We start from the raw sequence: 72,089 nt of genomic DNA on the forward strand, positions 1-72,089 counted from the left end.
CAAAAAAATTGTCAAATGATGACTGTGTGAGAGACGGGTGAAGGTCCGGGGTCAGACAATTATATAATTTCCCATAAAATGAGCCAAAAAGTGTTGCCATGGCCCGAGGGTCATAAGTAGGGCTTCCATCTGGCTGTATTAGAAGATCGGGCATCGTAGAAGGGGACTGAGTTTTGAGACGGTTGACTAACATACGGTGTGGCTTGTTAGAAAATTCGTAAAATTTCTGTTTAACCCAAAGGAGAGACTGTGCAGTCCTACTGGAGTCAAAAGCTTTAATTTGGGCACGTAGAGATGCCACCCTCTGAAGCCCCGAAATAGATGGCCTATTCAGTAACCGACGTTCCGCCACCAAGAGCTGTTGTATGAGAGAGGCCCTAGCACTCGCCGAGGACTTTTTTAAACGAGAACCCATGGAAATACAAAGTCCACGAAAAACCGCCTTGTGGGCCTCCCACAGAGATGAAGCAGAAGCTACGGAACCGACATTAAGAGTGAAATATGAATCGAGTCCCCATGACAATTCATCCCTAAGATGATCTGTGGAAAGAAATGTCTCATTAAGGCGCCAGTGACACGGTTTGGACACAGCAGGGGGAAAAAAAAGATTTAAGGTCAAAGAGGCATGGTCAGACCAAGTGATGGGATTGATTTCAGAGGAAACCAGAAGTGGGAGCAAAGAGGTAGAGATGAAAAAATGATCTAGGCGCGAATAGCTACGGTGAGGGTTGGAGTAAAATGTAAATTGTTTATGAAGAGGGTGTTTAATCCGCCAAGCGTCAAAGAGATGATGCTCCCTAATCAATTTACGAAACGATTTTGAAGAGGAGCATTGCCGCTTCGAGGGGGTGGATTCAAAAAGCACCTTCCTATCTTTATGAGGGGAAACAATCAGATTGAAATCACCCCCTACAATCACCTGTGAGGTAGTAATGGAATCCAGATTAGCGAGCGTTTGGGACAGGAATTGCAGTTGACCTGTATTGGGAGCATATAAATTCAACAGAACAAGGGGAGTCTCGCCAAGCATACACTCTAAAATAATATAACGACCCTGACGGTCAACTTTGGAGGAAACAACCCGAAGGGAGCAGTGTGACCCAATAAGGATTGACACCCCGGCCTTCCCAGAGGGATCAAAGGCCGAGTACGCTTGGGAAAAAAATCTCGAGGCAAAACGGAAAGAGACAGTCGATTTGAAATGGGTCTCTTGGACAAAAATAATGTCTGCTCCTGAGGATCTGAATTCCTTCAAAGCCATCCACCGTTTTTGAATGGAGTTGAGGCCCTTGACGTTATGACAGAAACCGCAAAGCCATTATAAAATAACGACAACGGTTTTACATGTAATAGCATGAAAAATGAAAGGAATACCATCGATGTAATACAGTAAAAAACAAAAAACATCAAACAGTTGAACACAATACTTTGCAAGGCAATAGTGTAAAGAACAAAAAACAGAGAAATAAGTATCCGCAAGGATATAAACTCGGGAGCAACAATGTGACCCAAGTCGTCTAGGCCTATGGCTAGACAAAATCGGGAGCAGCACAACAACCAGAACATCGGAGAGGACGTCAAACCCGGCCAGTAAAGAAAAAGTAATCAAAAATGAAAAAAGCACCCAACACAATTTGGCCGGACAGATAAGGGAAACCCGTGGGAAAATTATGTAGAGAAGAAAAAAAAAAAAAAAAAGTGCAAGAGAGAACCAAAAACCCAGGAGGAAAAGGTTCATCACCAGATCCAGAAGGTAGCCCCAGAGATTCGTCAAGCAGGTGGATCAGTTGACCGAGGATGGCGCGGACGTTGTGGGGTACGTGAAGGTCTCTTCCGACCTCTGCGAACCGGGGTCCAAATCCCGCTGGGGGTGGCGGACGGACGAGACGGAGTTGGTGGCAGAGAGGACCCATCCTCTGACAGAGGCGGAAGTCCCAGGCGTTTTAGGAAGGAGTCCGCCTCATGAAGATCACGGAGCACAACTTGGGTATTGTCCCTATTTACGACCAACCAAAAGGGAAACCCCCAACGGTAAGGGACATGGTGTTGTTGAAGGTGCATGGTAATCGGCTTCAGGTCTCGTCGCTTAGCCAGCGTAATCGGGGACAGGTCGCAGAAGAGTTGGAGTCTGTCACCCTCAAAATCCAGCGATGATTTATGACGAACAGCAGAAAGTAGAGCTTCTTTGCTTTGAAAAAAATGAAAGCGAACAATAACGTCGCGTGGTCTGGTGCCTTCAGCAGGTTTTGGGCCCAAGGAGCGGTGAGCCCTATCCATACGCCAATCTGCTACTGGAACTAAGGGGGCAGTGGCAGTAAAGAAGGACAGAAGATGACGGTGCAGCTGAGCATCTGCAATAGACTCGGACATACCGCGAATACGGATATTTTGGCGCCGTTCCCTGTTTTTCAGGTCCTCTTGCTGGAGCTGCATTTGGGACATGGAGTGCTTCAGGTAAGCGTTATCTTCTTCCAGTACGTGGACGTATTGTACCAAATTATCAAACTCGTTTTCCAATCTGTCCGTGCGGTCTCCAATCTGGGCAATTTCCCCTCTAAGCTCCAAGGCCAGCTTTCCCACCTCCGTGGATATGGACGCAGTAATGTTGCGCAAAAAATTTTGTAACTTATCATCCAACGCCGACAATGTGAGGGAAGCTGATGAGGTGGCCTGCTGAGGTGCCTGGATGGAGGGAGGATGCTTCCCTGATGCAGACTGCTCCGCAACCCCCCCAGTAGCATGCTGGGGCTCATAGTCCTCCAGCAGTGATTGTGTCAGGGCAGAGGCTGAAACATCCGTGGGTGCAGTACCCTCTGCGACCACCGGGGGGCCACGATCCCTTCCTGGGCTCCCAGCCATACTAGAGGCCGGGGATTGCGGCCTGGAGAGGAACCGCCAGAGCGGCGACGGCCGCGGGTCACGTGACTGCGGGGAGGGGGGCCTCCAGCGCCCTATCTTCCCCATCAAGTCTCCTCAAGTGCCGAGCCGGGTGCGGGGTACGTAGGACTCACCCACAGCTGAAGAGGAGTGGAAGCGGCTGTCGGGTGAGTCTTTACTGGCCGGGGATGAGCGGAGCTCACTTAAAGTGCGGCCGCCATCGATCCTGGCCGCGCATGCGCCCCCCTTTAGTCCCTATTTATTTGTTATGTAACACTTGCAATTTGACATAAATAAGGGGAGTCACGTCAAGATGCACGCACGCCAACCGGAAGTGTCACCGTGGCCATTTTGTTGGTTGTATACATGTGGTTTCAACCAAAAGTTTGATCAGTCAGTACAGAGCCATTGAGGGAGCAATGCTGCAAGCTGGATTTTCCTTTTTTTAATGTGAGTTCCGATTAAATTTGTTTCTATGATGTGAATTCTGCCTAAGAGCCTTTGTTTCTTTATGAGGAGTTTGGAGGAGCACCCCTGAAATGAAGGATTGAAAGATATGGATTCCCTATGTTAGCCCATGCTTCAAAAGCGGTTTTAGACCGGCTAGAGAACAGCGATAGTAAATCAGAACCACTTGCAGAATTGAGTGATAATGATTCGTGGGGGAAATTCCTCATCAGACACTGAAAATGATTCTGCGACTTTGCTCAGCGATGTGCAAACTTGGCGCTCTATTTCAAATGTCAGTGTTTTTGGTTTGATTACATTATTGGATTAAATTTATTATTATTTTATTATTTTTTATGATTATTTATTATATTATAATTTATGATTTCGTGTTTCAAATTTTATCCTACCCGGGATGTTTACTAGACTCTTGTTCGTACAGATTTCAGTGAGTTATTCCTAAGAATTACAGGCCTACAATACAAAACCAACACATTTGCATTGAAAACAATGTACCGCTTTGAGCACAGAAATACAGACATTATCAGAGCACTAGGGAGGTTAATCAAAAGAAAAAGAAAAAGGAAAAGAGATAGGATGGAGTAACGAGTCAGATAGCACCATAGAGTAAGAAAAGGAGAGCAAGGAGAGAGAATTTTGGTGGAATTTAACTCGTACGAATGTCCCTAAAAATTCCTTGCAGGTTTTACGACTTACAATTTTGTACCAACAGACGTACATTGTTGTGCTTGTTTTAGGCTTTTCCTGGAGCAAAGTATCTATTTAGTTTCAAGCTAAATGCCAAAGGTACATCCTGAAACATCAGACATCAATAATTACTTACATCTTGATCCAGAGCAATACATCACAGTGTTCACCTCTAATGTCTCCTGGTGCTAATCAGTAATAAATGGACATTCATTACATTAGCATTTTGTTGTGTAGCTGCTGAGCCACACATACTGACAAATCATAGGAAATAATCACTTATCCCCATAAACAGAACTTCAGGATATTGTGTGTATGTGTTTCTGGAATATATTATCCAATGTGAGCAAGGGAAGTTCATTTTCTTTGAAAAATAGATGACCTAACGTGATTATAATAATGGAATAGTGTAGCTGAAATTTAGGGATGGCAATATTTACATAGTTACATTGATCCAGCTTGGACAGGTAAATGCACTATATTGCCAAACGTATTGGGCCACCCATGTAAATCATGTGATTCGGGTGTTCCAATCCCCTCCATGGACACAGGTGTATACAATCATCCCCTAGGCATGCAGACGGCTTCTACAAACACTGGTGAAAGAATGGGTCGCTCTCAGGAGCTCAGTGACTCCAAGCGTGGTCCCGTGATAGGTTGCCACCTGTGCAATAAGTCGATCCGTGACATTTCCTGGCTACTAAATATTCCACGCTCAACTGTTAGTGGGATTATAACAAAGTGGAAGCAACTGGGAACAACAGCCACTCAGCCACCAAGTAGTAGGCCATGTCACAGGACAGAGCGGGGTCAGCGCATGTTGAAGCACACAGTGAGCAGCAGTTTCCAACTGTCTGCAGAGTCATTAGCTAAAGACCTCCAAACTTGGTGTGTCCTTCAGATGAGCCCAACAACAGTGCATAGAGAGCTTCATGGAATGGGTTTCCATGGCCGAGCAGCTGCATCCAAGCCTTACATCACCAAGTGCAATGAAAAACGTTGGATGCCGTGGTGTAAAGCACGCCGCCACTGGACTCTAGAGCAGTGGAGACATGTTCTCTGGAGTGACAAATCACACTTCTCTATCTGGCAATCCAATGGACATGTCTGAGTTTGCCGGTTGCAAGGAAAACGGTTTTTGCCTGACTGCATTGTGTCAAGTGTAAAGTTTGGTGGAGGGGGGATTATGGTGTGGGGTGGGTTTTCAGGGGTTGGGCTTGGCCCCTTAGTTCCACTGAAGAGAACTCTTAAAGTGTCAGTGTACCAAGACATTTTGGACAATTTCATTCTCCCAAGTTTGTGGGAAGAGTTTGGGGTTGGCCCCTTCCTGTTCCAACATGACTGCGCACCATTGCACAAAGCAAGGTCCATAAAGACATGGAGGAGCAAGTTTGGGGTGGAGGAACTTGACTGGCCTGCACAGAGTCCTGACCTCAAACCTATAGAACACCTTTGGAATGAATTAGAGTGGAGGCTGCGAGCCAGGCCTCCTACCCCGACATCAGTGCCTGACCTGACCAATGTGCTTTTGGAAGAATGGTCCAACCTTCCCATAGACACCCTCCTAAACCTTGTGGACGGCCTTCCCAGAAGAGTTGAAGCTGTTATAGCTGCAAAGGGCGGGGCCAACTCAATATTGAACCCTACGGACTAAGACTGGGGGGCCATTAATGTTCATGTGCGTGGAAAGGCAGGCCAACCAATACCTTTGGCAATATAGTGTATGTACAGTATGAGCCATACCTGTGGGATCCCTGTGGACATTGAAAATCACTAAGGTAGTCACTGCTACTACAGTGATCACTGTTAGCTTCCAGGTCCCTTTCCAAAGGACTGTCCTGTTGCATTGCGGACAGAGGAGGTGGCTCATTCGGCATTGGCACCATTCAGTGAACACCTTACATTTTCTCACTTAATGCAATGTGATTGGATGAGGTTGGGAAGTGGGATGGTGACATCACAATCTCCACCTCTTTCAATCAGTGAATGCTGTGCATTCATTGAGAAAATAGAAATGGTGCTCATGCCTAGAAAGTGACCTCCTGTGTTCAGTAAGCAGCAGGGAAGCCAATTCTCAAGGGACCTGGAGGCTAATGACATTCACTTCAGTAGCGATACTAATACCTCTGTTCTAGCCCCTTAAGTGGCTAAACTAAAAGCTCTTTAAACATAAAACCAAATAGTAAAAAAAAAACAAAAAAAAAGCAAAAAGATTCAAAATCAAAAGTGAAAAAAAATTGCGTGTTAAAAAAAGGAAAACAAAAATCAAAAGTAAAATTAAAGAATCTTTAAAAAAAAGGGATATAAAATATGTACATATATCAACATATATACTTATATAATCCATGATTGTATAGAGTGATTCTTGGAGTGCAAAAAAAAAAAAAAAAATTATATATATATATATACACCGTATTTTCCGGCGTATAAGACGACTTTTCAACCCCTGAAAATCTTCTGAAAAGTCGGGGGTCATCTTATACGCCGGTGTCAGGGCGGCACTTTGTCGAGGGGCGGCGCGGCGCCGCCCCCCCTCCTCCTCCAATGGACACTAAGTACAGGGGTGGGCAGAGGGGCTGCTGTACCTTACCTGGCTCCGGTCCCACGACGATCCGGTCCAGGAAGCGCAGCTGCTCCTTCTTTCAGTTCGGCCGCTCGATGGTCACGCGGCCGCTCGGCTCCGCCTCCTCACCGGTGATTGGGCGCCAGCACTGGAAAGGCACACAGGCGACCAATCACCGGCGAGGAGGCGGAGCCGAGCGGCCCCACGAAAATCGAGTGGCCGCACTGGAAGAAGGAGCAGCCGCTCCTCTCCCCCACTGACACTAACGATGTGGCACTGTTCTCCCCACTGATACCAATGATGGGGCACTATTCCTCCTCCCCACTGACACCAATGATGGGGCACTATTCTCCCCACTGATACCAACGATGGGGCACTATTCTCCCCACTGATACCAACGATGGGGCACTATTCTCCCCACTGATACCAACGATGGGGCACTATTCCTCCCCCACTGACACCAACGATGGGGCACTATTCCTCCCACTGATACCAACGATGGGGCACTATTCCTCCCACTGATACCAACGATGGGGCACTATTCTCCCCACTGATACCAATGATGGGGCACTATTCCTCCCACTGACACCAATGATGGGGCACTATTCCTCCCACTGACACCAATGATGGAGCACTATTCCTCCCACTGACACCAATGATGGGGCACGATTCTTCCCACTGACACCAATGATGGGGCACTATTCCTCCCACTGACTAATGATGGGGCACTATTCCTCACACACTGACACTAATGATGGGGCACCATCATTGGTGTTAGTGGGAGGAATAGTGTCCCATCATTGGTATCAGTGGGAGGAATAGTGCCCCATCATTGGTGTCAGTGGATGAAATAGTGCCCCATCATTGGTGTCAGTGGGAGGAGTAGTGCCTCATCATTGGTGTCAGTGGGAGGAATAGCACCCCATCATTGGAATACCATACTGAAATAGCATACCATATTGAAATCAAATCTGATGTTTTTTCATTTTTATTTGGTGTGCGTTGGAAGAGGGGTAGTCTTATACGGCGAGTATAGCTCAAACCCTATATTTTAACAGGAAAAGTAGGGGGGTCGTCTTATACGCCCAGTCGTCTTATACGCCGGGAAATACGGTATATATATATATATATATATATATATATATATATATATATATAGCATAAAAGTACTTGCAATGCACTTATAGTGACCACATTAAACAAAAATAAATTAATTATTATTACAATTAATATAATAATTATTATTATTAAAAATAGTAAAGTTTGTTTTTTTTATTTAAAATATAAATGAAAAATAAAATGGAATAAATAAGTGTCCAAGCAAAGTTTATTCATGTGAATTCCTGTGCTTTAATTGTTTTATCCTCATAATAAAGGATGCCAAACAGATGCAAACCCCAATGGAATCAAACTCATACAAAGCAGATGATGATTTGAGGTTTTAAAGTGGTAGTAAACTCTTTTTTTTTTTAATTTTACCTGCAAGTAAGCTTATGATCAAGCTTACCTGTAGGTAAAATGAATATCTCCTAAATGTGCGACGCTTAGGAGATATTCTCTTTTTTTTTAAGCCAGAGCATTCTCTCTGAAGGTACGGCGTATCTGTACCATTCCTTCAGAGCACTCTGTCGTGGCTCAGGAGTCACGCGCACATGTGTGGGAGTGACGTCATCGCTGTCTGGCCTTCAGGTCGGAGATAGCAAACCAGGTAGGAAGACCTGGTGAAGATGGTGCCTCTACAATGCGCCGCTGGAGGGCTTTGTTTTAAGGTAAGCTTTACATAATGTGCTAATATGGAATGCAGACCAGCAAATTATGACATTACTTTGCAGGGGACTTTTTTTCCCCTTTCCTTCAGTTTACTACAGATTATTAACAATAATAATAATAATAATAATAATATTATAACAAATTGCTTAAGCCCAACTAAATCTTTTAAGCAGTTACAGTGTTACAGCAACACATTTTTTTTGTTCCTGTAACTGTCCCTTGCTGGACAGCTTGGCATGTGCATAAATATGGAAAAACATAAATAAAGTTGTGAAAAAAAAGAATTATATATACAGTAGTGAATGATATCCATAGAGGTATTACCGCAATACAGCTACCAGAATACAATATCCTTTTGCTACTAAGTCTTTTAAGCAGTTACAGTGTTACAGCAGCACATTTTTTTTTGTTCCTGTAACTGTCCCTTGCTGGACAGCTTGGCATTTGCGTAAATATGGAAAAACATAAATAAAGTTGTGAAGTAGCCTTTTGCTACTAAGTCTTTTAATCAGTTACAGTGTTACAGCCAAGGGCGGACTGACCATTTTGAAACTAGGGCACTGCTCGAGGGCCCGGGGTCAGTAGAGGGCCCCATGAGATGCCCCTGGTACCTTTTTTTCATAGGCTTTTTTGAGTTTGGGCAAGGACACAGGGGCCCCATTATCCCCTATTGCCCGGGGGCCTCATGAGTTGTCAGTCCGCCCCTGGTTACAGCAGCACATTTTTTTTTGTTCCTGTAACTGCCCCTTGCTGGACAGCTTGGCATTTGCGTAAATATGGAAAAACATAAATAAAGTTGTAAAAAAAAAGAATTATATATACACTAGTAAATGATATCCATAGGAGGTATTTCCGCAATACAGCTACCAGAATACAATATCCTTTTGCTACTAAGTCTTTTAAGCAGTTACAGTAGCACATTTGTTTTTGTTCCTGTAACTGTCCCTTGCTGGACAGCTTGGCATTTGCCTACATATGGAAAAACCGAAATAAAGTTGTGAAAAAAAAGAATTATATATACAGTAGTGAATGATATCCATAGAGGTATTACCGCAATACAGCTACCAGAATACAATATCATTTTGCTACTAAGTCTTTTAAGCAGTTACAGTAACACATTTTTTTTGTTCCTGTAACTGTCCCTTGTTGGACAGCTTGGCATTCGCTTAAATATAAAAAACCATAAATAAAGTTGTGAAAAAAAAGAATTATATATACATTAGTGAATGATATCCATAGAGGTATTACCGCAATACAGCTACCAGAATACAATATCATTTTGCTACTAAGTCTTTTAAGCAGTTACAGTGTTACAGCAGCACATTTTTTTTTGTTCCTGTAACTGTCCCTTGCTGGACAGCTTGGCATGTGCGTAAATATGGAAAACACAAATAAAGTTATGAAAAAAAAGAATTATATATACAGTAGTGAATGATATCTGTAGAGGTATTACCGCAATACAGCTACCAGAATACAATATCCTTTTGCTACTAAGTCTTTTAAGCAGTTACAGTGTTACAGCCAAGGGCAGACTGACCATTTTGAAACTCGGGCACTGCTCGAGGGCCCGGGGTCAGTAGGGGGCCTCATGAGATGCCCCTGGTACCTTTTTTTCATAGGCTTTTTTGAGTTTGGGCAAGGACACAGGGGCCCCATGATCCCCTATTGCCCGGGGGCCCCATGAGTTGTCAGTCCGCCCCTGGTTACAGCAGCACATTTTTTTTTGTTCCTGTAACTGCCCCTTGCTGGACAGCTTGGCATTTGCGTAAATATGGAAAAACATAAATAAAGTTGTGAAAAAAAAGAATTATATATACACTAGTGAATGATATCCATAGAGGTATTACCGCAATACAGCTACCAGAATACAATATCCTTTTGCTACTAAGTCTTTTAATCAGTTACAGTGTTACAGCAAAACATTTTTTTTTTGTTCCTGTAACTGTTCCTTGCTGGACAGCTTGGCATTTGCGTACATATGGAAAAACATAAATAAAGTTGTGAAAAAAAAGAATTATATATACAGTAGTGAATGATATCCATAGAGGTATTACCGCAATACAGCTACCAGAATACAATATCATTTTGCTACTAAGTCTTTTAAGCAGTAACAGTGTTACAGCAGCACATTTGTTTTTGTTCCTGTAACTGTCCCTTGCTGGACAGCTTGGCATGTGCGTAAATATGGAAAACACAAATAAAGTTGTGAAAAAAAAGAATTATATATACAGTAGTGAATGATATCCATAGAGGTATTACCGCAATACAGCTACCAGAAAACAATATCCTTTGGCTACTGAGGTTCCTTGATTTTCAGTTTTAAATTGAAGCATACTGTTAATAGTTTCATCTTAAATGCTAAAGAAGAAAAAAAAATGGCAAACATAACGGCATAATGCGAAAATCTCCCGGTATCTCCTCCTTGCCTGCAATCTGAGCTGCTCCCCGAGATTCACGGGTAATGGAGCTCTTTTTCCACTCTGTTAACTTAGTATTAGATTTCCATCCAAACAAAAGAATAAATGACACATGGCCCAATATTAGGAGTCAGGGGGTCTTTCCAGAGTTACAGCCAACTGTGGCGAGCAGACTACACTGTGCCAAGCGATATGTCATGCCCTCTGGCAAGAGGAACGGTATTGTATTCATAATCAGCGAATCAGTGCTGCGTCCCACAGAGAGGACAGATTAAGCGGTAGGAAGTCCAGCTGTGGAAGCAGCACTGGGGAAGATACTTCACTCTGAATAATTCCACACACGCTGCCAGGTGCTGAATTTTCTGCTAGAAAGAAGAAAAAAAAGAGCCCAGGTCCCGAAAAAAAAAAAAGCAACATAAGCTGGTAGGGTTTATTAGACAAAATGATTCCAGTTTGCTTTGTAACAAGGAACATTAGAAACTAATACAAGAGGGAAGATGTTTCTCTGTGGTCTGCTGGAGATGGTATAGGTGGGTTAAACACCAGAACTACTCACAGAAATATGAATGTCGAAAAATGAAATTGAAGCTTAAGTATTTTTAAATCTCCCCACCCCAGCCCTGGTAAAAAAAAAAACTCCCCAAAAATATTTGTAGCCCAAATAGGACTTTAATGGTATCCAAACATAAAAGTTTTTCTATCGCAAAAATATTGTTTTATTTGTTATTCCACCCAGGGGCGGACTTACAACTCATGGGGCCCCCGGGCAATAGGGGATAATGGGGCCCCTGTGTCCTCTCCCACACTCAAACAACACCCAAAAAAAGCCTATGAAAAAAAAACATGTCCTGAGCAGGGGCGGACTGACAACTCATGGGGCCCCCTGCAATAGGGTATCATGGGGCCCCTGTGTCCTAGCCCAAACTCAAAAAAGCCTATGAAAAAGGTACCAGGGACATCTCATGGGGCCCCCTACTGATTCCACATAGTATATCCACCCAACATTCCACATAGTATATCCACCCACATAGTATATCCACCCAACACGTACTCTTTGCTCCTCACAAGACCTCTCTCTAGCTCCCTAGTCTCCCCCTCCCATGCTCGACTCCAGGACTTCTCCAGGACTTCCCCCATCCTCTGGAACTCACTATCCCAATCCATCAGACTGTGACCTACCCTCCTCACCTTTAGGCGCACCCTGAAAACCCATCTCTTCAGGGAAGCCTACCCCGCCCTCTCCTAACAGCCGATCTCCTCCACTCCTCCTACCACTCCATCCCCCACAGCCACCTCCTCCTGTACCACTACCCCCTCCCTCCTAGATTGTAAGCTCCAAAGAGCAGGGCCCTCGAACCCCTCGTGTATTGTATTGTTACTGTATTGTCTCATGTACTGTCCCCCACTACAATGTACAGCGCTGAGCACACTTTTGGCGCTATAGAAATACTGTATAATAATAATAATATATGTCAGTTAAAAAGTATCACTGCTGGTATGTATACAGTATACGTATTGGAAGTACAACATCTATACACTACAACACCTAATCTGTTTTCACATACAGTAGATGAACAAACGTCACAAAACACAAGTATCAGGACCCAGATCAGATCCTGAAACCTCTGCTGTGTCTGGCAGTGTCACTTGAGACGCTGGACAGCTCCCTGCCTGATTCTTTAGACAACCTTGCAGTGTGTCTTCTTGCGTTTGAACCCTGAACCCTTTGCTGCTCCCATTAACTTTTTATTTAGGCCATGCCTCTGTACTTCCTGTTTGCTAGATTATTGCCAATATATCTCTTTTGTCCCTTCTGCTGCTGTATGTATCTTCACTACCACTAGTTACTGACCTTTGGCTTGTTCCTCGACTATGCTTCCAGTGATCCCAACCTGCAACCACTTGTTACTGACCGTTGGTTTGTTTCTCGACTACGCTTCTGCTTGATCCCAACCTGCAACCATTTGTTACTGACCTTTGACTTGTTCCTCGACTACACTTCCATTTGCTATATCTGCTACTGGTCCCGGCTTGCTCACCTCCTGGTGGGGCAATTCTGAGGACCACGACCTGGTACTAACACATAGAAAAACCCATCTCCACCATCAGGAGCTCTGGTGAATACCAATTAGTTTTTAGACTTTGCACATCAGATAAGCCCGTGCCATCCACCAGGGTGACCTGCTTGCATACTTATCCATCTGGTCAGTGGAAGCCTCTCTAATGCTATAGCTGTTGGTCTCCAAGCCTGACCTCTGACCATGGAAATGAATACATAGATCACCTAATCCCAAAAGAAATGTATTCCATATCTGATATAACACTAGAAAACAGATTTCTTCACATTTTATGGTCTACACATACCACTTCTTCAAGAGATGATGTGGCATACATACTGTCACATACCTGAACAGAGACTGAAATGACGAGGTTGGCCTCTGTTGTATCTCCAGGCCATGTTCCGGTGAAGATAGAACAGAGAGTATTGAGGGACAGGAGGAACACGAATGCCAGCAGGAGTTGATGAGAAGTGCTTCCAGCAGGTGATACAGTCCCAGGCAGGCTGGCAGAACATCAGGTCAGGAACAGTAACTGTGCATGGAGATCCAGCAGAAGTTAAAGAGGCACTCCACATAGGCTTCAGGGTTCCAGATGCAAGGCTCATCAGATCTCTCAGCAGACTTGAGACAGGAGCTCACTGTGGTGAGCAGAGCTGATATAGATGACAGCAAGGTAGGCAATCAAACCATATGTGAGAACAGAGCAGGGAAAAGAAGCATGGTCACAGGGATAGCCAAGGTCAGCAACAAGTGGGCAGCGATGTACAGAAAAAAAAGGCAAAGACATGATCAAGAACAGAACTGGAGTCAGCAATTGGCGACAAGACAGAAACAGGATCCAAGTTCAGGTCAAAGTCAAGCCAGGTCAGCAACAAGAAAACAAGCAGTGTAGTAGCAGGACACACGGAAAAGCTGAAAGGCCAGTCCGCACTTAAACATGAGAAGAAACATCCCTAAATATCCCAACTGACACCAACATTCACTGAGTACGTACCTGTGCACATTCCTGCATGCATGCTAGCACTTGGTCATCATTCTGCTGAGAATTCTGCAATCCAAATGTCTGATAGGCATTCCCTGTGAAATAAATTCCATTGTACTATCAAAGCAAACCAGCCTAAATTAAAACCAAATGAAAACATTCTCCATGCCAAAGAAGGATACATTCCCCAGATACCTTGTTTCTGTTGGTAGACATCACGTAACCTAAAAAGGGGTTTATTCCATATTTGATATAACACTAGAAAACTGATTTCTTCTCAACATGTTTCATGATCTACAAATACCATTTCTTCATGAGATGATAACGTATACAAAAATTCAATCGTACTATCAAAGCAAAGCAGCCAACAATAAAATCAAATAAAAACATGGTCATTGCCTAGGAAGGATACAGGTCCCCAATGTCATGGTCTAGGTGGAAAACATCACATTACCCCAAAAGGAGTGTATTCACTATCTGATATACAGTAACACTGAAAAACTGATTTCTTTTTGGCTTGTTTCTTGGTCCACATACACCACTTCTTCAGGAGATGATGGGGCATACTTAAATTCCATTGGCATCTGGGATGCATATACTAGGCATGGAGCATTTTTTTTATTGATTTTTTTGATAGTACAATGTAATCTACTGGGATTTTCACACACAGCCATCTCTAGGGTTTACATAGAATTAGAAAATATCCAGTGAGTGGCAGTTCTGTGGATGAAAATGCCTTGTTGATGTCAGAGGTCAGAGGAGAATGGGCAGACTGGTTCGAGATGATAGAAAAGCAACAATCAAATAACCACTCGTTACAACCAAGGTATGCAGAATATTATCTCTGAACACACAACACATCAAACATTGAAGCAGATGGGCTACATAAGCAGCAGAGGACCACACCGGGTGCCACTCCTGTCAGCTAAGAACAAGAAACAGAGGCTACAATTCGCACAGGCTCATCAAAATTGGACAATAGAAGATTGGAGAAACGTTACCTGATCTGATGAGTCTTGATTTCAGCTGCAGCATTCAGATTGTAGGGTCAGAATTTGGCAAAAACAACATGAAAGAATGGATCCATCCTGCCTTGAATCAATGGTTCAGGCTCATGGTGGTGGTGTCATGCTGTAGAGGATCCATCCTGCCTTGTATCAAAGGTTCAGGCTGGTAATTGTGGTGTCATGCTGTGGAGGATCCATCCTGTCATGTATCAACGGTTTAGGCTGGTGGTGGTGGAGTAATGGTGTGGGGGGATATTTTCTTGCAACACTTTGGGCCCCTTAGTACCAACTGAGCATGGTTTAAATGCCGTGGCCTACCTGGGTATTGTTGCTGACCATGTCCATCCCTTTATGACTCCAGTGTCCCCATCTTCTGATGGCTCCTTCCAGCAGGACAATGCACCATGTCACAAAGCTCAGATCATCTCAAACTGGTTTCTTAAACTTGACAATGAGATCCATGTACTCCTATGGCCTCCACAGTCACCAGATCTCCATCCAATAGAGCACTTTTGGGATGTGATGGAACGGGAGATTTGCATCATGAATGCGCAGCCGACAAATCTGCAGCAACTGTGTGTTGCTATCATGTCAATATGGACCAAAATCTCTGAAGAATGTTTCCAAAACCTTGTTGAATCTATGCCATGAACAATTAGGGCAGTTCTGAAGGCAAAAGTGGGTCCAACCCAACAATAACAAGATGTACCCAATAAAGTGGTCAGTGAGTTTATTTAGACCATGAAATGTGTCAAGAAAAAAGTCTGTTTTCTAGTATTATGTGAAATATAGAATACACTCCTTTGGGGGTCATGTGATGTCTACTGTATACTTGTGTTATGTGAGTATTGTCCATTTATATGAAAACTGATTTTCTTGGAGAGAGAACTTCCAAGAAAAATGATGTTGCACAACCAATGGCAAATCCAGACAATGGATATACTTCCAGCTGCAGTACAAAGGTACGCTGAGCAACAGTAGCAAGCAACCGTGTGTTTTAAATTTATGGCCTTGGAGAATCCCACAGGTTTGAAATTTATAGTCTTGGACAATTTATCTGTGGATTAATCCCAATTTTTGTTCAACCCTAATGCATTGTATGGCCTTTAAATCCTGGTCAATTAAGTAAGAAGGGCCGACAAGGAGGATTTTGGATAAGCCAGCCCTCTCACTATGAGAGGAGGGGCACTGAGAGGCTATTGGAGTTGATTTACTAGAAGCAAAATTGACTGTTCACTTTGAAAGGGAAGTTTCACTTTGCAAGGGAATTTTTCCCAGAGAATATTGAATGTGGGGAAATTTCACTTTGCATAAAATACTTAATGAACTGCAAGGAAAATACAAAAAAAATAAAGTATTTTATCTTGCACATGGTTGGATGATGGAAGTCAGCAGAACTTGAGTTTACTCACTAAAGAAAAAAAGCAAGAGAAGGGTGGGACTCCCTAGGTACCAAATAGCAATACCATTAATATAAAAAGGTACAAAATTCATGCCAAAATTGAAGCAACCCTTTTGGACAGAGTGCACTCCTATGAAACACTCTGGGTACCCTGGGTTACATGCTTCTTGCCCCCAGATTTTGACAATACTCTGCTACTGTCCTGACAGCTCAGCCACCCCCTAGATGATCCAAGTCACTCCTGCTGTTGGTGGTCCTTGCCTCTCCTGGGGACTTACCTTTCACCTCCCCCCTCTCCCTCCTCTTTGACTCCTGTTCTTCTATCCCATATTCTTTATACGGGTTTTTTTCATGCAGTTTCTGGGTACTTCCCTGGTGGGAGCATAATGTTACAGCCCTCTTGCCCCATCGGAGGTGAGTACCCATATAACCCAGGGAAGGCAATTTACTTTACTTTATCAAACTCAAATCTGTACGCTCGTGCCACCATCTTGTCTTGTCCAAGAGTTTTGAGACATTTTTCGCCCTGTCTAAACACCCTGTACCATGTGTTGTAATACTTGTTGATATATACGCTATTTCTCTTTTTGAGGTTCTTAGCCTATGTTTGGCTTGCATCTTCTCTATAGTTTATATGTGTGAAATTTGCTCTGTAAAACTTTCAATAAAAATTTAAAGTTTGAACAAGAAAAAGGTACAAAATGTATTGGACAAGATTAAAAATTATGCATAACATGTATAATGGAGCAGTGTAAACTAGATTATGACTAAATAGGTGAGTCAATTGCATTTCATCTGCTGAGAAGTTTACAAATGGATTTTAAAACCTTGAAATCTCAACGCATTTCAGCTCTTGATGAGCCTTCATCAGGAGGAAGAAAATTGTCTAAAAAAGGGAGTATATAAAAAAGCATACATAGAAAGATGCATGTCCTATATGATGGATCTCTAATGGAATCAGGTAAGATGCAAACAGGATAAACCCAACCAGGGGCGGACTGACAACTCATGGGGCCCCCGGGCAATAGGGGATCATGTAGGCCCCTGTGTCCTTGCCCAAACTCAAAAAAGCCTATGAAAAAGGTACTGGGGCATCTCATGGGGCCCCCTACTGACCCTGGGCCCTCGGGCAGTGCCCAAGTTTCCAAGTGGTCAGTCCGCCCCTAAACCCAACCAGCTGGCACAAAAAGTGGAGGCAACAAGCCAAAATCAGATTATTATGAATATTAACTTTATGGATCCTATAAATGGTCACGATGGATACACCCCAATCCCAGTGCTTCATACACCCAGAAAAATCAATAGACAGGGTCCCACAGAGCAAAGTCAAACAGGATGTCACAAGGTGTAACTCCAAGGGTTGCAGAAAAAAGGAGATCACACTGTTTACAAAAAGGTGGTAGTACTCCATACAACCGCCATACATCACAACTAGAGATGAGCGAATTATTCAAAAATTTGATTCGGCTGATTCGCCGAATTTGCGGGAGAAATTCGATTCGATGCGAATTTATTCGCCGCGAATTTAACTTATTAAAAGGGTTTCTATGTTTCAGAGAGCCTTTATATTAGTGCAGAACACTGTACCTTTAATTTAAATGCCCTTGGAGTCTGCTGGGGAAGAGAAATAATACTGTCAGTCAGTATGACATGCAGATGAGTGCCGTCGATCTTAGAATCACCGCACACTTCACTCATTTGGGCAGTCACGGGGCACGACGAAGAAGAAGAAGAAGAAGAAGAATGAAAAGAAGAATGAAAAGAAGAAGAATGAAAAGAAGAAGAAGAAGAATGAAAAGAAGAATGAAAAGAAGAAGAATGAAAAGAAGAAGAAGAAGAATGAAAAGAAGAATGAGAAGAAGAATGAAAAGAAGAATGAAAAGAAGAATGAGAAGAATGAAAAGAAGAATGAAAAGAAGAAGAAGAAGAATGAAAAGAAGAATGAGAAGAAGAATGAAAAGAAGAATGAGAAGAAGAATGAAAAGAAGAATGAAAAGAAGAAGAAGAAGAAGAATGAAAAGAAGAATGAAAAGAAGAAGAAGGAAAAGAAGAATGAAAAGAAGAAGAAGAAGAATGAAAAGAAGAATGAAAAGAAGAAGAAGAAGAATGAAAAGAAGAAGAAGAAGAATGAAAAGAAGAAGAAGAATGAAAAGAAGAATGAAAAGAAGAAGAAGAATGAAAAGAAGAAGAATGAAAAGAAGAAGAAGAATGAAAAGAAGAAGAATGAAAAGAAGAATGAGAAGAAGAATGAAAAGAAGAATGAAAAGAAGAATGAGAAGAATGAAAAGAAGAATGAAAAGAAGAAGAAGAAGAATGAAAAGAAGAATAAGAAGAATGAAAAGAAGAATGAAAAGAAGAAGAAGAAGAATGAAAAGAAGAAGAAGAAGAATGAAAAGAAGAATGAAAAGAAGAAGAAGAATGAAAAGAAGAAGAAGAAGAATGAAAAGAAGAATGAAAAGAAGAAGAAGAAGAATGAAAAGAAGAAGAAGAAGAATGAAAAGAAGAATGAAAAGAAGAAGAAGAATGAAAAGAAGAAGAAGAATGAAAAGAAGAAGAAGAAGAATGAAAAGAAGAATGAGAAGAAGAATGAAAAGAAGAATTAAAAGAAGAATGAGAAGAATGAAAAGAAGAATGAAAAGAAGAAGAAGAAGAATGAAAAGAAGAAGAAGAAGAATGAAAAGAAGAATGAAAAGAAGAAGAAGAAGAATGAAAAGAATGAAAAGAAGAATGAAAAGAAGAAGAAGAAGAAGAATGAAAAGAAGAAGAAGAAGCATGAAAAAAAGAATGAAAAAAAGAAGAAGAAGAATGAAAAGAAGAATGAAAAGAAGAAGAAGAAGAAGAATGAAAAGAAGAAGAAGAATGAAAAGAAGAAGAATTCCAGTACAGCAAAAAGTGTATCTGCAGAGAGCTCCGCTATTTCTGACAGTTCTCTGACAGTTCCTTCACATTTACAGCGGTTGAAACATTGTATCTATTTATTTCCGAATAAAAACATCTGTATCCTAAATGGAAACAAATAGATACAATGTTTCAACCGCTGTAAATGAACTGTCAGAACTGTCAGAGAACTGTCAGAAATCGCGGAGCTCTCTGCAGTGACACTTTTGCCGGCTGATCGGGGAAAATTTGATTCGTGCATCCGAAGTTTGCTAAAATTCGGATTCGATGCGAATCTAATTTTTCCTAATATTCGAAACGAATTCCACTTCGCCAAGTTCGATTCGCTCATCTCTAATCACAACGCATGGGCTCTAATCCATTAGCAAGGAAATGAAGGCATATACCTGCTAAGGTTGCGACCTGCAGATGTAAAGCTTCCCCGATTGCCTCGATGGTTCCCAACAAATCTGTAGAGTGGACAGCACTGAGTTTACTCAGCATTGAGTTTAGTGAGTTTACTCACTAAGCTCTGGGGTAAAACTTCCCTTGTGAACAGCCTATTTACCTTCATCAAATCAACCCATAGTGTCTGGACTGGATGTGTTATTGGGAGAGGATAGGGCTTGCAGGAGTGAAAATGGCCCTTCGCACGACCCAATGGATAGGTATGCCCTTGTGAATGAGGCTTATTACTCTGCTCCTCCATTTTAGATATTTTTCTTCCCTGCACTCCCCTTGCTGATCCATTCATCCTCCAAAGGCATGCAAAACTTCTGTACCTCTGGGTATGAGTTAGCATGTGGCCTTCCTTCCTGGCTCTCACAATGTAGTACTCAAAACCAATGTGGCCAAACAAAAGGCCCCAGTGCTTTCACAGAGGGTGGAGGTGGATCCACAGACTTGTGCAAATTCCACCATTGAGGTTACATAGGGCTTTTAACTTGGGTCTATGACAGGTGCTCTCAGGTGCCAAACACTGGATTGTTAAAGGAAGGGAAGAAGGTCACCTGCACCCTCTTACCCATTGGTACAGGGCTTTTGGCTGTTGAAGGAATTAGCAGGAAAATATCAGTAGCAGAGGAGGCGACTATAAAGGGAACCTGTCACTTTGCCCTGTGTTCTTTCCCAGCTATGTATTTTTTTCTGTGTTGTATTGAGCTGCATCAGATTATTATTGTTCAGTAGTATTCTGACATTTAGTGGTTGTTAAATCACTACAGCTTGTTTACATATGTGATTTAATATCCCCACCTGTTAATGCTAGTTAATTCAGTCTTACCTAGACCCACCCTGTTTCTTATACGTTCCCTCAGTCAGTGTTAGCACTTTGCAAAACAAGGCCTTGGGAAAGTCTTCTATTGTCTTCTTACACTCCAAAATACTTGAATAACATCCCCTGTACTGCAATTGGCTGAAGTAAAATGGTGCTGAATTCACTTGTGTGTCTTATTGAAGAGTTAAGCTGCCTGTGGGTGGTGCCAAGCCAACAGGTGATCATATTGTATGGACTGATTGGGTCTAAGGCGATATGTCCATGCGTAAAGAGGCAGTTGAAACAGAAAACCCTTCATGGCCAAAAGATGTTTTAAAATTAGTAATATTAGTAAGATTTATTCAATAAAATAGTTTGAGAATAGAACAGTGGGAAGTACAGAACCCATAGAGACCAATTAGAGCCAATTAGAACCAACCCTCCGACTTCAATAAAGAAATTCTGATCGTTGGCTCTGGGTTCAGCATTTTGGACTTAGACCTAGAAAGACTGGATATAGTAAGATGTTATTCAGGTAATATTCACCGTGTAGTTGAGGCCTCCTGCAGAGGGACAGCTATTACATTTCATTTGCTCAGCGCTGTGTCTTTTATTCTGAAATGCCGGTGACAAGGTTAAAAATACAGTGTCTAATTTTATTTCCCGGGCCTGTCGAGCGTCCCTTCAATGTGAGTAACAGAATTACGCTGATTATGCCTTGAAGTATTTTATTATAGCACAGAAAGGAAATCTAATGAACGGAGATATATATATATATATATATATAAAAGAGTGTATATAGTAGACAGAAGTGGGGTGAAGGTTTTACACTTGAATTGCTGATTTAAAAAAAAACATTAACAGCATGTACAATAGACTTTATCCACTTTTTTTGTTTTTGCTTTTTTTAGAATTGGCATATGTCAACCTTTTTTTTTTTTTTTTTTTTTTTTTTTTAAATTTAGGTATGTTAAAAGATTTTGCACTGTTGAGCTGTTGTATTGGCATATCCACTGATCAACCATACCATTATGATGACTGACAGGTAAAGTGAATATCACTGATTATCTCATTACATTGACACCGGAATATGGATAGAATATATTAGACAGCAAGTTAACATGTTATCCCTGAAGTTGATGTGTTGAAAGCAGAAAATAATGGGCAAGTGTAAGGATTTGAGCAAATTTTGACAAGGGCCAAATTGTAATGGTTAGATGCAGGGGCGGACTGACAACTCATGGGGCCCCCGGGCAATAGGGGATCATGGGGCCCCTGTGTCCTTGCCCAAACTCAAGAATGCCTATGAAAAAGGTACCAGGGGCATCTCATGGGGCCCCCTACTGACCCCGGGCCCTCAGGCAGTGCCCGAGTTTCCAAATGGTCAGTCCGCCCCTGGATAGATGACTAGGTCAGAGCAACTCAAAAATTGCAGCTCTTGAGGGATGTGCCCATCTGCAGTGGTCAACACAGACCAAAAGTGGCCAAAAGAAGGAAAACCAGTGAACCTGCAACATGGTCATGGGGAAGCCAGGGCTGGCCTGTGTAATCTGATCCAATAGATGAGTTACTGTAGCTTAAAATACTGAAAAAGTTATTTCTGGTTCTGATAGAAAGGTGCACACAGAGCATCGCACTTTGTTGCATGTGGAGTTGCGTAGCTGCAGACCGGTCAATGTGTCCATGCTGACCTGTGTCCACAGTCAAAAGCATCCACAATAGGCTTGTGAGCATCAGAACTGGACCACAGAGCAATGGAAGAAGGGGCCTGGTCTGATGAATTCAAGAATGGTTTGTGAAACACAACAACAAGTTTGAGGTTTTGACAGCCTCAAAAATTCTCCAGATCTCAGTCCATTGAGCATTTAAGGGATGTGCTGAAAAAACAAGTCTGATCCACTGAGGCCCCACCACAATTTACAGGACGTAGATGATCTGCTACTGACAACTTGGTGCCAGATACCACAGCATACCTTCAGAGGTCTAGTGGTGTTTATGCCTTGATGGGTCAAAGCTGTTTTGGTGGCAAAAAAAGGGGATCTACTCAATATTGAGTAGGAGGTCCTAATGTTAAGGTTGGTGGTCATATTATTGCTGATCGTTGTACCAGGTTAATTAGTCAGGTTGAAAAGACACATGTACACTGAGTTAAAGCAAAAACTATTGCTATAGTGTTCCCACTGCTTGTCTTTGGTGGAACCATTTTAACCCCTATGCAATGCTTTAGACCAGGGTTTACCTGCTAGGACCAGTCATCAGCTAAGCACAGAAGCATAAACATGGTCATAATTTTCATTGTGCATGCCTCAGGTTCTGTAACCCTTTTTTTTTTTACCTTATTTATTATAATCAGGAATTTAAAAATAATAGTATTATTTATAAATATAGTTATTATAAGGAAACTGTTTGTGTATGACTATTTTGTCATCTCATATCCAGCCAACAGGTGGAGATGTCAGCTATTTTACACATGTTTACCAGGCTTTCCAAGCCTTTAAGGTGAATTTGACACAACAGAATTAGTCAGTCACTTGTTATTGACAGCCTGTACTGTTCTCCTACTACCAAAAAAGGTAATTATGTGAAGTTTGTATTTACCCCAGAATTTAAATTGGTTACTACTATTCACAAACTGCATCATGTACAGTATGTACTGCATATCACTTCTGCCATTTTCTGGATTTACAGATTTTGACCCTTCTCAATCTCCAAACTCCGAAAACATGCCAATCCCATTCACATACCCAAACCCCCCCTGGGGGTAAAACCCCCTGGCCTTGAAAGACGACAGTTTACATCCAGGGTAACTCGTCCATCCCTATCCCTGGTAAATGATCCATGTTAACCACTGTATACACAAGCCCTAATGGTTTTGTGTGTAACAACATAAGGGCCACCCGCCTGCAATGTACTGTAGACTGATGGCCCGTACAGGTACATCCATGGGCGGACTGACCATGTTGGAACAGGAAGGGGCCATCCCTAAACTGTTCCAACAAAGTTGGGAGCATGACATTGTCCAAAATGTCTTGGTATGCTGACACCTTAAGGGTTCCCTTCACTGGAACTAGGGGGCCAAGCCCAACCCCTGAAAAACAACCCAACACCATAATCCCTCTCCACCAAACTTTACACTTGGCACAATGCAGTAAGGCAAGTACCGTTCTTCTGGCAACCGCCAAACCCAGACACATCCATCAGATCGCCAGACAGAGAAGCATGATTGGTCACTTCAGAAAACACGTCTCCACTGCTCTAGAGTCCAGTGGCAGTGTGCTTTACACCACTGCATCTGACGCTTTGCATTGCACTTGGTGATGTAAGGCTTGGATGCAGCTGCTCGGCCATGGAAACCCATTCCATGAATCTCTCTACACACTGCTGTTGTGCTCATCTGAAGGCCACACCAAGTTTGGAGGTCTTTAGCTATTGACTCTGCAGACAGTTGGTGACTTCTGCGCACTGTGCGCTTCAGCATGCACTGACCCCGCTCTGTCATGTGACGTGGCCTACCACTTGGTGGCTGAGTTGCTGTTGTTCCCAGTTGCTTCCACTTTGTTATAATCCCACTAACAGTTGGATTATACGCTTGGAGTCACTGAGCTCCTGAGAGCGACCCATTCTTTCACCAATGTTTGTAGAAGCAGTCTGCATGCCTAGGGGCGTGATTGTATACACCTGTGTCCATGGAGGGGATTGGAACACCTGAATCACATGATTTGCATGGGTGGCCCAATACGTTTGGCAATATAGTGCATTTACCTGTCCAAGCTGGATCAATGTAACTATTTAAATAATTCATTCCAAAGGTGTTCTATGGGGTTGAGGTCAGGACTGTGCAGGTCAGTCAAGTTCCTCCACCCCAAACTGGCTCCTCCATGTCTTTATAGACCTTGCTTTGTGCACTGGTGCGCAATCATGTTGGAGCAGGAAGGGGCCATCCCCAAACTCTTCCCACAAAGTTGGGAGAATGAAATTGTCCTAAATGTCTTGATACGCTGACACCTTAAGAGTTCTCTTCACTGGAACTAAGGGGCCAAACCCAACCCCTGAAAACCCCCCCACACCATAATCCCCCCTCCACCAAACTTTACACTTGACACAATGCAGTCAGGCAAATACCGTTTTCCTTGCAACCGGCAAACCCAGACACACCCATCAGATTGCCAGACAGAGAAGTGTGATTTGTCACTCCAGAGAACACGTCTCCACTGCTCTAGAGTCCAGTGGCGGCGTGCTTTACACCACGGCATCCGACGCTTTTCATTGCACTTGGTGATGTAAGGCTTGAATGCAGCTGCTCGGCCATGGAAACCCATTCCATGAAGCTCTCTATGCACTGTTGTTGGGCTAATCTGAAGGCCACACCAAGTTTGGAGGCCTTTAGCTATTGACTCTGCAGACAGTTGGCAACTTCTGCACACTGTGCGCTTCAGCATGCGCTGACCCCGCTCTGTCATGTAACGTGGCCGACCACGTGGTGGCTGAGTTGCTGTTGTTCCCAGTTGCTTCCACTTTGTTATAATCCCACTAACAGTTGAGCGTGGAATATTTAGTAGCCAGGAAATGTCACGGATGGACTTATTGCACAGGTGGCCACCTATCACGGGACCACGCTTGGAGTCACTGAGCTCCTGAGAGCGACCCATTCTTCCAATTTGTTCATTCTTTCACAATGTTTGTAGAAGCAGTCTGCATGGCTAGGGGCTTGATTTTATACACCTGTGGCCATGGATGTGATTGGAACACCTGAATCCATTAATTTGGAAGGGAGTCCCAATACAATGGCAATATAGTATGTGTGTATATATATATATATACACACTGTATATGTGTATTTTGGTTGTGTGCCACCCCAGGCAAAAGTAAAATTGCACCCACCATGTTGGGGGGGGGGGTATTAGGGAGAGAGAGATTCCAACACTCACCTGCCAGCCACCCTGGGAGCCATGATCAGGAAAGCCCAATGTCTTCCTTCTGCGCTGATCTCTTATAATTATCTGGGAATAAGAGATGGACACCCTTCTGCAGCCCACACTGCTGTGCCTGTGCCTCACCCACTCCCCTTAATCAGTCACTGGCTGCCATGTGTGTCACTTCTGCCGGGGGATAGCACTACCCCCCTGAAAACTGCCTCCCTAGTAAAACACCTTGTTTGCCTTGTGATAAATATGCTCCTGTATATATAGGGAAGATTGCAAAAGGCTTTTTAGGCCTGGACTGTGAGGCTGCTTCCCTGGACGCTTCCTGTGAGAGATGTACCCAACTATGAGGTGTCTATAGACAGTCCTGTGAGTCCTGTGAGTACTGATTACCCTGGGCAGAGGAGAGAGTGTAGGGAAATTGCTGTGAGGTGCTTCATGTGCTTTCACCAGTGACTACTGCAGACTGTCAACTTTATGTGATTAACTGTGTATGTCCAGTGACTCCGGAATGTGTGTCCTTGAGATGTGACTGTATTGCCATTCTTTAAACACCATGAGTAAAGTTCAGTGAACCTATTTATTGTGTGGACATTACTTCTGTGGGATATAAAAGTCTATGGCTTAAGGAAGCCTACGACAAGGATCAGGGCACAAGATTATAAAAGGTTTTGGTTTCAGCAGGTGGGATTGTGTTCTAGCAGGGCTGAGCAGGGGCAGGGCCTCGTACATCAAAAGAAGCCAACCATGAAGCCCCTAAGCAATAATATTTAAAAAAAAAATTAAAAAAAAATTATATATACAGTATATATATACACAAGGTGTGTCCAGAATATATTGAGAATGAAGTTCCTACACTCAAGAAGGGTTCTGAGAATGGAAAAGCGGGCCAAGGTCACTTGGGGTGGGGTGCCAGGTATATGTTAGTACATTGATCAGTTGCATTCCAGATCTGTCAGAGTTGAGACTTTTTTTGTTTGAAACAGTTATAAGCAGTAAGATTTGTGTGAAACTGGATAAAAATGCATCAGAAACTTTGGAAATGATGAGAAAAGCTTGTGGAGAAGATGCACTATCATCTGCACAAGTGTACACCAGACCTTCAAGGAAGGGTGAAAAGGTGTTGAAGATGAACAACGATCAGGACACCCCTCTTCATCAAAAAATGGAACAGAATGTGGATGCAGTGAGGTTGGTTCTCAACCATGACCGATAGTTCACTATCAGAATGATTGCAGAGGAAACAGGAATTACCAAGTCAATTGTTTATGAAATCGTGACTCAGGAATTGAACATGAGAAAAGTGTGTGAAAAACTTGTCAACTTGTTTGTTGTTTGCCAAGACCTGTTGGCCCATTTGGAAAGAGCCTGATTTTTTGAGTTGAGTGATCACGAGAGATGACTCCTGGGTGTTTGAGTACAATCCCGAGACAAAGAAACAAAGTTCAGAATGGCACACAGCCACATCACCTCGCCCCAAGAAAGCTCGAATGAGCAAATCAAAAGTCAAATCATTGTTGATTGTTTTTTTTTTTTATTCATGTGGAATTGTCCATAGGAAGTTTGTATCTACTGGTCAAACTGTGAATCAAAGATATTACCTGGGAGTTTTTCGTGTGCGTCCTGAAATTGGCTTAACTTGGATCTTTTATCATGCCACTAGTCACAGTGGTTTAGCTGTCAGAGACTTTTTATTATTACTATTATTATACAGGATTTATATTATTATTATTATTATACAGGATTTATATAGTGCCAACAGTTTGCTCAGCGCTTTACATATAACGGGAGACAATACAGCAACAATACAGTTCAACACAAGAGGGATAGGAGAGTCTGATCCTTGGAGCGTACAATCTAGGAGGGAGGGGCTAGTGGTACAAAAGGTAGTAACTGTGAGGGATGGACTGGTAGAAGGAATAGAAGATTCCATTATTAGCTGAGGGCAGGATAGGCTTCCCTGAAGAGATAGGTTTTCAGAAATCGCCTAAAAGTGAGCAGAGTAGGCAATAGTCTGATAAATGTTTTTGTTTTTTGGCAAAAAACAAGTCACGGTACTTCCCCATCCACCCTAGAGACCTGGCTTGGCTTCTTGCAACTTGTTAAAAATGGTTTCCTTTCAAACCCTTCTTCATCTTTGGGAATACCCAAAGATGAAGAAGGGTTTGAAAGGACACCATTTTGGTAGTGTGGATGATGTCTAAACAGCCCCTACTCAGGCTCTGAATGCCATCCCACATGAAAACATCCAGAGATACTATGAAGAATGGAAAAATGATTGGGAGCGTTTTGTATATTCACAAGGTGAAGAAGGGTTTGAAAGGACACCATTTTGGTAGTGTGGATGATATCTAAACAGCCCCTACTCAGGCTCTGAATGCCGTCCCATATGAAAACTTCCAGAGATACTATCAAGAATGGGAAAAATGGTTGGGAGCGTTTTTTATATTCACAAGGTGAAGAAGGGTTTGAAAGGACACCATTTTGGTAGTGTGGATGATGTCCAAACAGCCACTACTCAGGCTCTGAATGCCGTCCCACATGAAAACTTCCAGAGATACTATGAAGAATGGAAAAATGGTTGGGAGCGTTTTGTATATTCACAAGGTGAAGAAGGGTTTGAAAGGACACCATTTTGGTAGTGTGGATGATGTCCAAACAGCCACTACTCAGGCTCTGAATGCTGTCCCACATGAAAACTTCCAGAGATACTATGAAGAAGGAAAAAATGGTTGGGAGCGTTTTATATATTCACAAGGTGCATACTTTGAAAGAGACAATGTTCATTTGTAAAATTATTCAATAAAATAATTTTTTCAATATCAATCGCCTTACTGGATACACCTCGTACATATCAGTACTAACACTGCTCCACTCCATCCAGAACTATATAAAAGAATCATTTGCTTGGCGTTGAGGTTTAGCCTAACCCTACCCCTCCTTACCACCCCAGGTCCCTTCCTCCCCATCCTGCTAATTTTTTCATCCAAGGGGTCATGTTCAGAGCTTTACTTATCACTTAACTCACTTTTCTTTGCAGCTCTTCTTAAAAAAAAAAATTAAAAATTATTAAAATAAATTTTGGAGTGACAAGATGATTGCGTTCATAATGGAACGGTCACAGCTTTTCAAATGTTGCAACTAATTAAAAAATACATTACTCTGTAGAGTGAGTAATGTCACAATAACACTACCTGAGCTGACAAAAAAGATGATGCAGAGTAAAGCAATTAAAGTCTCTGTAGAGAAATATTTGGTGTAATGTCCCTGTGATTAAATGTCACAAAGGAAAGTCTAACTTTGAAGTGAGAATGGATCAAAAACGTTACTTTAGTTTCATTTGTTGAAAAAAAAAAGTAATCATTGTGCCTACGGTGATGTCTTGTTTGCTATAAACATCCATCTTTTAACGTGTGTGTGTATGTGTGTGTGTATGTGTGTATGTGTGTGTGTGTATGTGTGTGTGTGTATGTGTGTATGTGTGTGTGTGTGTGTGTGTATGTGTGTGGAAGAACAAAGTGATTTTTCTCAGTGATTTGAAAAAGAAACCTCAAATTTCAACTTGTGAAATGCGTAACCAAAATTTGCTTGAAAGAAGCAAGTGTACAATCAAATATTATTATTATTATTATACAGTATATATATAGCGCCAAAGGGTATGCTCAGCTCTGTACAATAGCAAGGGGGACAGAACATGAGACAAGACAGTAACAATACACTACACGAGGGGTGCGAGGGCCCTGCTCTTTCGAGCTTACAATCTAGGAGGGAGGGGAAGGTGGTACAGGAGGAGATGGCTGTGGGGGATGGAGTGGTGGGAGGAGTGGAGGAGGTTAGTTGTTAGGTGAGGTCGGGTGTTAGGGGAGGTTGGGGTAGGCTTCCCTGAAGAGGAGGGTTTTCAGGGTACGCCTGAAGGTGAGGAGGTTAGGTGACAGTCTGATGGATTGGGTTAGGGAGTTCCAGGGGATGGGGGAAGTCCTGGAGAAGTCCTGTAATCGGGCGTGGGAGGAGGAGACCAGGGAGCTAGAGAGTAGGAGGTCCTGTGAGGAAGATGAGGGCTCGGGTTAGGTTAGTACTTGGGTAACAAGTCAGTTATGTAGTTCAGGGCGGCATTGTGAATGGCTTTGTAGGTCAGAGTTAGCAGTTTGAATTTGATGCGTTGGGCAATCGGGAGCCAATGAAGGGATTGGCAGAGGGGGGAGGCAGATATGGAGCGGTTGGTGAGGTGGATGAGTCTAGCCGCTGAGTTTAGGATCAACTGGAGTGGGGATAGCGCTCGTTTGGGTAGGCCAGTGAGAAGGGAGTTGCAATAGTCCAGGCGTGAGATGAAGGGGGAGTGTACTAGTTGTTTGGTGCTGTCTGGGGTGAGGAATGAGCGTATCTTGGAGATGTTGCGGAGGTAGAGCCTGCAAGATCTAGATAGCAGTTGGATGTGGGGTAGGAAGGAGAGGTGGGAGTCCAGGGTGACACCCAGGACTTTGGCGGGGTGGGAGAGATGGTGGCATAAGGACACTGAGGCGTACAGGGGATCTGAGCGCTTTCACACCTATGGAACGTTTATATAAGCATTATGATAAGCAGAAAGGATTTATATCTCAGATGTATGACTTATTACACTCTTCTAAACCTCCTTACATGGATAGATGGGAGTGGGATCTGGGGGAGAGGATGGATGGGGTTGGTTGGAGTAGACTTGCTCAGCTGGCTTCTCAGTCGATCATCAATACTTCGCTGATAGAAGCAAACTATAAGGTCCTCCTGAGATGGTACATGGTACCTGTGTGAGTGGCGTCCTATGTTGCAGATGCCTCACCCCTTTGCTTTCGTGGCTGCGGCCAGGCTGGAACGGTGCTCCATATTTAACACAACAAACACTTTTCTCCTGCACTAGGAAAGGACTCAGTAGACCCAATAGGAATGTTCTGGAATATGCACTGCTTGCTGCCCTCAACAGATCGGGGTGGTTCAGATACACTAGATGCAAATGGAGAAACAAAAAAAGGGCGCACCGACCTAGTGCATTAATCGTTTAGAAATATTTATTGAAGAAACAAAGTAAGTATCATACTCACAATAGACATAAAAACACAGGCATGTCAAACTGAACAAGATGTATGATCCAACCAACATCTGGGTCCATACGATGGAACCCTGGATGACCAACTGGCTAATGCGTTTTGAGGACACAACCTCTTCCTCAGAAGTTGGATCATACATCTTGTTCAGTTTGATATGCCTGTGTTTTTATGTCTATTGTGAGTATGATACTTACTTTGTTTCTTCAATAAATATTTTTAAACGATAATGCACTAGGTCGGTGCGCCCTTTTTTTGTTTCTCCATTTGCATCTAGTGTATCTGGACCACCCCGGTCTGTTGAGGGCAGCAAGCAGTGCATATTCCAGAATATTCCAGAACATTCCTATTGGGTCTACTGAGTCCTTTCCTAGCGCAAGAGAAAAGTGTTTTTTGTGTTAAATATGGAGCACCGTTCCAGCCTGGCCGCAGCCATGAAAGCAAAGGGGTGAGGCATCTGCAACATAGGACGCCACCCACACAGGTACCATGTACCATCTCAGGAGGACCTTATAATTTGCTTCTATCAGCGAAGTACTGATGATCGACTGAGAAGCCAGCTGAACAAGTTTACTCCAACCAACCCTTTTTCTGTTTCTCCATTTGCATTTAGGTGCTCCATATTTGGTGGTTGTGCCCAAAGGTCCGGCGTTTTTGGATACGTACATGTAAATTTATCTATTCTCTCACCCAGATGAACCTTAGGAAAAGCCCTCAGCAGGCCCTCCTCGGTAAACCAGTGGAGGGGGCGCGGAAACCTGTGCGTCGGTTATTAACATTGATTTTTATGGCAGCCAGAATCTCTATTGTGCGGTCTTGGAAGTCCCTGGTTATTCCGTTCCACCTTCTGAAGACCAAGCTGACATGGATTATGATGAATGAACACCTGATGGCGATTCTTCAAGATAAGATGGCTCTTTTTGAAAGACTATGGGACCCATGGCTTAGATACCTGTCAAGTTCTTGGTGATTTGGGACTGTCCATTTGCCTGGCCAGTGAGGGGGGCGTGCCTCTACTTTCACTCCCCCCCCCCCTTTTTTCTCTTTCTCCCTCACGTTTCCTTCTCTCTCTCTTGTCTTATTCCCATTTTTCTATTTCCTTTTTCTTTCTCTCATTCTATATTTTCTTTAATTATGGTTGTTGTTGAGTTCATTGTTGACATATCATTCCATGAAGGGCCTTTCTGTACTGTCAGAATGTTATTGCTGTGCCCTTGTTTATGTTGGTCACAGTGGAATGTGCCTATATGTCCTCATTGACGGAAATATCACAATTTTTCTTGTTGTTTTCCTATTTTCGTCCCGTGCATCCTGGGAGGTGTTTGTATTATATTTTATTAATATGAAAATAAAAATATATTGAAAGAGAAGAAGCAAGTGTACAATGGCTATGCTGATAAAAAATGAGATAGGTTGGCACTAGGGTTAGGCTCTAAAAAGGGTTGGTATTAAGGTTCATTTACATTTGTGGTTGGGGGGGGGTAAAAAAATGTTTTTTCTTTTACCAGCCACCCCCTTTTCATCTGAATAGGTGTGTACCTGTCAGGGGTGCACTGACCATTTGGAAACTCGGGCACTGCCCGAGGGCCCAGGGTCAGTAGGGGGCCCCTTGAGATGCCCCTGGTACCTTTTTCATAGGCTTTTTGAGTTTGGGCAAGGACACAGGGGCCCCATGATCCCCTATTGCCCGGGGGCCCCATGTGTTGTCAGTCCTCCCCTGGTTGTCAGAACGCCAACCCATTCATGTGACCTACAACCAGGGGCGGACTGACAACTCATGGGGCCCCCGGGCAATAGGGGATCATGGGGCCCCTGCGTCCTTGCCCAAACTCAAAAAAGCCTATGAAAAAGGTACCAGGGGCATCTCATAGGGCCCCCTACTGACCCCGGGCCCTCGGGTAGTGCCCGAGTTTCCAAATGGTCAGTCCGCCCCTGCCCACAACCTCTATGTAACTGCATGTAATGCACATGGTTGTGCCATGGTCATGTGTCATTTATGGGGTTAAAACAGGCAGTGAGGAGGAGATATGTCTCCCTCTGAAAACCCTCCGAAATGTAATCCACTGCATATCTCTTTTCAGAGGCAAAACTGTTGGAAAACATGACCCATTGCAGTGAATTAGGCCATGCCACAACTACTTATAACTGCATGTAATGCACGTATTTGCACCATGGTGGTGCAGCATTTACAGGGTTAAAATAGGCAGTGAGGAGGCAACATGCCAAACTCTCTGAAAAGTAATCCACCATGAATCTCCTTTCAGAGGCAATACTGTCAAGTGAATGGGGTTGTGCCACAACTGCCCTGTAACCGCATATAATGCATGTGGCTGCGCCATGGTTGTGCAGCATTTACGAGGTTAAAACAGGCGACGATGAGGCACCACATCACCTCCTCACCACTTGTCAAACCCTTGGACAAGTAATCCACTGTGGATCTCATTTCAGAGGCAATACTGCCTCAGAATGTGACCCATTCAAGTGAACGGGCCTGTGCCACAATCACCCTGTAACAGGTTATAATGCACATGGTTGCGCCATGGCAGTGCAGCATTTACAGGGTTAAATCAGATGGTGAGGAGGCGTCCTATTGACTCCTCACTGCCTGTCAAACCCTATGAAAGGTAATCCACCATGGTCCTACTGCCACCCATTCAGGTGATGGCACTTCAGTTGCAGGGCCATCACAGCACAGCCTCTGCTGTGATGGGCAAGTACACAGGGGCCCCATGATCCCCTATTGCCCGGGGGCCCCATGAGTTGTCAGTCCCCCCCTGGCCCCACTCCTTGAGTTAACCATCTGGGTGGTATTTATTGACCACTGGGATTTTTATTTTTTTGCTATATAAATTAAAAAGTCCAAACATTTTGAAAAAAAAAAGCGTTTTTCTTATAACATTTTGCAAATAAATATTCTTTCTTCATAAATCGTGGCCAAACGGTATTCATCTATCTTTTTTATTTAAAAAAAATAACCCAAATTAGTTTATAACCAAAAATTATAATTTTTCAAAAACATTTTTTACATTTTTTTTATATTATTATTTATGTTTTTTTTTTAACATGCTGTCAACCTAGCAGTACAGTGTCACCCTAGTGACCCTGTACTACTTGTGGGGGGTGATGAAGATTTTTGTCGCACCTTGAATGACAATTGCGTGGTCATGCAACACTACTGTACCCGTATGAATTTTTTTAGCATTTTTTTTGACACAGATAAAACTTTATTTTGGTGGTATTTATTCACCACTGGGATTTTTTTTTTTTTTTGCTATATAAATGAAAAAGTCCAAAATTTTGAAAAAAAAAGTGTTTTTCTTATCAAATTTTGCAAATAAATAATCTTTCTTCATAAATCTTGGCCAAAATGTATTCAGTTATCTTTTTAGTAAAAAAAAAAATAGCCCAAATTAGTTTATAACCAAAAATTATAATTTTTCAAAACATTTATTTAAAAAAAAATTTATATTTGTTTATATTATTATATATGTTTTTTTTAACATACTGTCACCCTAGCAGTACAGTGTCACCATAGTGACACTGTACTGTTTGTGGGAGGTGATGAAGATTTTGTTTTTTTTACACTAATTGCTTTTAATTGTTTTAACATACTGTCACCCTAGCAGTACCCTACTACTACTTGTGGGGGGTGATGAAGATTTTTTTTTTTTTTATTACACCGATTGCTTTTACACCCATAAAGGCTGTAAAATCAATCATTTCTCATTCTCTCTGGCTGCATTCTTGCAGCCATTGAGAAATACTGTGTGAGCTGCGATTGGTCACAGCTTGTCACATGGTACAAGGCTGTTGTGAATAGCCCTGTACCATGTGATCTCTGTGATCATTCACAGATTTCACAGGTAGTAAACAATGATGTAGAATTGACATCTTGCTTACTACTATTCATGTGATCACTGATTGGCCAATCAGTGATCACATGATCGGTACCTCACACAGAGGTCCCGTACAGCGATTGTTGTTCCGTTCCTTCAGACACAGCTGGCACCGGATCGCGGGGAGCGTGCACAAACAGGGAGGCGGGAGGACATTTATAAATGGCAACCCGCCCCTGCACTGCTCCTGTCTGGCCATTTGTGTACATGGGCCGGACAGGAAGTGGTTAAGGGCTCTTGCAAATGGGTACCAAAGACGTCATATTGTTAGCCATACAAGCTTTTATTTTTCTGTTCTGAAGGCAGCCTATTGCTTTCAATGGACCTACACCACAAGATCATAAATGTTAATAAATAATTTACTATAAATATACTATAAACTATTTTTTTAGAAATGTTTTACCATATTTTACTATACTACACTGCTCAAAAAAATTAAAGGAACACTTTTTAATCAGAATATAGCATCAAGTCAATTAAACTTCTGGGATATTGACCACATCAGTTAAGTAGCAGAGGGGGTTGTTAATCAGTTTCAGATGATGAATTTAATTAAATGACATTAGCAACAGGTGCACTAGATGGGCAACAATGAGATGACCCCCAAAACAGGAATGTTTTAAGTGGTTAAAGCAACATGTTGATGAAAAAAAAAATTGGTAAATTACAATACCCATAAAATGTGTATACAATACATATAAAAAGTGATCGCATTTCAGAGTTACTTGCCAGGTGGTTAGGAGGTGATATGTTAGCTCTTCTTTGTCTGTTTTAACCCCGCAAATGCTGCAATGATATGCATTACACACAGTTGCAGGGTGGCTACGGCAAGGCACCATTCACTAGAATAGGGCGGACTGACAACTCATGGGCCCCCCGGGCAATAGGGGATCACGGGGCCCATGTATCCTTGCCCAAACTCAAAAAAGCCTATGAAAAAGGTACGAGGGGCATCTCATGGGGCCCCCTACTGACCCGCGCCCACGGGCAGTGCCCGAGTTTCCAAATGGTCAGTCCGCCCCTGCTCCTGAGCCAATCAGTGCATCTCAAAGTTCAAAACTCACTTTTAACTGGAGTGTTCCTTTAACATATTTATGATTTTTTTTTAAATTTTTTTCATTGATAACATTTCTCATTTTCAGAACAGCATGTTTCAAATAATGAGTACTTTTTTTTTTTATTCATTGGAAATAATGTAGATGATTAAATCTATAATTATAGACCTGAATCAATGAGTCATCTTGTTCACAAAGTTTTTTATTACTCTGCGAGATTTGGGTGAAAAATCAGTCAGACTTTTTTAATTAAACTTTTATGAAACTTTTTGTTGATGCCTCTATTTTGGGATCTCAAAAAAAAAATAAAATCCTCCCCCTAAATTTTATTAAATATCGCTGAATTAATTTTGACGCGGTTTGTTGAGATATACGCTAATATAGATGTTGATCAATGTTGTTACGATAACCCGGGTTTTTTAGAACATTTGTCACTTTTGACTCGGTGCTTATTTAACCTAAGTTGTCACAACTGGTCAGTCCGCCCCTGGTCCTGAGCCAATAGGTGCATCTCAAAGTTCAAAACTCACTTTTAACTGGAGTGTTCCTTTAACCACTTGCCTACCAGGCACTTATACCCCCTTCCTTACCAGGCCAATTTTCAGCTTTCAGCGCTGCCGCATTTTGATTGACAATTGCGCGGTCATGCAACATTGTACCCATATGAAATTTTGATCATTTTTTTCTCACAAATAGAGCTTTCTTTTGGTGGTATTTAATCGCCACTGGGCGCTTTACTTTTTGCACTATAAATAAAAAAATTGCAAAAAATTTGAAAAAAAAAAAAAGTTTCTTTGTTTCTATTATAAAATTTTTCAAACAGGTAATTTTTCTCCTTCACTGATGTGCGTTGATGAGGCAGCACTGATGGGCACTGATAGGCGGCACTGATGGGCACTGATAGGCAGCACTAAAGGGCACTGATAGGCAGTACTAATGAGGTGGCACGGATAGGCGGCACTGATAGACAGCATTAATGAGGTGTCATGGATAGGCGGCACTAATATGCAGCACTGATAGGTGGCACTGATAGGTGACACTGATGATGGGTACTGATAGACGGCACTGACTGGCATCACTGCTGGGCACTGACTGGCGGCACTGACTGGCACAACCGCAGGACACTGACTGGTGACACTGACTGGCAGCACTGCTGGGCTGCACTGGTGGGTGGCACTGGTGGGAAGCACTGGTGGGTGGGCACAGGTGGGTGGCACTGGTGGGCACAGGTGGGTGGGCACAGGTGGGTGGCACTGCTGGGCACAGGTAGGTGGCACTTCTGGGCACAGGTGTGTGACACTGCAGAGTGGCACAGGTGGGTGCACTGCTGGGCACAGGTGGGTGATCTGCTGGGCACAGGTAGGCGGAGCTAGTGGGTGCACTGCTGGGCACAGGTGGGCAGAACTTGCGGGTGCCACTGCTGGGCACCGATCATCAGGGCACTGATCATCAGTGCCCTGATGATCGGTGCCGATCCCCGCTCAGACAACTGCCGGTTCTCGGCAGTACTTTCCTCACGATCTGACAGCGTGAGGAAAGTGCAGCCGAGAACCGGCACTTGCATTTCCCTCTGATCAGCGTGTCATTGGACACCGCTGATCACGTGGTAAAAGGCCGCTGTGATTGGCCTTTTACCACATCATGTGATCAGCTGTGTCCGTAGGACACAGCGATCACGGAGATCGCCGGGTGCGCGCCCCCTGGGGCGCACAGGGGAGCGCGTTCTGGGAGGACGTCATATGACGTCCACTCACAACTGGCCGGCCACAGTGCAGCTGTCATTCGGCTATCTGCGGTCGGCAACTAGTTAACATATTTATGATTTTTTTTTTTTCATTGACAACATTTCTCATTTTCAGAACAGCGTGTTTCAAATAATGAGTACTTTTTTTTTTTTTATTCATTGGAAATAATGTAGATGATTAAATCTATAATTATAGACCTGAATCAATGAGTCATCTTGTTCACAAAGTTTTTTTTTACTCTGCGAGATTTGGGTGAAAAATCAGTCAGACTTTTTTAATTAAACTTTTATGAAACTTTTTGTTGATGCTTCTATTTTGGGATCTCAAAAAAAAAATAGAAATAAAATCCTCCCCTTAAATTTTATTAAACATCGCTGAATTAATTTTGACGCGGTTTGTTGAGATATATACGCTAATATAGATGTTGATCAATGTTGTTACGATAACCCGGGTTTTTTAGAACATTTGTCACTTTTGACTCGGTGCTTATTTAACCTAAGTTGTCACACTGTCAGTGCTGGGAGCGCCAGATCCCTGGGACTTTAAATACACACACATAATATGTTCTAGACACTGCAAGAAAACAGCTACCGAAATGGAAAACCAGCTGTGACCTGACAGTATAATATTTTATGAACAGGGAAAAAGTAAAGAAAATACTTTCTAGCTAAAAAAAAAAAAAACAAAACTGCAGCCTACTGAGATTCCAGCCTGGAAAACATTGTTAAAGATTCTGAGTTTCGTGCATACTGATGGCAATGTCCCCAGTTCCACTTAACGACACTAATTGCCGGAGTAATTATTCATACTGTACACGCATTGTGGAACAGTCTAAAGAACTATTTAAAATGTATTTTTGAAATATTTTTCCATGCCAATAATTTACATTTTATTTTTTCTTCTATTAAAAATAAAATGTATAAATAGATATAGACTATATATGCGCAGCGGGTAAAATAAGTATTGAACGCGTCATCATTTTTCTCAGTAAATATATTTCTATTGACGTGAAATTTTCGCCGCACGTCAGTAACAACCCATGCAATCCATACATACGAAGAAACCGAAACAAATACCTTTAGAAATTAAGTTATGTGTAATAAAATGGAATGCCACAGGGAAAAAGTATTGAACACACGAAGAAAGGGAAGTGCAAAAAGGCATGGAAAGCCACCAGCTGAATCTATCAGTAATTAGAAAGCAATATTGTCCCATGTCAGTGCAACTCAGACTGACCATTTGGAAATTCAGGCACTGCCCGAGGGCATGGGGTCAGTAGGGGGCCCCATGAGATGCCCCTGGTACCTTTTTCATAGGCTTTTTTGAGTTTGGGCAAGGACTAAAGGGCCCCATGATCCCCTATTGCCTGGGGGCCCCATGAGTTGTCAGTCCGCCCCTGGTGCAACTTAAGCTCCTGGCACCGGCCGATTGCAAATGTGCGGCCTCCCGGCGTCTGGGCCTAGACGCCGAGCGGCCACACATTTGTGTTCTATTGATGTTCTGAGAGCGCGCACCTTGCGCATTCCCAGCACACATGCCCATTACTCACGGAAAGGTCCCGATCTCCTTTTTCGATCGGGACCTTTCCCGTGACAGCGTGTCACATGACCCTAAACCCCGCCCCGCCTCCTGGCTTCTGAAACCCTTAAAGGGCTAGGAGGTGCCAGCACCAAGGGGACAGCCTTGACTAATATCCTATAAAAAGGTGTCCCATTTCTGCCTCCCAATGTATGACTACTTCCTGCAGCAAATAGTGGGTAGGCAGGTGGTCAAACAGACTATTTAACTCACTGGTCTGCCAAAGTTGCCGAAACCCGTGTCATTGTGAACTTATAAAACAGAAAAAGTATGGCGCTATAAATAGAATAAAAAAAAATAAAATAAAAATAAAAGTGAAAAGTCCAACGATTTCCAGCAGAAATAAAAAGTCTCTCTTGAAAGATATAAATTCAATCACCATCACCAGCACCTCCGAAAATACTGCCTCTTACCAGACTGAAATGACCCCACAATTAAGTGCGGGTCAAGAAAAGCGTATTGCGGATATCAAATTAGGATGACAAACTCAGACACTTTTGACTCTGGAAGGATAAGATGACTTCCAAGTGTTGGATGTAGATAGACGCCTGTTGAATCCCTCTTAATGGATTCCCAAATCAAGGCATTAGCTCCCAACCGATATTCCAAGTATTCCAATATAAACCAGCGCAAAACACAATTAATAAATAATAAATAAATATAAAATAATTTTCAAAGTCCAGTGATGGAAATAAGTGACCACAATCCCGTGACACAAAAATCTAAAAAATATATATCAAAGTCCAGTGATCTAAAAAAACTTTCTTAAAAAATAAACTTCAGTGCTTCAAATAATTCTTCCACCATCCACCAGTGCCAAAAACCAACATAAACCGCACTCACCAGATATTGGTGCGTAAAACACCTTTCAGGATTATTTAGGGCTCCTGGACCCCCTTTGAGGACTCCTCTATTTTCCACCTCAGACCTATGGGTGATTCTTCATCCGTCTCCTCGCCACACCACCAAGTTCCAAAAGGGAGAAAAAAACTAATAGTGTAATACTGTTATACCCCTTTTATAATTAATTCATGCCAAACCATTCACATTTCAAAGGATAAAAACCAGCATTTATTTAAGGACATCAAACGAATTTTCGAGTAACAAATACGAATTTCCACAGCTCCTAGGAACTCACAGCCTTGTATACAGCAGGATGACAGCCTCAATAACGAACGAACTTTCTTATGAACTTTCTTTGCTATTCAAAAAAATGACCGCCTGGAACACATCCCTCGGCGTGCGATCCACTCACCGGAAATGACGTCGGACGTTCGGGAAACCGACCGGAAATACGTCAACGCGTTTCGCCCCACCCACAGGGCGTTCTCAAGATGCCTACTTCCATTACCACAGCCCTTTTATAGCTACTACAGACCCCTCCCCTTCATCACCTTGGAGATAATCAACATACAACTAATTATAACGCTGTCATCCCTTTGTACACAGATCTTGAGTCCCCTTCACATTGGTACTTATACAAAACAAACAATGATTCACCATATCCTAACAAAAAAACATCTTCATTAACCCTTCTGACCTTTTACATTCCCACATTATTTAAATATATACTTTAATAACCCAACATTTTTACTTTTAACAACTTAAATTAAATAAAAATAAAAATAAATAAAATAAAAATAAAAATAAAGATAAAAATAAAAATAAAAAATGAATAAAAATAAAAATAAAAAAAAAATAAAAATAAATAAAAAAATATAAATAAAAATAAATATAAAAATAAAAAATAAAATAAAAAATAAAAATAAACAAAACTATATATGTATAACTATATATGTATCTATTGCTCCATTCACTTTTGATTATATCCAATAAATATATCCATTGAAAAATGCAAATTTTAAAATATAAATAAAATTAAAACATTACTATCTATACTCCTACCAATTCGACAAGAAGCAATTTATGTCAATATCCGCATTCAACCCTTTAGGGTACAATGTCCCCATCTGATAAATCAATTTTGTTTCGTTTTGAGAAACACTTTTCACCATATTACCTCCTCTCCAAGCCATCTCTAATCTATACCACAAAATTTTAATGAAGTTGGATCCCTATTATGGTGTGTTCAAAAATGGTGTGACAAACTATGATGTTTAAACCCCTTTTTTATATTCCGAATATGTTCTCCTAATCTAACAGAGAGCTTTCTCGTTGTCCTTCCTATATACTGGAGTTTGCAAGAGCACTCCAGCAGATAAGTAACATGTGTACTACTACATGTTATACATTTTTGGATTTTAAAGGATCCACTATTCGAACAAGATTCAAACTCCTCATAATATCTTTTATCATCACCCTTCAGTGTTTTACACGCTATACATCTCCTACATTTAAAAAAACCCACTTTATCAAGAAATGTCACCACCTTTTTTGGCACATCTGGAACATTTTTCACAAGCCTTGATCTTAAAGTTGGTGGTTCCCTATATATAAATGTCGGATTCGCAGGTAACACTTTACTAAGAATTTCATCCCTTTTTAAAATTGGCCAATATTTTTTAATAATGTTTTCCACTAATTTATGATGCCTTGAATATCCCATAATGAAGGCTAGATCCCCTATATTTTTCTCTTTAACTTTCTTCTGTAACAGATCTCCTCTATTCATATTTTTAACCTGCTCCAATGAAAAAGCCAAATTTTTCTCTTCATATCCCTTTTCCCTAAATCTCTGCACCAACACATCTGATTGGCGCAAAAAAAACTTCTTCACTGTCACAATTACATTTCAATCGGATAAACTGACTCTTTGGAATTGATTTCAGCCAGTTCCTATGATGACAACTATAAATAGTCCTCAAAGGGGGTCCAGGAGCCCTAAATAATCCTGAAAGGTGTTTTACTCACCAATATCTGGTGAGTGCGGTTTATGTTGGTTTTTGGCACTGGTGGATGGTGGAAGAATTATTTGAAGCACTGAAGTTTATTTTTTAAGAAAGTTTTTTTAGATCACTGGACTTTGATATATATTTTTTAGATTTTTGTGTCACGGGATTGTGGTCACTTATTTCCATCACTGGACTTTGAAAATTATTTTATATTTATTTATTATTTATTAATTGTGTTTTGCTCTGGTTTATATTAGAATATTTGTTTTGGTTTATATACCTATGCACAGCAGCATTTCACTTATAACTGTTTGTTAATTGGTCCTGGGCGCTGTGGTTTTTTCTGATTTAAATTTTGAGGTTGTATAACATTTGACATAGCAGCCATGGATATTTTTGATTTTGTATCTCAGAAAAGGATAAATATAGAAGATATTTTCTCATTGGAAAATGAACACACAGATTTAACTAAAGATTTTAGGCACTTAAGACATTTTTTGGATAAACAAATTAGAGCATGGTGGGATGTGGTTACACTTGAAAAATATACTAAGGAAAGGATTACACCTAGGAGGTTAAGATGGGATGTGGGCCCTAATGATGGTTTAACAAGTAAAGAATTAGATGAGGAATGGTTCTCCTTTTTCAATCATGTTGAAATGAAATTAATGGAACTTATTGTTCGGAGGAGGAAAAGTAAACTAAAATTGTTGGAGGAGAAAATCCAGCAGTTGAGGGATAAAATGGCACCCTTTAGCAATTCTAGTGAGTTTGGAGAAAGGGTTAAACAGATCCAGGAATATATCAAAAAAGTGGATGAAGATACTCAGAAAAAGAAAATTAAAAAATATTGTAGAGACATTCAGGATTATAAATCTAGTAATGTTTACAAATGGCAGGAGGATGTCACCAATGAGAAGAGTGAATCTAGAAGTTCCTCACCAGGTTTAGGAAATGAAAGGGCAACGGGGAATTCACCTATGGCTAAACAGACTAAAAATAATTCTCCCCAGAATAAGAAAAAATCTCCTATAGCAAATAGGGATCAACAATCTACTGGCACATTTAAATATAAAGTACCAGTATATAATAGATTTGAACCTTTAAATAATTGGGTCACTCCTGGTCCTCGGGAATATGGTTACCCTAATGCAAGGGAGGATTTCCCAAGAGAAGGATATGGGGGGCCCCCTTGGAGAGGGGGGGGAGGAAGGGGGTCATTTCATATGAGGGGAAGAGGGGGATCTTTTTATCCTCCCAGGAGGGGAGGGGGGGGTGGAGACCTCCTATGAATCAACAGGATTATTACTGACAAGAGGTAAAAGGAGAGGGTGTAGAGGGGGGAAAAGGAAAAAGAAAAAGGTCGATGTAACTCAAGGTATCTTTAATTTAAGTGACTGTTTTATCTTCAGAAGAGTTGAAGGTTTTATCATTAGGATTAAAATATGCGCCGGATAAAAAATTAAATAAATTGGAGACTTATATTGATTTACATAAGTTTGTTAGGAAAATAAATTTAAAGAAGTATTGGAGTAATAAAAGTGTGAAGAATTTTGAATGTGAAAAAAATGTTAATGCAAGAGAAGAAGTAAATGTCAATTTTCAGCATACCCAAATACTTATATATCACAACACTTAACCTATAATATCCCAGAAAAGTGATCTACCTTCACCCTTGAAGGCCAGCTAAACAATATATATGTGACTTTTCTATAAGCAAATACATCAGATCAAAAGATAAAACCAAAACTAATATAAAAAATTATAAAATTATATATAAAAAATTATATATAAAAAAATTATGTCCAAAAATCCCACCGTGTCCAAAAATAAAAATAAAATGATAAATAAAAATAAAAATAAATTCAAAAAGTCCCAAAAAAATAATCCTCACAAGTGTAATACAAACACTCAAACTTTTTCTTCTTCTTTTATCACCAAAACCTTCTTAATACCCTCAACACTTGATATTCATGCACCTCAAAAAAAGAAAACTCGACATAGTGTCATACCTTAAATAATGTAAAACACACGTGCCACTCGCTGTGCAGCATGCAAAATACAATAAATGTGTATACTCTAACCAAGTGTCAAAACACATACAATTAAGTGAAATGACAATAAGAGTGAAAACACATTCACATAAGATATGCCATGCAATGTGTGAAAAACCACTCCACAGATAGCACTGCCAGTGTATCACACCACACCCTATATATATATATAAAGTGATAACCAAACCACCACTCTCCAACTCTAATATGGATGGGTAATTACCCTATAGCAGAGACAGCAGGGCAGATTAACCACTCTGGGTTACAATCTCCTCTCATTGATTTCCTCCAACGATTATGATTTCCTCCTCCACTTTCCTCCAGAAAACCAGTCACAATATAAAAGGTATTCTTCTTTATTAAAACTCACATAAATTTTGTGGTAACAGCTCCTCCTCACAAGCAGTATGCACATGGACAGGTTCAGGGAAACATAAACCGCATGTTCCCACTTCCAAGATGGCCGCGATTGCACTTCCGGTCAACGTTGATGCGTAGGACGTCACGTGTTCCTAGCGCGTTTCGTCACTTCCTTTGACTTTTTCAGAAGACCCTTAGGAAAATGGTGGAACATGATTTGGAGGGTTTGTCTTTACCAATGATGAGGAAAAAAAAGGATATAGTAAGGGGATTAAAGAAGTTGGAAGAGAATAAAAACATTGTTATTAAACCAGCAGATAAAGGGGGGGGGGGTGTTTGGTGGTGTTAAATAAAGTGGACTACTATACAGAACTAAGTAGATTAGTAGATGATGAGAATACCTATGAACTGTTAAAAAGTAACCCTACTAGAAAATATAAAGATTTGTTAATAAAACTTATCAAAAATGGTGAAAGGATGGGAATATTGAACAAAAAGGAGGCAAAATACCTTATACCATCTGCCCCAATAACACCAGTAATATATCAATTACCAAAAATTCATAAGGATCTAAAAAACCCCCCTGGAAGGCCCATCATAAGTGGGATCGATTCCTTATTTTCTAGACTAGGTGAATATGTGGACAAGTTTCTACAACCACTGGTTCCGATGTTTCCAGCTTATTTGAGAGATAGTGGGGATTTGATTAATACAATTGTGGGAGTTAGGTATGAAGGAGGGTGTGTGATGGCTAGTGTCGATGTAAATTCCCTATATACAAATATTAGACATGTTGATGCACTGGAGGCAGTAAAATGGGCTCTAGATATTAAAACAACATTGAGAACCCGACAAAAGGATTTTATATTAAAATGTTTGGATTTAGCAATGTCACACAACTATTTTTGGTATTCTGGAAAATTTTACAGGCAAGTGAGGGGTGTGGCCATGGGGGCCAAGTATGCACCGTCAGTGGCGAATATTTTTATGAGTAGGTGGGAAAGTGAAGCCATTTTTGTGAAGAGAAATACAGAACTGTTAGTTTACAGGAGATTTATTGACGATATTATTGTGATATGGAGGGGCACAAGAGGAGGGTTGGAGGAGTTCATTCAAGAGATGGGAATGAATTCCTACAATATTTCATTCACTGAAAGTATAAGTGAAGTATCAGTTGATTTCTTGGATCTCACTATTTATAAGCAGGGTGCCAAGTTCTGTACTAAAACGCACTTTAAGCCAGTAGACAGGAATGCCTATATCCCTATTTATAGTTGTCATCATAGGAACTGGCTGAAATCAATTCCAAAGAGTCAGTTTATCCGATTGAAACGTAATTGTGACAGTGAAGAAGTTTTTTTGCGCCAATCAGATGTGTTGGTGCAGAGATTTAGGGAAAAGGGATATGAAGAGAAAGATTTGGCTTTTTCATTGGAGCAGGTTAAAAATATGAATAGAGGAGATCTGTTACAGAAGAAAGTTAAAGAGAAAAATATAGGGGATCTAGCCTTCATTATGGGATATTCAAGGCATCACAAATTAGTGGAAAACATCATTAAAAAATATTGGCCAATTTTAAAAAGGGATGAAATTCTTAGTAAAGTGTTACCTGCGAATCCGACATTTATATATAGGAAACCACCAACTTTAAGATCAAGGCTTGTGAAAAATGTTCCAGATGTGCCAAAAAAGGTGGTGACTTTTCTTGATAAAGTGGGTTTTTTTAAATGTAGGAGATGTATAGCGTGTAAAACACTGAAGGGTGATGATAAAAGATATTATGAGGAGTTTGAATCTTGTTCGAATAGTGGATCCTTTAAGATCCAAAAATGTATAACATGTAGTAGTACACATGTTACTTATCTGCTGGAGTGCTCTTGCAAACTCCAGTATATAGGAAGGACAACGAGAAAGCTCTCTGTTAGATTAGGAGAACATATTCGGAATATAAAAAAGGGGTTTAAACATCATAGTTTGTCACACCATTTTTGAACACACCATAATAGGGATCCAACTTCATTAAAATTTTGTGGTATAGATAAGATAGAGATGGCTTGGAGATTAGGTAATATGGTGAAAAGTGTTTCTCAAAATGAAACGAAATGGATTTATCAGATGGGGACATTGTACCCTAAAGGGTTGAATGCGGATATTGACATAAATTGCTTCTTGTCGAATTGGTAGGAGTATAGATAGTAATGTGTTAATTTTATTTATATTTTAAAATTTGCATTTTTCAATGGATATATTTAATGGATATAATCAAAAGTGAATGGAGCAATAGATACATATATAGTTATACATATATAGTTTTATTTTTGTGATTTTTTATTTTTTATATTTTTTATTTTATTTTTATTTTTTATTTTATTTTTTATTTTTATATTTATTTTTATTTTTTTTATTTTTTTTAATATTTATTTATTTATTTTTTTATTTTTATTCATTTTTTATTTTTATTTTTATCTTTTTTATTTTTATTTTTATCTTATTTTATTTATTTTTATTTTTATTTAATTTAAGTTGTTAAAAGTAAAAATGTTGGGTTATTAAAGTATATATTTAAATAATGTGGGAATGTAAAAGGTCAGAAGGGTTAATGAAGATTTTTTTTGTTAGGATATGGTGAATCATTGTTTGTTTTGTATAAGTACCAATGTGAAGGGGACTCACAATCTGTGTACAAAGGGATGACAGCGTTATAATTAGTTGTATGTTGATTATCTCCAAGGTGATGAAGGGGAGGGGTCTGTAGTAGCTATAAAAGGGCTGTGGTAATGGAAGTAGGTGTCTTGAGAACGCCCTGTGGGTGGGGCGAAACGCATTGACGTATTTCCGGTCGGTTTCCCGAACGTCCGACGTCATTTCCGGTGAGTGGATCGCACGCCGAGGGATGTGTTCCAGGCGGTCATTTTTTTGAATAGCAAAGAAAGTTCGTAAGAAAGTTTGTTTGTTATGGAGGCTGTCATCCTGCTGTATACAAGGCTGTGAGTTCCTAGGAGCTGTGGAAATTCGTATTTGTTACTCGAAAATTCGTTTGATGTCCTTAAATAAATGCTGGTTTTTATCCTTTGAAATGTGAATGGTTTGGCATGAATTAATTATAAAAGGGGTATAACAGTATTACACTATTAGTTTTTTTCTCCCTTTTGGAACTTGGTGGTGTGGCGAGGAGACGGATGAAGAATCACCCATAGGTCTGAGGTGGAAAATAGAGGAGTCCTCAAAGGGGGTCCAGGAGCCCTAAATAATCCTGAAAGGTGTTTTACTCACCAATATCTGGTGAGTGCGGTTTATGTTGGTTTTTGGCACTGGTGGATGGTGGAAGAATTATTTGAAGCACTGAAGTTTATTTTTTAAGAAAGTTTTTTTAGATCACTGGACTTTTATATACATTTTTTAGATTTTTGTGTCACGGGATTGTGGTCACTTATTTCCATCACTGGACTTTGAAAATTATTTTATATTTATTTATTTTTTATTAATTGTGTTTTGCCCTGGTTTATATTGGAATATTTGTTTTGGTTTATATACCTATGCACAGCAGCATTTCACTTATAACTGTTTGTTAATAGATTGGTCCTGGGCGCTGTGGTTTTTTCTGATTTAGATATTCCAAGTAATTTGCCAGATATAGACCTAAACAAATGAATTATCCTCAAAGAGGACAAAATCATTGAAAAAGCAAAATAATCCTCATAGTGTAGTGTAATTAGAAGGATGTATTGCCTTACAACGTTGTATTAAACGTATATCAAAAGATAATTATAACAGCATGTCACCATATAACCAAATGGTGGGTTTCTAACCAACAAGATGGCCGCCACGTTCTGGTGCGTGCTGACGTCACACACTCTGGCTCCTCCCTAAGGACTTGAACCCTATCTACAGAAATGAATAAGCGTTATCCTACCAGGGGCGGACTGACAACTCATGGGGCCCCCGGGCAAGAGGGGATCATGGGACCCCTGTGTCCTTGCCCAAACTCAAAAAAGCCTATGAAAAAGGTACCAGGGCCATCTCATGGGGCCCCCTACTGACCACGGGCCCTCGGGCAGTGCCCGAGTTTCCAAATGGTCAGTCCGTCCCTGCATCCTACTATAGGAAGTGCCATAGGGATACCATAACTGGCAGGATCTCCGGGTAATATTTAGCAGATTATTAGCGTTGGTACAAAAATAGTAAATAGAGATACGCAGTTGCATATTGAATAGCATAAATAATTTTGTTTTTTTGGGTTTACAATCACGATTCTACACTTTCTTTGTCTCTCTTGCTGCTTCTTCACCATTACTTTACCCGTTACTGGGGCTTTGAAATATGGGCAAACCCTTGCTCCTTTGCCAATATTATATACAGATCAAATTGTGCCAATTCCCGGTACCTTTGTCATACAAAGCTGCAAATATTAAAGAGGATATCCTCTCTTCAGAAAAAATGTTGTTGAATAAAATATTACACTATGTATAACAATAAACTTCACTTATTGTGCATATACCCTATGAAGTCACTCATACCTATGAAAAGTGATCAAATCAGTGAAAACAAATAAATGGTGACATATAGTGTATAAACTTAACTTATCATACACATTCACTATGAAGTCACTCATATCTATGAAAAGTGATCAAATCAGTAAAAAACAAATAAACAGTAACATGTAATCCATGCAAACACACAATAAAGTCCGTATGGATATAAAGCTCTGCAATCAGTGGTGAAGCCGTATTTCAATATTGTGAATGTAGTTTTAAAATGGCGAGTTCTGTTTCTCCGGATGTTCGCTGCCACGTGCGCCACCACCGAGTGAAATAAATGGAGGCTTACCAGAAACAGAGACCCCTTATTTATACTGGGTCTCAACCAGCATTGCAGTACAGGATATCATCCAGTTTTCCATGCCATGCCCAGATCAGAAGTGTTCCAAACCTCTTAGGCCCCATGTACACCGGACACTTCTGAACGATGGAAACTGACTGCTGGAAAACGTAGGTTAAAAAAGTCTGTTTAGCCGCGTTTATGTGCATTTGCGTTTAGAAGCGCTTTTTAAAGATACCGCCAAAGCTAATGGCCACTATTCAGTGCTCCTACTCCTTGACCTCTCTGCGGCCTTCGACACAGTTGACCACCCCCTCCTCCTCAAAAAACTACACTTCCTCGGCCTCAGAGATTCTGCTCTCTCCTGGCTCTCATCCTACCTGTCACAACGCTCTTTCAGCGTTACCTATAATGCTACCACCTCCCCCTCACTCCCCCTCTCTGTTGGGGTCCCTCAAGGCTCTGTCCTTGGGCCCCTTCTCTTCTCCATCTACACCTCCTCCCTTGGCCAACTCATACACTCTCACGGCTTCATCTACCACCTCTATGCGGACGACACACAAATCTATCTCTCAACCCCCCACCTCACCCCCTCGGTCTCCGCCCGAATCACACACCTACTGAGCGACATACCAGATTGGATGTCGCTCCACTTCCTTAAACTGAACCTCTCCAAAACCGAGTTTCTTGTCTTCCCCCCAGCCTGGACACCACCCCCCATTGACCTCTCCATCATGTCCAACAACGCCACCATCAAACCCGCCCCGCAGGCCAGAGTACTTGGTGTCATTCTGGACTCCAACCTATCCTTCCAGCCCCAAGTCCAATCTTTAACAAACTCGTGCAGACTCCACCTCCGCAACATCGCCAAAATCCGCACGTTCCTAACCCCAGAAACCACTAAAAAGCTCATCCACTCCCTCATCATATCACGACTGGACTACTGCAACTCCCTCCTCACTGGCCTGCCTCGCCGCTGGCTATCCCCGCTTCAGTCGATCCTGAATACGGCTGCCAGACTCATTCACCTTTCCAACCGCTCCATCTCCGCCACCCCCCTCTGTCAATCCCTCCACTGGCTTCCTATTGCGCAACGGATCAAATTCAAAATCCTAACACTGACGTACAAAGCCGTCCACCATACTGCCCCGAACTACATCACCGACCTAATATCCAAGTACCACCCAACACGCACACTCCACTCCTCACAAGACCTCCTTTTCTCTAGTTCCCTGGTCTCCTCCTCCCATGCCCACCTCCAGGACTTCTCCAGGGTGTCACCCATCCTCTGGTACTCCCTTTCCCAACCCATCAGATTATCATCTACTCTCCTCTCCTTTAGGTGCACCCTGAAAACCCATCTCTTCAGGGAAGCCTAATCCACCCCCTGCTAACTTAACCGACCTCCTCCACTCTTCCTACCACTCCATCCCCCACAGCTATCTCCTCCTGTACCACTATCCCCTCCCTCCTAGATTGTAAGCTCGAAGAGCAGGGCCCTTAATCCCCTCATGTTTTGCATTGTATTGGTATTGTTCTGTCACATGTTCTGTCCCCCATTGTAATGTACAGCGCTGAGCAAATTATTGGCGCTTTATAAATACTGTATAATAATAATAATAATAATACACACAGAAGAACCTCCCAAATGCCCAGAATGAACTGAAAGTGGTAAATTATTAACTAGTTCAGACTGTTTCAGAGAAATACAGAGAGTAGAAGCAGAGACAGCAGTATGTGTTGAGATTAGCTTAGGTGGGAGTTGCTCATTAACATGTCTTTTGTTTCCAAGGGTGGGAAAGGTGTCTGGTGGAGGGAGTCATTAAGGCTACCTGGCAGGGGGTCTTCATGAGGAATTTGAGGTGTGAATGGTCATTACCATATCTTTTGTTTCCAAGGGTGTGAGAGGTCTGAGCCAAGCTTGGTAGGAACATCCTGTGTTCAGTGTTTTATCCATCTGAGCACCTTGAAAATGCTTTTCATGCATTTTTCATGATGAAAAAAAGACTCTGGAAAGCATCGGGAACTGGAAGAGTAGAAAAAAAAATTAAAATGCTTACAAATGCTATTTGCCACGTTTAACTGCGTTTAGCCACTTTTTTCAAACATTTTGCATTTGAAACGCTGATAAAATTTACCGCTGAACGCAAGTTTGGTGAGTTAAAAAAAACCACTGTAAACTCAAATTCCTGTAAACGACTGTAAATGACGATGTGTACATGGACACATAGGAAAACATTAGGGAGAGTTCAGGGGCTGCTGAAAACAAATCTGAACAGCTCCTAAACATGAGTTTACATGGAGCCTTAGACCAAAATGTGAACTTCAGAACTGTGCATGTCTGCATCATTCCATGGATTACTACCATAGTCCCAGGTTCCAGGCCTCCAAGGATGGTACCCACATAATGGACGGCCTAGAGCCTTTCCATCAGCTTCCATGTTTAGTTGTGTCCACCAACTAAACTACCCAACCAATCCTCTACTAGGTTTACCTGAGCATCTACTGACTTTCCTTTGCCAATATGGCCACCTTTGTACAGAAAAAGGAAACGGTCAACTACAGAAAGCCCATGAGCAATACCGGTCCTTTGCCCTCTTCCTGCTTTTTTTGGACACAACGTCTATAGTTTAGGTTTTAGTTTTTTTTTTAAATTACTTGGACTTCTCTACTTTGCAGGAAAAAAAAAAGAAAGAAATTGTTGGCGATACTTTGCTGAACTGAATTAATGGATGAAATATACCATTTCACATTGCAGAAATCACAATGCAATGTGGGCTCATGAGGAATAAATATCCTATGGATGTGGCACCAAGGTTATCTGGTTAACAGTTTTGCACGTTATTGTCAATCATTAGAAGCTTTTAGAGTGCAGCCAGACATTTTTATAGCGCATCCTGCTAAACATTGAATAGATAGCTGAAGTGGCGGATCAGGGGAAAAAAAGCATAGTTTAGGTCATAAATTGACTGTTTGGGAAGAAGAAGCTGCATAATAATGTATGATACAGCATTCCCTTGTCATTATTCTTTTTGCTCAAGACAGGATAAGATCACTTCAAAAACACATTAGAAATCAATGACAAACTGCGCTAAAGAAATAAAAAAAATCCTTTTAAAGGAAACCTCTACTGGGACATATATGGCGGCTGCCATTGGAGATCTCTTTGTGAATGTGCTAATTGCCTGGATGCTACTGACTTTAGTGACTTCGGAGTTAAAGTGGAAGGAAAGCCTTATGCAGGCCATAGACGGGTCGAAAACCAGCCGTTTTTAAAGAAAAAAAAAAATCGGTTGTTCAATAGGCCGATGTTACCACCAACGGTAAAAAAAAAAAAAAATCGGCCGATTTTCGTCCCGTCTACAGCCGGCATTTAATTACTTCTGTCCCTGACATTAAAAAGTATTGTGGTTGCAACATTGTATCTATTTGTATCCATTTCGGATACAGATGTTTTTATTCGGATACAAATAGATACAGTGTTGCAACCTCAATACTTTTTCATGTCAAATATAATAGCGGACTGGAATTCTTCTTCTTCTTCTTTTTTTCTTGCAGGTCACGGCTCATGTGCAGATTTTTTATCAGTAAAAAGATCGGCCGATTTGCCCATCATTGCCGCAAAAATCGGGCTATCGGCAAAATCGGCAGATTTTTTTCCAACTTTACCGATAAAAAAAATGTGCCAAAATCCAGAAAAACGGCCGACCAATTAACCCACTAACGGTGCGAAAATTGGACAGGTTTTTTTCCGGCTGAAAAATCGGACGATTTTCGACCCATCTATGGCCTGCATAAGTCTATTGTTAACAATGTTCCCTTCAACCTTCTCCAACCTACCCTGCCTAACCTGTATAAAAAAGTGTGTACTTACCTATTTTTAACCTCCTCGGCAGTCTGATTCTTTCCGATTTTTTGTGCTGAAAGCGGTACATTTTTTTGCATAGAAATATGTAGTTTTTTATTGTAGGCTGTAATTTTTAGGAATAACTCACTGAAATCTGTCCGAACAAGAGTCTAGTAAACATCCCGGGTATGATAAAATTTGAAACACAAAATCATAAATTATAATTCAATAAATAATCATAAAAAATAATAATATAATAATAATAAATTTAATTCAATAATATAATCAAACCCAAAACACTGCAATTTTAAATATAGCGCCAAGTTTGCACATCGCTGAGCAAAGTTGCAAAATCGTTTTCAGTGTCTGATGAGGAATTTAACCACAAATCATTATCACTCAATTCTGCAAGTGGTTCTGATTTACTATCGCTGTTCTCTAGCCGGTCTAAAACCGCTTTTGACCTAAAGGGACGCTTTTTGGACGCCATGGACTTTTCTAAGTTTCCAGGCAGAAAGAACAGTCAAAATGCAGGACAAAGCACTCGGGACAAAATGTATGTGAAATGCATTGAAAAAGCAATGACAGCAAAAATGACATTTTTGAAAAATTTCAAATTTCCCGCCGTCACAGGGACCGGAACACAGAAGCCGGATGCCAGCATCGGCCAGAGGAGATGGCTAGGGATTCTGCAGGGGACACATCGTGGGAGCGAAGGACAAGGTAAGTGCTGCAGGGACCCCCGGAGAACGCCGCATGGTAAGCCCGAGTGTAGCTCGGGGTTACCCCTCTTGGTACTGAAATTTTACCCCGAGCTACACTCGGGAATACCGCTAAGGAGGTTAATCTGCTATAGCCCAGTCGCATGATCCTGTAGCTCCGACTCTGGGAGTGCTTAACAATGGCTGGAAATTTTGGGGGCTTTGAAGTCACCCAGGGGCTCCCATAGTCCAGCCATTGTCAGTGCTTCCTCCTGCTCCCAACAGCAGCTGCTCACTGACATAGGAGAGCTGTGGGATCATGTAACTGAAGAGGAGCGAATAAAATAGGTAAGTATACACATCTTGTTTATTCAAGTTAGGCAGGATCTGTAGGAGGAGGGAACATTTTCAAAAAAAGTTAGACTTCAGATTTTCTTTCATTTTTCAATGATTAGAGATGAGCAAAGAAGAACCTATCAGGAGCTCATTAGGCAATATTTTCTTTGAAAAAAATCTACCATTTTGAGAAAGTTTTTAGAGCCCTTGATGGCCACTAGACATGTCCACGCTTGAAATTTTTGCTTCATTTCATATGCATTTGTTCACTGAAGAATTTTTTTTACATATTCATTCCGTTGAACAGATTCCTTTTCAGAATTTGTTTCGTATCTTCAGCATTCGTTAGTTAGCTTTTAGAGTTAGTTCTTAGAGTCCTTGATGGCCACCACACATGTGCACGCTGGAAATGTTTGTTTCATTTCGTATGCATTTGTTCATTGAAGAATTTTTTTTTCATCATATTCATTGAGTTGAACCAATTCCTTTTCAGAATTTGTTTCATATCTTCGGCATTCGTTAGCTTTTAGAGTTAGTTTTTAGAGTCCTTGATGGCCACTAGATATGTGCACGCTGGAAATGTTCGTTTCATTTCGTATGCATTGGTTCATTGAAGAATTTTGTTTCATCATAGTCATTCTGTTGAACCGATTCCTTTTCAGAATTTGTTTCGCATCTTCGGCATTCGTTTTGTAAATTCAGGTCTGAGTGGATTTGAAAAATTTTGCAGTTTATTTGGAAGATTGCTATATATTTAGTTTTTGGTTTCAATATTTCAGGTGGATTTGTTTTTCATATATCAAAACTATTGGGAAGGATTTAATATTTTTGAATGCAATGGAATACATAATACAAATTTCGGCAAAAAGTAATTCTCTTATATACATCCCCGATAGTCCAACCCAACCAAGAGAAATGGCATGAGCTGATTTGACAATATTGACTGGCGTCATGTGCCGAAATTAACAACTTGAAGGAAATTCAGGTCCATTCGTTACCTGAATCCAAATGATCAAATTTATTTGGAATCTGAATTAATTTCTCCATGGGCCTGAACTACGATCGCATCATGTGACATCATCCGAATGAAACAAATGCATTTTTTTAAAAGTGCTATAATTTATTTTGGATTTGTTGATACTTATTACTATGTCGATTCAGAGATTCTTAAACATCCATATGTCAGAAAAATCTAATTTTTTTCCAAAAACACAATTGTAATGAAACAAAAACGCACATGTCTAATGACCACAGATGCCAGAAAGTCTTCCAGAGGCAATGCCAGATCTGGTAGATTTCATGAAGAATTTCTTGATCCAAATGAAGACTTTTGGACACTTTTGGTTTGGGAACTGTGAATGGGGTGAAATAGAACCCTTGATACTCTTCTGCCACAGGGACGGGGCAATGACACCTTGTTCCTGAAGAGCCAGTAAGGCTGCAAATATGTGTGGTGACAGGCAAGTTTGAAATGATCAACCAGTGAGGGGGGCTTAGAGTAAAGCTCTAGCTTGTAGCCGTTGTAAACCACCTCCTGCACCCAAGCATCAGTGATAAGTGTAGTCCAAGTGTCCACAAAGACTGCAGATATCCTCCTACTTTAGAAAGTGTGGATGAACCCTCATGCTGAAGAAGTCTTGTCTGAGGGTTTGAGAGACATGGACTTTTAAGGTTTGTGAGCCAGCCAGAAAAAAAATAAAGCTAATAAGGGGCTGTTTTTTTGGATGACCAATAGCTTCTGCACAGCTGAAAGAAGCTCCTGTAACCCTAAGATCTTCTGAAGTCCACTGCACTCTTAAAGCCCAAGTCCAGGCAAATCATTATCCCTCACAGTGGGGCTATGCCTACACTGCAAACGTGTGTAGCTCATTTAGTCAAGGGGAGAATAGAAACAGTATTACTTTAACCTCTGGCAGGTGTTACTCCCCCATGAGTAGTGAACTGTCCCTTGGTGTCCTCACATCCAGTGCAGGGCTATGGACTGTGCTCTGGTCTTGATGACATCAGGACTCCAGATTGGTGGAGCATGTGGGTGCAGATACTGCGGGGGCTTGTCTAGCTACAGGAAGGAGAGGAGAATCAGGTAAATAAATCTTCTTATTGTTCCCATAGACATAAATGAGCAATTACATTTTCAACTGTGGGCACAGTCCCACTGCAAGGGATAATTTTTCGGTTTGTCCAGAGTTGGGCTTTAAAGCCCAATTTTAGGCTCCATTCTCTCTCCTTAGTGTCCTCTCCTGAAACCCACATTCTTTGCACTAAGGCAGTGTTTCTCAACTCCAGTCCTCATGGACCCCCAACAGGTCATGTTTTCAGGATTTCCCTCAGATGAAACAGCTGTGGTAATTACTAAGGCAGTGAAACTGATCAAATCACCTGTGCAAAATAATGGAAATCCTGAAAACATGACCTGTTGGGGGTCCATGAGGACTGGAGTTGAGAAACACTGCACTAAGGTAACAAAGCATCTGAGTGCAGCTCCCCCCCCCCCATACTTACCTGAGCCTGATCTAGATCCATCACTGTGCATGAGAGCAGCAACTCTCTTGGCTCTTTCATGGGCTTAGAGACAGTAGCAGGAGCCAGAGCTGTCAATCAAAACCAGAGAATAGGGAGAGGGGCTGAGGCACACTCTGTAAGTTTATGGATAACCATAGCCGTCTTAGAAACGAGCCCTCATGTGTGCCCCCCCAATGCAAGCAGCTTGCTATGGTGGGCACTCGGTGGGGGTAAAAGCCAGGAGCATTGGTGGGGGACCCAAGAAGAGGAGGATCGGGGCTGTTCTGTGCAAAACCATTTGACAGAATAGGTAATATGACAAATTTTTTATTTGTAAAAAATAGCAATAATTGTGGGTTTACAATCACTTGAATGCAGGGTGCCATGGTGATGCCCCCTCAGGGAGAGAGTCTATGAAGCCCTGCACTCACAGGATGTCTTCAGTCTTCAAGATTGAGTGATGTATTTTTTTGTTTTATGGCATTTTAAAGGCATAATACATGCATGTATTGCAGAAATGTACATGCATGTATTGCAGAAATCTGCATGTATTGCAGAAATGTACAGTATATGTTTTTGTTTAATATAACAAAGCATAGGTGCAGCGCTGAGGTCAATATAAATACCAAAATACAGTGCAATAAATCCAACAGAATGAAAATTATATACCAACAAACAACATTAGTTATATCACTCTTCAACTTTTGTCTTTAAAGTGAACATAGTGCTAATTAAAGTGACAAGCAAATTAGTGTTGGTAAATACATAAAGTGACAATGTGTAAAATATTACTCCTCAAAGTGATTTATAGTGCTATTAAAGTGACAAAGTCCACATATATTAGTAGACGTGAAGCTCCAATATAAGATCTCAGATAAAGGTGATCCACTTTCTATCTTCTGGTGATATATCAAATAATAGAATTGCACACTCACCAGATGCGCAATAACATCACGCATTTGAGAACACAATTTCTCAGTGGGTCACCTGTACATGATTGTTCACAGGTCACACTGGTCCTGCATGTCACCCAGAGTTTCAGCCTTGTTTCCTTTGAACCTTCTCCTCTCATATCTGTATGATTGCTGCATCTAGAAATAGCTTCCTTTCTGTTAGTGACAAGGGTATGACCAGAGATGTGTGGACTGACACAGGGAAGTAGCAGGCTTCAGGAACACAGGCGTAGTCAGGGCTGGAGAGGTGGCATGGTCAGGCAGGCCATTAGGTAATGTCAGGCACCGCCCGGCGGGATCTCTAGTACCCACAGAACGGGATTACCCAGGGCGCAGAGTCTAAGCTCCAGTCTGCCTTTTCACCAGAGCCCCTGATGGTGGGGATGGACTTGGTGCAGGACTGAGACCAGGTCGCGGCCCCTAAATGCACCCAACTGTGGTAGAGGGGTCCGCCGAGGGTATGTACCATGGGAAAGCCTGATGTGAGAGGCTGGCAGACGTGGTAACAGGGACAGATCCGTGCGGGATGGATGGATGGATGGATCGTCTGGGTAGCGCCAGGCGTAATCAGGCAGGCCAGGTCAGCAACGTGCGGGCAGCGAGGTACCGGAGGAGCAGGCAGAGAATATTCAGGGTCACAAGCCGGGTTCAGTAACTCACGGGCAGCGCAGTACAGAGGATCAGGCAGAAGGATGGTCAGGCAAGCCAGGGATCAAGCAGGAGAAGTCAGCAGAGGTCAGGATCAGGCAGGGTCGGCAACAAATCGGATAGTCAGCAGAACAGGAACACAGGATACCAGGTACAGGGGCTCATGGGAAACATACACCAAGGCCCTGACTGCAGGTCTGGCCATTCTTTAAATACACCTTCTGCAATCAGCCCCAGGTGATGGCTGACTGCAGGAGTGAGCTTCTGGCTGCTGAGAGCACCTGCTGGTCAGCCCTGGTACTGCAGCCCACACGGCAGGTGAGTCCCACCACCAGTGCTGATTCCATTCCTGACACTTTCTTGGGCTCTTGATGAGCATAACCACCCACAGAGCCACTTAAGGAGGAGGTGCTGCAATCCACGGATAATCCAGAGGGGAGTCTATACCAGGTTATAGATGCCCTTAAGAGGATCCAGCTGACCCACTGAGAAATTGTGTTCTCAAATGCGTGATGTTATTGCGCATCTGGTGAGTGCTCAATTCTATTATTTGATATCTCACCAGAAGATAGAAAGTGGATCACCTTTATCTGAGATCTTATATTGGACCTTCACGTCTACTAATATATATGGACTTTGTCACTTTAATAGCAATATTAATCACTTTGAGGAGTAATATTTTACACTTTGTCACTTTATGTATTTACCAACACTAATTTGCTTGTCACTTTAATTAGCACTATGTTCACTTTAAAGACAAAAGTTGAAGAGTGATATAACTAATGTTGTTTGTTGGTATATAATTTCCATTCTGTCGGATTTATTGCACTGTATGTTGGTATTTATATTGACCTCAGCGCTGCACCTATCCTTTGTTATATTGATCTCCGAAGGTTTTTTTGGTACCTTTTTTTGGTGTTACAGCAGCTTACCTATAGCGCTCACTTTTGTGTTTTATGCTCACATGTTTTTGTTTATTTGCCCTAACATGCACAGTTGGCGTTGTCCTCTTTTTGCTTTTCTCACCATATTCTTTGGTTTTCCCCTTGAACATAATTCATGAATGGTCCTTAGAAGACAAGCATTACAGAGCTCCATCTATAGTATTACGGTTAAATGACATGGTCAGCATTGTAAAGTAAACCCCTCACATGAATATCCCTTTATGAATAGTCGTTGCATCAGCAGCAGACTTTGCCAGCTTCTCAAAATTAATCTTGCTTAATACTCCATTCCAGCCCTGAACCGAACAAGCTTATGAATAGTGACCCTTTTAAAAATTAATGATTAACATTTTTAGATAGCGACATGTGAGTCTCTGAATCCTGGCGGAGCTTTGAGTATTATCTTTTATGAAACAAATCAAATTTATGGATTAAAAAACAGAAACTGCCCCATTAAATAAGACTTTAACTGTATTTTCTGAATCTGGTCAGAGCTACTAGGAATGAGTATTATCTAAAAAAAAATATCGAAGTCACTGGTTTTTCAATTTAGTCACTTAATAGCTTATCTTTCGCAAATGCATCAGACTCGGTAACAAAAATTACCTAAATCAATAGGACAATGCAGCAATCCCTCCGAGGAATAGTAGCCAGCTTAGTGTATTTTACATCAAATATATATATATATATATAAAAAAAAAAAAAGAAGAAAATAGGTCATGGAATTTATTTGTAATTTTCCGGGGCAGGGGTGGATGAAGGCTTCTGACCGCACATCTCTGGGTTGGCAATATTAGATGCCTGTCGCTTAGTGTATTGATCCCACCTGGTGCCTCCAGCCAGCCGAGTTTTGATCGCAGTGTGGATGATGTGACAAGGTGGGTCTGTTGTTCCATGCTAAGATACACTGTAATTTGGACAATCGATGGAGCATGATATTACTATCAAACCAGGGAGCTCCATCTGTTTTTGGCAAATGAATGTATAAATCTTTCGTAATAGGTTCAAACCGAGGAGTAGCTCAAAGGGCTTGTCTTGAAGCGACAGGAACAGTCTATAGATGACTTTTATTCAGAATTTCAGCCAAGAGGTATCAGTTCGTAGAAAATGCAACTAAATATCTGCTCTTGTCCCATCCATCAAAATGTTGGCTCTGTATTAGTGAGAGATGGGTAAATATGACTGGAGTTATCAGTCTCTTTGACACTCATCTGTCATCTGATTTATAGAATCCTCCCCTCCTCTACCGGGTTCTAGCTTCTCTATATTATTGCCAGTTTTCCAACAGTAAGATTGATACAGGTAATGACGGTGGCCAAGTAGAGAGGGGATCTTCAAAACACATTTAGGAGACACTGTTAATGCAATAGGATATTGTGATAGTATTCTGTAACAATGCTTTTGCCTCTTTGAAAGTACAGCTCCTTCACTGTATAGTGCAGCCTTTCTCAGCCTTTTCAACACAGAGGAACCCTTGTTCAACACAGAGGAACCCTTGTTCAACATAGAGGAACCCTTGTTCAACACAGAGGAACCCTTGACATAACTTTCCAGTCTCAGGGAACCTCTGCTAAAGTGACTTTATCTACAATTCATGATACAGTAGTGTGATAGTCAGAGGTAAGAATGCTCCTTACACTTGTGGTCATTGGGTCAGTGAGCATCACCGTGGCTAAATGGTTAGCACTTTTGCCTGGCAGTACTCTGGTCGTTGGTTCCAATCCCGACCATGGCACCACCTGCCTGGAGTTTGCATGTTCTACCTGTGCCTGCCTGGGTTTCCTCCGGTTTGCGCTCGCACTCCAAAGACATGCTGGTAGGTGAATTGGCCCCCGTCTGAATTGTCCCTAGTATGTGTATGTATAAATGTGAGTTAGGGACCTTAGATTGTACGCCCCTTGAGGGTTAGGGATTGATGTGAATGTACAATGTATATGTAAAGCTCTGCGTAAATTGATGGCGCTATATAGGTACCTGAAATAAATTAAAAAAAAATAAATTGGGAAGAATTACCCCCTTACAGATTGCTAAAAAGATCAGTGTCACAAGTTAGCTTTCAACCTCTTGTGTGTTTATTCTTACCTCCTTGCTGCTCTTGATTCCTTCACATGTGTGTTGTCTGTGCTCACCTGTGGGCATCGTCTGCTATTCCCTGGGTTTTATGTCCTTCCCTTCCATCACTTCTTGGACCTCCTCCTAGCTGGCTTGTCTATTTAAGACATGCTCAGTCTGTCCCACTCTGCCTGAGCAACGTCGTGTTGTTGGAGCTCCCGTGTTTCCTCTGTGAATCCTGTGTTGTCTATCTGTGCACCGACCCTGGATTCGTTCCTGACCTTGCTTGTTTTCTGCCTGTCCTGACCTCGGCTTGCCCATTGGATTCCCTCTGTTGTAATGGACCGCCTGACAGCACCTCTATCAATCCCCTGGTAGAGCCTCCCCAGAGTGCGGAGTCTAAGCACCGGAGCACTTGTTCATTAGGGCCCCTGATGGTGGGGATGGACTTGGAGCGCTCCGGTACCAGGTCGCAGCTGCTAGGTATCTCCAACAGGGGTAGAGGAGTCTGACAGGAGCTCCAGGGGGCTAAGAGTCTGATGTGAGGGAGCCTAGTGATCCCTGCGGGATGGATGGATGAGCTAAATCAGAGTCATACAGGCCAGGTCGGTAACTAGCGGGTCAGTGAGGTACAAAACGGTAGGCAAAGGATAGTCGGGTCACACGCAGGGTCAATACCAAAAGATCAGATTTAAAGGGGAACATCCAGGAGCAGAGTCAGGCAGGCCAAGGGTCAGGACAGGAGAAGGCAGCAAGGTCAAACAATCCAGATCAAGATACTCACAACACAGGTAACAGCATACAAAAACCATTCGTCAACAAGTGTTTGTGCAGAGCTGGTTTAAATAGCCCGCCCTGCACCTGACAGGCGCAGCCTAGGTCCTAGTGCCTGCCTAGTACTGTCAAGACGACGGGTGCGCCTGGGTCCTAGTGCCCTGCCACCTAAATGTCTTGGCAGACACCTACGCCTGTGTAGACCCATGCGTTGCGATGGTCCCTGACATCTGTCTTCTCCCGTTTTACCCTGCTCCCACTAGTGGTCTCCTCCACCTCAGCTAGATGTACCTAGGGGCCGTGACCTGGTCCCAGCCTGCTGCAAGTCCATCCCCACCATCAGGGGCCCTGGTGAACAAGCAGGCTGGGGCTTGGACTCCGTGCCCTGGGGAACCCCAAGCTGTGGACCTATAGAGCTCACTGCCATAGGCGTGACAATCAATGATATCAGTGGGAAATTACCTGAGAGGCAAAAATTGCTCATTGCTCAAGGAACCCCTGGTAACCTTTGCAGGAACCCTAGTTGACAAACCCTAGTGTAGTGGGTGCATTTTTTGGCACTAGCACTTCAGTGCAAATCATTTTGGGAGCAAAGCTTTGGGGGCAAAAACAAATGTGAATTTCGCAGTAAGCACCCATGCCCTGTATGTTTTGCTGGTCCCAAAGGCTGTTCTTATACATTGTTATACATATTTATACAACTTTCAACACATTTTCGTGCACATTGAAGAGATAGGAAGCCACTAGCACTCCAGTCAATGTGCATCACACTCAACAAAAATTACAGTAGCATTGTTGACAAACTCCAATAGGATGAAACGGGTTGGTTACAAATGGCAGTTGAAGGTCAATCTTGAGCGCACCATGATTGAAGCATGCAGCAGAGATCAATACATGGGCAAGCCACAAGGAACAAACAGATCAGTGCAAATCAATTGGGCTCAAAGCTTTGGGAGTCAAAATCAAATGTGAATTTCACTGTAAGCACCCATGCCCTCCACGTATTGCTGGTCCCAAAAGCTGGGTTCACACCTGTTCATATACATTTTTATACACGTTTTCAACTCACATTTTCTTGCATGTTGAGGAAACCCCCGGCACTCCAATCAATGTGTAACACATTCATATAAATAACAAAAAAAACATAGGGACCCTGACAATAAAAATCTAATGGGGCTTTAGAAGGCACCTCACCAAAATGAAAATATAATACTCAAAATATAAAAGATTACAACTTTATTGAACAATGTTAAAACCATACTTGGGTAGAAATTTTGAGCATTCACATAGCTCATGTTATAAAGAACGTGTAGCTTGTAAAAAACAGGCGTATTGCATGATATTGTAAAACAACCCTGGATGACATAAGAAACATAGCTGACATATTTGCTCCAGTACCATGTGTCCTTCTGTGACATGTGTCACATAACAGTTGCATACAATGGATGGCTTGATGGCTTCCTTTCATGCCATCCATTTTATATAAGTGCGTCTAGCTGTGAATGGTCACAGTGATCACAGGCACAAGCTGGGCCAATCACAGCCCATCTGTGTCATGTGATTAGCCGTGGCCCATCACAGCTAATCACAACCAAAAAACCTGAATGAATCGATTTCATTCAGTTAAATGCTTGCTCATAGCAAAGAAATTCTTTGCTATAAGCAATCAAATTGTGTAAAAAAAATAAATACTGATCACTTCCCCAAAGTAGTACAATGTTACTATGGTAACATTATACTACTTTAGTCATAGTGTAATATGAAAAAAAATTTCTTAAAATAATAAAAAAGTAAATAAAAAATAAAATAAATTGAAAAGAAATTATCAATTTTTTTTTCCGTACTGTCACCAGTCAATGTCCCTAATAACTGCCACACCAGATATATGATGATGCTGTACTGCACTGGGGACAGTATGTAAAAAGCAAATTGTGAAAATTATTTTTTTAATTTCTTCATTTTCCGAAAAATTATGACAAAAAATTACAACTTCAAAAAACTCGCCATGCCTCTTATAAAACACGTTGGACTGTCTACTTTGCAAAAAGGGGTAATTTGGGGGATATCTGTACTGTTCTGACATTTGGGGGATATCTGTACTGTCCTGACATTTGGGGGATATCTGTACTGTCCTGACATTTGGGGGATATCTGTACTGTTCTGACATTTGGGGGATATCTGTACTGTTCTGACATTTGGGGGATATCTGTACTGTCCTGACATTTGGGGGATATCTGTACCGTTCTGACATTTGGGGGATATCTGTACTGTCCTGACATTTGGGGGATATCTGTACTGTCCTGACATTTGGGGGATATCTGTACTGTCCTGACATTTGGGGGATATCTGTACTGTCCTGACATTTGGGGGATATCTGTACTGTCCTGACATTTGGGGGATATCTGTACTGTTCTGACATTTGGGGGATATCTGTCCTGTCCTGACATTTGGGGGATATCTGTACTGTCCTGACATTTGGGGGATATCTGTACTTTTTTTTTTTTTTTTTTTTTTTTAGCTGCAATTTCTGACATTTTAATCAGTAGAGGTTCATAGATCTTAATGTGATCAGATTCGTAAGTGACTCATACATAGAAAAAGAAATACATTTTAACTTGCTCAAAGGGACAATACATTTTACGGAACAATAGAGGAAAGATATATACTTTTTACATTGAAAGTACAAGGTTCAGTTACCATTTTTGTTTTTACAAAATCTGTACACATTAGTCTGTGTCTCGCGTACATACATAAATATGTGGCAATAGACTATGCCTGCCAAACTCCCTATCTCATATCTGCTATTCATTTTTCTAGAGCACAGTATCACTTTGGGGTTGCAGTAAAACCAAGAACTATGATTATTGTTAGGTTGCAGAGCTTTATCTCAGTGAAAATGCTGTGGTACTGAGTTCTGGGCACCTCCAGCACTGAATGCACTTGTTAGCAAGGGGTGTTGTGGTTTGCTTGAGGGTCTATTGTTGCTGACTGCTGAAGGATCTATTGATGCTGGCTGCTGGGGGATCTTGTTGATGGGGTTTCTTTGTTCCTGGGGGGGGCTTATTGTTGCTGTGGGGAAACTATTGTTACTGAAGGTGTATATTGCTACTGCAGGGGTTCTGTTGTTTCTGGGGAGGATCTATTATTACTGGGGACAATCTATTATTGCTGGGGGATCTATTGTTGCTAGGGAGTCTATTTTTATGGCTGTGGGGGATCTATTTTACTTCCTTTCTTGTTATCATGAACACATTCCATACATATTACTTAGCACCACAAAATGATACTTGGTTCTGCATTTTCTAAAGAGGGCGATACTTGGAGGTGGGTAGAGGGTAGAGAAAAAGGATGGTGCTCAGAGGTGGGTAGGGGGTGGAGACAAGGGGTAATTCAGGGAAAGGGAGAATTAGCTACAGTTATTCTTTTAAAGAAAAAAAAATCCCCGTTTAGTTGTATTAGAACAGATCTCTCATTATAGTACCAAAAAAAAGGCAGTGAAAGCATGAAAGAAATAAAAGATGTAATAATAAAGTGCTTTCCCGCATTATCTCTTCCATGCCAGACAGTGAGCCTTTATGACAGCAAACTGGCTGCCATATTTGTGATTGGGACTAACATACTGCCCCACAAATGCATACAAATATAAATCTTATGAAATACTGTCTACTCTGCAAAAAGGGGTCATTTGGGGGATATCTGTACTGTCCTGACATTTGGGGGATATCTGTACTGTCCTAACATTTGGGGGATATCTGTACTGTTCTGACATTTGGGGGATATCTGTACTGTTCTGACATTTGGGGGATATCTGTATTGTCCTGACATTTGGGGGATATCTGTACTGTCCTAACATTTGGAGGATATCTGTACTGTCCTGACATTTGGGGGATATCTGTACTATTCTGACATTTGGGGGATATCTGTACTGTTCTGACATTCTTGGACCTCAAGAAATTAGATTGGCTGTCAGTACTTCAGGATTAATCGATTTTCAGTTATATCCCATAGTTTGTGAACTCTATGACTTTCCTACAGACGAAACAATAAATACTGATTTGGGTTATATTCTCCAAAGACATGTAGCAGAATATATCTCGGCCTAAATTTATGAAGAACAATTATTTATATGCAAATTATTAGAACAAATGTTTCAAAATGTTGGTCTTTTTTTGTTAATTTAGCGAAAAATAAAAACCCCAGTGGTGATTAAATACCACCAAAAGAAAGCTCTAGCTGTGTGAAGAAAAAGATTAAATTTTAGTTTGGGTACAATGTTGCATGACCGCGCAATTGTCATTCAAAGTGTGAGAGTGCTGAAACCTGAAAATTGACCTGGGCAGGAAGGGGGTAAAAGTGCCCGGTATGGAAGCGGTTAACCACTTAGCCACTCTGCTGTCTGCCTACCCACTGGATTAGTATTGAATACATAGTTTATATAGGCAGAGTCCAGGGGTGGACTGACAACTCATGGGGCCCCCGGGCAAAAGGGGATCATGGGGCCCCTGTGTCCCTGCCCAAACTCAAAGCACACCCAAAAAAGCCTATAAAAAGGTACCAGGGGCATTTCATGGGGCTCCCTACTGACCCCGGGCCCTCGGGTAGTGCTCGAGTGCTCAAATGGTCAGTCCGCCCCTGGCAGCGTCACATATCCATAAATACTTTTAGTACAGAAAGTGTTGCTCTGGTACAGGTACTTCTCCTCCCTTATGTTCTAGACATGTGCAGAATTAAAAAAAAATTGTTTTGTTTCACTTTGGTTCAATATTTCAATAATTTGGTTTCATTACATTTAGATAATTTTTGTTTAATTTATTTTCGGAATTTGTTTCATTTAGTTTTCAAATTCGATTCAAATTCAATTTGACCAAATTCGAATTGGCTTTTAAAATCTAATTTATTCTGTTCAAAATTTGAATTTCAGAATTTCAGAAGATGGGTATTCTTTCTATTTTATTCTATTTGTTTTTCCTATTCTATTCTTTTCGAATCTATTCGAATTCAAATTTATTCTATTTGAAAATCAAATTTCGGAAGATGATTATATTCTTTCTATTTTATTTTTTTTCCTTTTCTATTCTATTCTAATCTATGCTAAATGTTTATCTTGTATTCTATTCTTTTATATTGTATTGTGTTCTATTCTATTCTTATGTTTTTCGATTCTCTTATTTTCTATTCTTTTCTTTTCTATTCTTTTTTAAGCTATTCAAATTTGAATTTATTCTATTCAAAATTTAAATTTTGGAAGACAGTTTCATTCAAATTCAAAGTTATTCTATTTGAAATTTGAATTTTGGAAGACAGTTATATTCATTCTATTTTATTCTATTTTTTTTATTATTTTCTATTCTATTATAATCTATTCTAAACTTTTATCTTGTATTCTATTCTATTCTTTTATATAATATTCTATTCTTTTGTTTTTCTATTCTATTCTTTTTTATTCTATTTTATACTATGTTTTGCTATTTTATTCATTTATATTTTAATCTGTTCTGTTCTAATTCAAATGTATTGTTTGAAATTTGAATTTTGAAAGACAGTTATATTCTTTGATTTATTTGATTCCATTCTATTCAATTCTATTCTGTTCAATTCTTTTATAATGTATTCTGTTCTTTTCTATTCTATGCTTTCATTGTCTATTCTATTATTTTCTATTCTAATCTAGTCTATTCTGTTCTTTTATGTTCTATTCTATTCTTTTCATATTCCAATTTGATTCAAATTCAAATTGTTTGTTATTTTGGATTCGTTACTAATGTCATTCAGAAATTGTGAGCCATCTGAATGTCCGAATAACGGAAAATTTGTGCAAACTCAAATTCGGAATGAAACGAACCATACATGTCTATTATCTTCTAACTTAGGGTGCTGGCCAATCCATAGATTCCACCCACAAATTCTCAGAGAAGAGAAGCTGTTCACTGTTAAAAGCCTTGTTCAAGTTTATTGAGCTCTCTGATACACGGACTGTTCCACCGGGAAAAAAAAAAAATCTCTAAAGCATTTCAGTCCATGTGGAGCTTCCTCATAGAACCCACAAATACTTGGAGTCGGTCTTCAGGTCTCCAGCACCGCCATGCTATGAGAAGTCAGCTGTTACTCCTTTCAACTTCCCGCTCTGTGCCCTGTGAATGGTCCCATGGACTTATGTGACTGTTTCAAGAGACTGGGGGATGGGTGAACGACTGCCTAACTTGTCTAGGCGATCCGGGCAGAAGTGGGAGTGGGTGCCTGTCGAAACCAGGTACCCACTCCCCCCAAAAAGTGTCCAAAAGTTGATGCTGGAGCTGGGCGTAACTCCGTGGCATCAACGGTACATAAATATTCATCCTCTCAGCTGGGCCTTGTCATCAAGAGGCCGCATATTTGCGTATCTGATGTAAACAAACAAGTGCCAAGAGTGCGCAACCTGCACACTCCCGGCATGTTTACCGGTGCCTCATGGAAAGGTCTCAGTTGTTACTTGCGATCGGCAGCTTTCCAATCATGTGACTGCTGTGACAGCCAATCATGGAGCTCACATGACCCTAAACCCTGACTCCACCTCCCGACATCACAAACCCCTTAAAGTGTGCCTTAACCCAGGACCCTGCATTCACTATATCTGGTGTCCCCGGACCCTGCATTCACTATATCCGGTCTCCCCGGACCCTGCATTCACTATATCCGGTCTCCTCGGATCCTGCATTCACTATATCTGGTCTCCCCAGATCCTGCATTCACTATATCTGGTCTCCTCGGATCCTGCATTCACTATATCCGGTCTCCTCGGACCCTGCATTCACTATATCCGGTCTCCTTGGATCCTGCATTCACTATATCCGGTCTCCTCGGATCCTGCATTCACTGTATGCGGTCTCCCCGGACCCTGCATTCACTATATCTGGTCTCCTCAGACCCTGCATTCACTATATCTGGTCTCCCCGGACCCCGCATTCACTATATCCACTCTCCCTGGACCCTGCATTCACTATATCTGGTCTCCTCGGACCCTGCATTCACTATATCTGGTCTCCCCGGACCCTGCATTCACTATATCCACTCTCCCGGGACCCTGCATTCACTATATCTGGTCTCCACAGACCCTGCATTCACTATATACGCTCTCCCGGGACCCTGCATTCACTATATCTGGTCTCCCCGGACCCTGCATTCACTATATCTGGTCTCCACAGACCCTGTATTCACTATATCTGGTCTCCCCGGACCCCGCATTCACCATATCCGGTCTCCCCGGACCCTGCAGTCACTATATCCGCTCTCCCAGGACCCTGCAGTCACTATATCCGCTCTCCCAGGACCCTGCATTCACTATATCCGCTCTCCCCGGACCCTGCAGTCACTATATCCGCTCTCCCAGGACCCTGCATTCACTATATCTGGTCTCCCCGGACCCTGCATTCACTATATCTGGTCTCCACAGACCCTGTATTCACTATATCCGCTCTCCCCGGACCCTACATTCACCATATCCGGTCTCCCCGGACCCTGCAGTCACTATATCCGCTCTCCCAGGACCCTGCATTCACTATATCCGGTCTCCCCGGACCCTGCAGTCACTATATCCGGTCTCCCCGGACCCTGCATTCACTATATCTGGTCTCCCACAGGACACACAACATGAAAGTGCAATTATTTTAGTAAATATAAACTGCTAAATACCTTTTCTCATCAGCAGTATACAGCAGTCTTGTGAATGCTATCACTGTCCAGCAGAGCACTGGTTACATCCTGTAGTAGGAGTTTTCATTCTGCTCTAGGAGCTGCAGAACCCCTGACCTCTGTCTGGACAGTGCCAATTGGCCCTGTGCTGATCACATGCACTCTCTCAAAAAAAAAGAAAAACCTCTCTAGCAATACACACCAAACTGAGCAAGTGGAGAGTCTTATCAGGAGATAAGACGGGAGCACTAGAAGAAGGGGAGGATCAGAGAAGACAGGATCAAACAGCCTTTTTACACAATGCAGAGGATTAACCCCTTAGGTTCCACAGTGAGTATAACAAGCATGCTTTACTGCATATACAGACTGATTGTACTGTTGTGGGTTTAGTAACACTTTAAAGAGCCAGTAGGCACCAGCGCCAAGGGGATAAGAGATTAAGGGCACCCAAGGAAATGTAATCATTGTGACTTCTGAGTGTGTAGTTACATAGTTTCTTTTTTTACAGGTCCCGTAGATATTACATGCCGTAGACCAGCGGTTCTAAACCTGTTGGTCGCGACCCCTTTGGGGGTCAAATGACCCTTCCACAGGGGTCGCCTAAGACAGGGGCGGACTGACCAATTGGCCACTCGGGCACTGCCCGAGGGTCCGGGGTCAGTAGGGGGCCCCATGAGATGCCCCTGGTACCTTTAATTGGCTTTTTCATAGGTTTTTTTTGGCTGTGGGTGAGGACACAGGGGCCCCATGATCCCCTATTGCCCGGGGGCCCCATGAGTTGTCAGTCCACCCCTGGCCTAAGACCATCGGAAAACACATATTTCCGATGGTCTTAGGAACCGAGCAGGGGCGGACTGACAACTCATGGGGCCCTCGGAAATAGGAGATCATGGGGCCCCTGTGTCCTTGCCCAAACTCAAAAAGGCCTATGAAAAAGATACCAGGGGCACTGACCCCGGGCCCTCGGGCAGTGCCTGAGTTTCCAAATGGTCAGTCCGCCCTTGGAACTGAGACACCGCTCCTCTATCCGTCTCCAGGCGGGTCCTCCCACATGCAGATACGCCCACATACGAGTACCCGGCGTGATGACATCATCACGCCAACCCCATCACATACACCCCGTACAAATACAGGTGTATGTGACAGGGTTGACGCCATAATGTACTTATGTGGACCAGTCACACATGTGTAAAGAGCAGCTACTGTGTAGAAAGGAGCTACTGTGTTGAAAGCAGCTACTCTGTTAAAAGCAGCTACTGTGTAGAAAGCAGCTACTGTGTTAAAAGCAGCTACTGTGTAGAAAGCAGCTACGGTGTTAAAAGCAGCTACTGTGTAGAAAGCAGCTACTGTGTTGAAAGGAGCTACTGTGTTGAAAGCAGCTACTGTGTTAAAAGCAGCTACTGTGTAGAAAGCAGCTACTGTGTAGAAAGCAGCTACTGTGCAGAAAGCAGCTACTGTGTTAAAAGCAGCTACTGTGTTGAAAGAAGCTACTGTGTACAAAGCAGCTACTGTGTAGAAAGCAGCTACTGTGTTGAAAGCAGCTACTGTGTAGAAAGCAGCTACTGTGTTGAAAGCAGCTACTGTGTTGAAAGCAGCTACTGTATAGAAAGCAGCTACTGTGTTGAAAGCAGCAGTATTGGAGGTAAAACAACACGTCATGAATTATAATTATAATTGTTTTTGTGATTATTATTATTATACAGTAATTATATAGCGCCAAAGGATATGCTCAGCGCTGTACAGTAGCAAGAGGGACAGAACATGAGACAAGACAGTAATAATACACTACACGAGGGGTTCGAGGGCCCTGCTCTTTCGAGCTTACAATCTAGGAGGGAGGGGAAGTTGGCACAGGAGGAGATGGCTGTGGGGGATGGAGTGGTGGGTGGAGTGGAGGAGGCTAGTTGTTAGGTGAGGTCGGGTGTTAGGTGAGGTTGGGCTAGGCTTCCCTGAAGAGGAGGGTTTTCAGGGTGTGCCTGAAGGTGAGGAGGGTAGGTGACATTCTGATGGATTGGGGTAGGGAGTTCCAGAGGATGGGGGAAGTCCTAGAGAAGTCCTGCAATCGGGCGTGGGAAGAGGAGACCAGGGAGCTAGAGAGCAGGAGGTCCTGTGAGGAGCGGAGGGCACGGGTAGGGTAGTATCTGGGTATCAGGTCAGTTATGTAGTTCGGGGCGGCATTGTGAATGGCCTTGTAGGTCAGGGTTAGCAGCTTGAACTTGATGCGTTGGGCAATCGGGAGCCAATGAAGGGATTGGCAGAGGGGGGAGGCAGATGTGGAGCGGTTGGTGAGGTGGATGAGTCTGGCCGCTGAGTTTAGGATCGACTGGAGTAGGGATAGCGTTCGTTTGGGTAGGCCAGTGAGAATGGAGTTGCAATAGTCCAGGCATTAACCACTATGCTTTAATTATGTTCAATTTGTACCAATGAAAATACATCCTACATATCAGATATTTAAATTACAATTCATAATAGTAGCAAAATTACAGTTATGAAGTAGAAACAAAAATAATTTTATGGTTAGGGGCAGGGGCGGACTGACAACTCATGGGGCCCCCCGGGCAATAGGGGATCATGGGGCCCCTGTGTCCTTGCCCAAACTCAAAAAAGCCTATGAAAAAGGTACCAGGGGCATCTCATGGGGCCCCCACTGACCCCAGGCCCTCGGGCAGTGCCTGAGTTTCCAAATGGTCAGTCCGCCCCTGGTTGGGGGTCACCACAACATGAGGAAGTGTATTAAAGGGTCGCGGCATTAGGAAGGTTGAGAACCACTGCCATAGACTGATGTTTCACAACTTTAATACAAAATATGTGCCTTTTAATAAATTCTGTGTTTACCCGGCACCTCTTGTTGAGTGTCTTGTTGAGTGTCGGCTTATCTCAGGTACCTTGTAACATATGTACATTTATTAGCCGTACCCCCTGTTTGTGTATACATTCGTTCTCA

Source organism: Staurois parvus, unplaced genomic scaffold (genome assembly GCF_062004578.1).
Source record: "Staurois parvus isolate SC_StPar_1 unplaced genomic scaffold, SC_StPar_1.0 ptg001184l, whole genome shotgun sequence".
NCBI classification, from domain to species: Eukaryota; Metazoa; Chordata; class Amphibia; order Anura; family Ranidae; genus Staurois; species Staurois parvus.